Source organism: Rhineura floridana, chromosome 3 (genome assembly GCF_030035675.1).
Source record: "Rhineura floridana isolate rRhiFlo1 chromosome 3, rRhiFlo1.hap2, whole genome shotgun sequence".
Taxonomy (NCBI): domain Eukaryota; kingdom Metazoa; phylum Chordata; class Lepidosauria; order Squamata; family Rhineuridae; genus Rhineura; species Rhineura floridana.
In genome coordinates this window covers 215,054,477-215,124,129 of record NC_084482.1, presented here as the reverse complement: position 1 = coordinate 215,124,129, position 69,653 = coordinate 215,054,477, and the positions used below count along the sequence as shown (strand labels likewise).

Below are 69,653 nucleotides of genomic sequence, written 5' to 3'. Positions count from 1 at the left end.
ATTCTCAGCCACTTTCTTAATTGCCATTTTAAAAGAAAAATATAGGAAAACCACTTCTTATTTCAGCAACAATTGGGTTAATACTCCAAACTTGGTGACATCACAGTATAAACAGAGCAGACAGCCTTATCTCTCCATGCTTAAGTAAACAAAATGCAGTTCCCAGGATCGAAACAATTAATGGCGGTCGTCAGGAAACAGATTCGTCAAAATAAAATAGACCAAAAAGAGAGTAGTCTCAGACAATATAATATTCTTCAAAATAAAAATCTGGAATAGAAATCCCTCTTCTGTGTATATCTTTAGAATGCAAATCCAGGACAGCTTTTTGCAACAAAAACAGAGATAAGCTATTAATTAGTGAGTAGCAGAGAGAAGTTATGGCTCCCCAGTGAGATGTCAAAAACCGATCAATCTGGCAAATCTCTTTTAAACAGCAACAATTTAAGTCAAGTAAAAGAAAAATATAGAAAGAAGGGTGCTTGCCTGTTAGTGCGTTCTCTCTTAGAAGATAAGATGAACGTTCGCTTTATCAGATAGAGCTTGTTGTTGAAAATCCGTCCCACCTTCGTCGGCTGGACCTCGTCCCATAAATTAATGAGATCTGGTCGTCCCAACAAAAATAGGCTTTGAGGTTAATCTCTTCGTTTCTCCCTACCCGGGAGAAGTTTAATCAGTCAAAAAAAAAAAAAATCTGACTGATATATCTGAATAAGCTTCTTTTGAGGCAGGAGCCCGTCTCAAAAGCAGGCACAGGCTAAGTCACCCTTCCCGGAAGTCTGTCACCTTCACTAGCCTTTTGGATGTTGCTGGTATTATTTATTAGTAGCAGCAGTATTGATTCATGTATATAACGTTTAATGCTCAAATGGGCTAAGCGGTTTACAAAATATAAAACCCAGTTACACAAAGATTAAGATAGAAACATCTGTTATTAAAATGAAACAATCCCTTTAGAAGAACAACAGAGCAATTACTAGATACGAAACAACACAATAAACAGGTCATCTTTATGCTGTCTACGAGGGGGAAATGATTTTTTTTTCTTTTTAGGGATCAGTGTCCTTTGAGGAGGTGGCTGTGTATTTCACGAAAGACGAGTGGATTCTGCTGGATCCTGACCAGAGAGCGCTGCATGCGGAAGTCATGGAGGAGAATTGTGGGATCGTGGCCTCTCTCGGTAAGGCTCCCTGTTGGGTCATAATACCTGTCTTGAAAGTCATTTATTTATATGTGTGATGAGGTAACTCAACAGCGCCACCTACAGATTCTTGGATTCTAATCCCCCTGCGACTGGGCAACTACCTACTGTTTTGTTGCTGAATATGCTCCCTCCTGTTATGCCCTTCTAAACATATATATTTACTTTTTATTTACAAACATGTGTTTGATGGTTCCCCCCCCTTTCCTCCCATTTTTCCTTCCCACACAAACAAAATTATTTATATTGTGATGCTTGGCTTCACTTGTTTTTTATGCATCTGTGTTTTGTCACTTGATGAAACTGAGGCTATCATACTTTGGACACATCATGAGAAGACATGATTCACTAGAAAAGACAATCATGCTGGGAAAAACAGAAGGGAGTAGAAAAAGAGGAAGGCCAAATGAGAGATGGATTGATTCCATAAAGGACTCCATCCAAGATCGTTTAGCTCAGGAGTGAGGAACTAGATCTCGCCGGTGAGCCAGGTCCTTCCTTCCCCCAGTCCTGTGGCCCAACTTGGATAGGTGGCCATTCCCCAAACATCATTATGACATCAGGCAACAACTTCAAAGGGACTCACTGAAACCCTTTGTAGGCTAGCTGTCAATGCTAATCAGCTGATTGATGCCAAGAGCTTACAGGATGGCTCATAGCATCAATCAGTTGATTGGCACTGAAAGCCATCCCCTTTGATGTCCGTTTGCAGTGGCTTTGCATTTAAACCTACTGCAAATGGACTTCAGAGCACCCATCAGATGATCAACGCTGAGAGCCCCATTGAGAGCACTGCAGCAAATCCCAGTGGGGTTCCTTGTCAAGGAGATCAGTGGTGACAGAGAGCCCCTTTTGCCAAGGAACAATGGGGAGTGCACTTTAACCTCCCGATTGTTTATTTGCAGCCGTGTCTTTAGCTGTGAACCCGATGTCACAGGTTTGGAGAAAGGCAAAATTAGGACTGCTGCTGGACCCAGTTAGCTCCATGGGCCAAAGGTTCCCCTCTGCTGCCTTAGCAGCAGAAGCCAAGGATTGACCTTGGGGCCACCTGCATGCAAATGCCATTGTCTGCCTGTGAATGATGGGGCCTAACCTTTTTGTTTCACCATACTTGCATCTTTCCATTGCTTCTAACCTTATATAAGAGAATGCACGTGGTGGTTCCTGCACAACAACCTTGTGAAGTAGGCTAGGCTGAGAGTGAGAGTGGTTGACCCAAAACCAACCAATGAGCTTCATCCATGAGCTGGAAGCTGAACCCAGGTCTCCATGGTGCAAATCCAGCACTCTGTTGCACACCAGCTGTCAGTTACTACCAGTCAACAGAGGCAGTTCTGCAGTAAGACCTGCCTCCCATCTAATTCCCTTCAATTCTTCTTATATCACATGTTAATTTGTATTGTTCCATTTGAATCTCTGTTTCCTCCTAGGGTCTAATCAGTTTCTGTCTTCATTGCAGAAGGGGACAAATTGGAAACCAAGAATAAGGGAGTCAACAACAAAAAACCCACAACAGGGGAGCGGAATAAAAATGTGGAGTGTAAACAGAATTTCAGTCAGAGTTGCAACCAGAGAATTCATAAGAGGGAAAAACTATACCAGTGTTTGGAATGTGGAAAGAGCTTCAGTCGGAGTTCCAATCTCACTTCCCATCAAAGAATTCACAATGGGACGAAACCATATCAGTGCATAGAATGTGGAAAAAGCTTCCATCACAGCACCACCCTTACTATACATCAGAGAAGCCATACAGGAGAGAAACCATATACATGCTTGGAATGTGCAAAGAGCTTCAATCGGAGCTCCCATCTCACTTCCCATCAAAGAATTCACAGTGGGGAAAAACCGTATCACTGCTTGGAATGTGGAAAGAGCTTCCGTCACAGCACAACCCTTACTACACATCAGAGAAGCCATACAGGAGAGAAACCATATACATGCTTGGAATGTGGAAAGAGCTTCAATCGGAGCTCCCATCTCACTTCCCATCAAATAATTCACAATGGGATGAAACCATATCAGTGCTTGGAATGTGGAAACAGCTTCACATGCAAGGCGAGCCTCACTTCCCATCAAAGAATCCATACAGGAGAGAAACCATATCAGTGCATAGAATGTGGAAAAAGCTTCCGCTTGAAAGAAAGTCTTGCTTCCCATCAGAGAAGTCATACTGGGGAGAATCCATATAAGTGCTTGGAATGTGGAAAGATCTTTAGCCGGAGCCACCATCTCACTTCCCATCAAAGAATTCATACTGGGAAGAAACCATATCAGTGCTTGGAATGTGGAAACAGCTTCACATGGAAGGCGAACCTCACTTCCCATCAAAGAATCCATACAGGAGAGAAACCATATCAGTGCATAGAATGTGGAAAAAGCTTCATTCAGAGGTGCCATCTCACTTCCCATCAAAAAATTCATACAGGGGAGAAACCGTATCAGTGCTTGGAATGTGGGAAGAGCTTCCGTCACAGCACAACCCTTACTACACATCAGAGAAGCCATACAGGAGAGAAACCGTATCAGTGCTTGGAATGTGGAAAGAGCTTCAATCGGAGCTCCCGTCTCACCTCCCATCAAAGAATTCACAGTGGGGAAAAACCGTATCACTGCTTAGAATGTGGAGAGAGCTTCATTCAGAAAGCAAGTCTCACTTCCCATCAAAGTATTCATACGCCTATGGGATCTCTGGGGTGGCTTAGGTTTTACACTATTAATCTAAGATGGTCTTCAGATGAGATGTTATGATATTAATAATGTGATGATTATGTATATGAGCAGATTGTATTTTATATTGTATTTTATATTGTACGTCGCCCAGAGTGTCCGTTCAGTCGGACAGATGGGCGTCTGCTAAATAAAATTTTATTATTATTATTATTATTATAGAGGGGAGAAACGATATGAATGCTTGGAATGTGGAAAGACCTTTCAGAGAAGTACACATTGCCACCGTCATCAAAGAATTCACAGTGGGGAGAAATCATATTAATGCTCGGAATGTGGGAAGAGTTTCAGCTTCATGAAAAGTCTCACTTCACATCAAATAATTCACATAGGAGAAAAATCATAAAAGTAGGGGTGGCTGGTGGTCTTTAGGCCTCGCAAGGCTGCTAGCAGGTCATGGAGCAGTGGGCAATGAGGTCACGGATAGCCAAGTTGTTCTGGTTTTCTCCCCATTCTCTCTTTGAAGGTTATGGTGGAAACTTAAGCATTACAGACACTCAGCATCTAACTAAACTGAAGAGTGGTTCAGAAGGGACCCCTGCTGTCACTATTGCTTTTCTGCTAGGAGAAATGTTGTGTGGCTTCCACCTGTCCTGGTTCTCTCTCTGTCTACCTCTTTTGCAAAGAAACAGTGGACATTTAAATGGTACAGCTGCATGAATATGTCGCACCCAAGTCTCTTAGCTTGGTTCAGAATTGCTGTCACAGTTTCTAGTGTGGGTTCATGACACAAGAACTGTTCATTATTCAGAAGCAAGCCCCATTGAAGTCCAAGGGGATTCTTCTCCAAGAAGTATATACAGGAGTGCAGCCTGATTTGTTTAGTTTTAAAGGTGCTACACAGGACTGTTAAGAAGGGTCCCCATATATTTCCTGTGGGAAAAGGCTCCCATTTGAGTTCTTTAAGAACTTTTGGGTGGTGGCCACCTGGGCCCAGTGATTTCTCTGTTTTTAATTTGTGAAAAAGGCCTAGAGTTTTGTCTCTTATAACCACTATTTGCCTTGGTTCCTCGGACTCTCTGTGAAAGGTAGTTCAGCCAGAGGCGCTATATCTTCTACTGTGTGGACAGATGCAAAGAATTCATTCAGCCCCTCTGCAACCTCCTTTTAAACATCTTGCAGTCTCTTGTCATCCAAAAGTCCAACTGGCTTCCTAGCTACTCTGGGGAAAGAATAAAAACATTCACTCAGTCTCCTGATTCCACCCTCACCTCCAGTACTCTCTCTCCCTCCTTCCTTGGCCAGTAAAATGTACTGTTTATTTTTAATACATCAGTTTTGTGCAAATCTGATTAATGGAGTATATCCAGCTCAGTCCTATTCAGAGGAGATTCACTGAAATTAATGGACTGAAGTTAGTCATGTCCAGAGTCTGTGAGTTCAAATCCCCACTCGTGTCTCCGGGGTGTCAAGGGCCAGCTAAAGATCGCCTCACAGTGAGTGGCTCAGGGGTCACGTGTCCTGCCACCTGTGCAGCCGTGGGCAGGCTGCATGGTCCCAAGGAGCCCAGTTGCCCCCCAGCTGGCAGTTGCGGAAAAGGAAGGGGCTGGCTTGTGCAGCTGTGGCAAGCTGAGCAGGCCCTAGCCAGCTGGGGAGGACTAGCCTCAGAGTAAGGCAATGGGAAACCCCCTCTGAATACCGCTTACCATGAACACCCTATTCATAGGGTCGCCATAAGTCGGGATCGACTTGAAGGCAGTCCATTTCCATTTTCCAGTCTGAGTTATGACTAATGCTGGATACAACCTCCTGGCATAGTTCCATTGAAATCCATGGGATTAAAAAACAACAAAGGGTCATGTGGCACTGTAAGGAGTAACAAATTGAGTAGGGCAGAATCTTTTGTGGGCCACAGTCCATTTCACTGGATGTATTAAATGTTACCCTCAATTGTAGGTATGTATACACATGGTTTGGGGCCGAGGGATTCTCTTTTTTTATCATTAATTTTTATTCAAATTTTCAAAGACAAAAAACAAAACAAAACAAAAATAATTAAACAATAAAATAAAATGTGACTTCCGATTTGTCGCAGATCAGTCATAAGTCTACAATATATAACAATCCTGTCTCTTAAATTATATTATAAAATCACTTTCCTCCAGTAGTTATCTTAATTAATCATCAAATCTCATAAACATTACTTTATTCTTTCCACAAAAAGTCAAAGAGAGGTTTCAATTCCTTGAGAGACATATCTTTCAATTTTTCTCCACATAAACATGTCGCTTAATCCATCTCATTCAAATCTGTTAGGTCCAATAATTTCAATAGCCATTCTTCCATTATCAATATTAATTCCATCTTCCATCTTCAATAATCCTGTTAAGTCCAGTAATTTCAGTTGCCATTCTTCCATTATCAGTATCCCATAATAATCTTGTTGTCATAGCCATAGTCCAAATAAACATATCAATTAATCCATCTCATCAAATCTGTTAGGTCCAATAATTTCCATAACCATTCTTCCATTATCAATATTAATTCCATCTTCCATCTTCAATAGTCCTGTTAAATCCAGTAGTTTCAGTATCCATTCATCCATTATCAATATCCCATGATAATCTTGCTGTCATAGCCATAGTCATATAACAAGAGTCTGATGGGAATTTCTTTTATCACAAATATTTCCTTGCCATCAATTCTGAATATGTTGCTGAAATATTGCTGCAAAGTCATATCTCTGTGCTTCTTTTTTACAAAATGCACTGGCTCATCTCTTAAGAGTTTCTCCACTGTCACATATCTGTAGCCAACTCCATAGATTTTTTCTATGTCAAGCTCCATCACATCATTCCAGTCCAGAAAATTATCCAAGACATTGATAACTTTACCACCAAAATCTTCATTAATTTCTTCAGAGACAACGTTGAATTCCAAACAGTAAACTTTATTTCTAACATCCATAAACTCCAAATCTTGTTCCAATTTCACATTTGTTCCAATCTCCAGGGCTTGCAGCTTCCCTTTAATTTTTCTTTTCTCATCTCTAATCCCATCAAACTCCTCTCACACAGAATCCCCTATTTCTTTAAGCTCCTGCGTCATTTTGTTAAATTCAATTTTCATCTCCTGTCTACCCTGTCTCAGGGTTTGTTTCGTTATCTCAATCTCACCCATTATTTTCTGAAACATAATTTCTTCCATGGTCTCAGTCACTTTCCTGGTTGCCATTCTTAAAACCACAAAAACAAAAATTATTTCAGCCACAATTGGGTTAATATTCCAGGCTTGCTGACATCAGTGTAGACAGTACAGCCTGCCTTATCTCTTATGTGTTCAGGAATACAAAACAAACTTAGTTCCCAACATCAAAACAATTAGTGGCGTCGTGAACAAGCAGATTCGTCAAAATGAAATAGACCAAAAAAAAAAAAAAAATAGTCCTGGACATATAATACTCCAAAGTTCATAAATCAATTTTATTTATTTTTTTCCCCTCCTCGAAATAGAAATCCGGGGCCGAGGGATTCTCAATGGTGAGTTCAGAAGAAAATTAAATGCAGAAATGGCTATTCACAAAAGTTGTTGGCATTTTTAGTCAAGATCAACTTGTCCCATTGATTTCAGTGGGACTCAAACATTCCTCTAGATCTAACCCATAGTCTTTTAAATAAATAAAAATAAATAAAAATTATGGGTTGTGCTGCAAAGTGAACTTGTGCAAGGATATATTTTTGCAGGTGAACATCCATTTGCCGTTTATAAACAGGACCAGAATAGATGTCGGGAATGCTTTGATTTGGATTCCTCCATTGCACAAGGGGTTGGACTTGATGGCCTTATAGGCCCCTTCCAACTCTACTATTCCATGATTCTATGTATGTTCCAGTGCTGGAGAGCACTAAAGCTAGAGGGCCTGGACTCTGGGAGCTGGAGAAACATACCAGGTGGCAATGTTGGATAGTGGTTGCACTAAGACCTGGATTCGTATCCCCTCTCAGCCATGAAGCTCACTGGGTGACCTTGGGCCAGTCACTGTCTCCCAACCTAACCTACCTCACATGGTTGTTTTAAGGATAAAATGAGGAGAGGGAGAACTGTATGTGCTACCTTGAACTCCTTACACAAAAAGTGGAATATTGTAATATAATAATTTTTAAAAACCTGGGTAAACGAAAGAGGATGGGGCTTTGCCTTCCAGTGACACTGGGAGAGCAAGGAATAGGATCCTAGAGTCCTAGCTCCTGTTCAATCTCCCGCCAGAGGAACCCAGGAATCCTGGCCATATTGCCTTGAGGAGGGCGGCTTTGTAGCCAACAGGATTCGGTCCCATGTTGGAAATTGTATCAGCCCTCTACACATTGAGGGCGATGGTCTTGCGGAGGTTTGAGACAGGGAGGGGAAGATGTGTGCTCAGGCCAAGGTAACTATTTCTTCCTAAAGTGCAGGAATAAACATCGAACTCATCCCCCCTCTTGACGTGGGTCCTTCACTTGCTAACTGGGTGGGTGGGGTTGTGAGGGGAGAGAACGTTTCCCCCCATGGATCCAGATAAGGCTGTGTTATCATGGGGGCCGCTGTGGCTTTCCATTTCTGCCTTCCTTGGCTGGTTGCAGAGGGCTGGCAAATAGTCCCACAGGAGACAAGACCTTGTCATAACTGCCACCGCCCCATGCCTTGAAATGGTACAGTCCACTTTTCCCCCCTTCAGAAATCTGGCTTTTCTTTTTGCCCGGGGCTTTCCCTGAACCATAAAATTGGACCCTGTTTGATGTGTACCAATCGCCTGCATCTCTGTTTTGCTGTTATACGGTTGTTTTCTTGGGTTTAGAGTGTAATTTTGTTTTTAACAGACGTTGTTTTATAATCATACATGGTGTATGATATAAATATTTATTATTATTATTATTATTTATTACATTTATACGCCCCTTTTCTTTTCAAGGCAGCTTACCATCTGGTTCCCAGGCGGTCTCCCATCCAGGCACTGACCAGACCTGACCCTGCTTAGCTTCAGCGGGGAGCTGGCCTCATGAGCCTTCAGACCGTAGCAGTTTAGAAATGCTTTTAAATAAATAGATAAATGAAACTCCACTCCCCTTCTGTTTCACAAGTGGAAAGAAGCCCAGTGGCCAATTACATGATCAAGCGTTTTGCTGGGCTGGACCATTGCGGAATGCAGGTGGGGGGCGGGGGTCCAGGCCTGCCGAATATTGAGACATCCCATCATTACACCTGGAAAGATGTGCTTGCCTTGAGTAGTTTCCCTGTGTGTTAAGGACCCCCTCCACTCCTGCCAACCCCCCCCCCATGACTAGGGTGGCCAGGTTCTTGGCCTGAGACTGATCCTGTATCTTTAGGAGAAGAGAAAGTCAGCCAAGTGCAGGTGTTCTTGCAACCCTGTAATGGGAAAAACCACAAGGTGGAATTCTCCCTCCCCCCTCCACAACTTTTAAAGATACAGAAGACCTCTTGGAGGCTGGGCCTGGCAACCAAGAGGCCTTTTGTATCTTTAAAAGTTGTGCAGGGAGAAGGGAGAATTCCACCTTGTGGTTTTTCCCATTACAGTGTTGCAAGAACACCTGCACTTGGCTGACTTTCTCTTCTCTTAAGATACAGGATCAGTCTCAGGCCACGAGCCTGGCAACCCTACCCATGACTGGTAGGCTAAGGTCTCTCCTCAGTCCACTGCCTGCCTCAAATGCAGGCACTTGGGGGCAGGCCCCTCTCCTGCCCTCCAAAGGATCCCCTTAGGACCCCCCCCCAGACTTGCCCATCTCTAGGGAAGAGGAAGTGGGGTGGCAGACAAGATTGGAGGCTGAAGAGGGGAGAGTGTCCAGGTTCCCCTCATGCAGGTTGAGATTTCTCTGCAACTGTTTAATCTTCGAGGTTGGGCAGAATTGTTCAACTTTCTGTTATCAAAAATTCTAGAGCCTTTCCCCTTCTGATAGGAAGAAAAACCAGTGACAGCGTAGAGTGTCTTGGAACATGTGTAAGAGTGCTTGCTATGAACGCTAGCGCCATGTTTCCTTTTTAAAAAGCCCTGCATGCTATAAAACATTTAGAAATTGCTGACTGAAACACTTTTTCTGGTCTAAAGTCCAAGCCAGGGAACTTAGTTCGCAACACTGAAGCTGTCTCCCTCTTGATAGGTCTGCGTCAGACAGAGAGAAGAGTCAGACCAGCCAGGAGGAGAATAAAGGGGTCCTGTGTTTTTTTCCTGTCTGTTTTATTAGTTTAATAAAAATGAATATGAAGCTTCATTTAAAAAGTTCCAGAGAGCTGTATTTCCATAATCTTCCCTTTGTGGGCATAGCGAACTTGAGCTATGTTTAGAGGGATCTGAGGATGTTGGAGGTGTTGGGTATCCAATCGTGGGGAAGGGGGTGGGACTGGATGACCACATGGGGTCCTTACCGGCTATTAAAATGCACACCCACCCTGCCAACTACTGGAAAGGTTCTTTCATTTGACCAGAGCCTCCAGTGGGGAAAGTGACATGCCAGGCAGTTCAGGATGGCCAGGAAACCTTCATCTGCCAGGCCCATGGCTTCTACCCCAGAGATTGTCACCTCTTGGAGGAAGGATAGGGAGCATTCCACCTCCACAGGGACGTCGCTCTCTATTCCGATGGGACCTACCACGCCTGGCTCAGCATTGACATTGACCCCCAGGACAGGGACCACTACCGGTGCCATGTGGATCATGCCAGCCTGCTTAAGTCTGGTCTTGGCCTGGGAGGAGCCTGGGAGAGACGGGGGGGGCACAGGATGGAGGGCTCCTTTGCCAGGATGGAGGGTTCTAGGAGGAGACTTTCCACCCTGGGTGGAAGGAGGTACCCTGGAAAGAGCCTCCTGCAGCACCATCAAAGGCTCCAGCACTCCACAGGGTGCTTTGAGGTGCCAATTGGGAGACACACACCCCATGCTTAAGGCTCAGGGGTATGGGGAGGATGTGGTTTACGAGAGTGGGATTTGAAGAGTAGCTCTTGGAAGCAAAGGGTCCTTCTCTGGCAGAAGGGAGGCCAGAGAACTTCCTATCTTCACTGATAGGGCTCTGTGATTAAATTGTTCTTTACATCAGAAGGGTGTATCGGCTTCCCTGAAGGCCTGCCATGCTGGGCTCTGTTGGGTCTTGGAGGGGAGTTAATATCTTCATATCAGGGTCATTATAGAGGGGCACGGCGTTTTGGTAGAGCACCTCCTTTGCGGACTGCATGAGCATGTAATAAAATACATATGGGTTGTTGAATGCCTTTTTAATAAAATGGTTTTGCAAGTTTCTCTCAAGGCATCTAAAGCTGGACTCTTATGGGACAGGATTCCTTTGAATAGGGGACCACTACAGAGAGGGCCATGGCATGTTAGCAGAGCATCCCCTTTACGTGTTCAGGTTGTGCCCAACATCTCTGCTTAAAGGATCTGCCTGAGGGCTGAGGTCTTGGGGAGCTGCTCCCGCCAGTCTGACTAGAGGTGTCTTTCTCTCCATTTAGTCAACGTGGGGCTCCTTGTGGGAGCCACTGTGGGGCTGTGGCTGCTGTTCTGCAGACAGCCGTGATCATCTTCTTCATCCTCAGTAAGAACTGAATGGGTTTGCTGGGCCTTGCCTGTCCTCCTCTTGTAGACTCTTGACTTGAGAACGTGCTGATAGCAGAGCCTTCCTGTCTACTTCAGCCGGTACCCCACAAGCCCCCTCCCCGTAAATGATATTTTGAATGTGGCATAGTAAGTACCTGGTCATCTTGATCATTGCCTCCACACTAGTTCTGTGCTACGAAATTGCTTTCCTTTGTTCAGGGTAGACACGAGAAGGCCCGGGGGAGGGGCGGGTAAACGGGAAAATTTGGGGGGAAACCAGTTTTTTCCGAAGCCTTTTTTGCTTTTTTTCTGAAAAATTGAAAAAATGGATTATGGAATGTTTTATTTTAGCATGATGAATAAAATGTTTCATTGAATCTTGGTCCCCCTCCCCTTTTCTCAGTTCTTTTTATGGGAATGGATGCTTTATGTCTGCTTGACACTGTGGAAGACCAGCGGAGACATAAATAATTTTCTTTGTTATTAATGTTGATGGCTTCTTCTGTTTTTTTTTTAAACTGTTTTTTGCCTGCTCCTCATAAACTGGCAGAACGAAAGAGATTCCTTACAGTTCAGGTGTTCCTTACAATTCAGGATCTTGTAGATCCATTTGTTACCAAAAAATAGTAAAAATTTTAAAAAGTAAATTCAATTTGTAATAATTGCTTGAATAAAATGTGTTTTAATATGCCAAATGTGATAATGTTATGCCAAACCAACTTGTACATAATTACATTTGATGTTCCTGAAGTAACAAAGTGACTTTCAATCTCTAAAAAGTGCTAATCTTGCATTTTTCAATTTTTCCAAAAATTTCTGTTTTTTTCTGGAAAAAACAGGGGTTTTCCCATGGCTTCAAAATTTCTGGAAATTTTACAACTCTAGTTCAGGGAATCCACCTGATGTCATTGTCAATCCTAATGCCGCAATCCTGTACAGACTTTCCTGGGAAGAAGGCATTTCCATTACCCTTTTTGCTTTTTGAGACTTGTGTGTGTTTGAGGGAGGCCAACAGAAGTGACAGCCAATGATGAGAGCTCAGGATACAGAAAGATACAAATCTGCCCACTTTTCCTCCATTAGGCCGAGATGTTAAAACTTCAGCCACCATCTACCTTTGTAGGGTATGAGTCTGGTTCATATTGGGGCATAAAAAGAGGAAATGCAGCGTAAAATGGCTGAATTATAACTTTCACTGAAGTTCAATGCCATCACTTGTGGGTTAAATCTGGACAAGGGATTTTTTTTATCACACTACTCATGCTACGTATCTTAACAAGGGCAGGATACATGTGCTATCTTTGACTGTTTCTTGTGAATGGTTCCATGTCATTCTGGGCTCCTTCTGGGAGGGAGGGTGGGATATAATTTTATTTATTGTTATTTGTTAATTTTTATTTATTTATTTATTAGAATCATAGAATAGTAGAGTTGGAAGGGGCCTATAAGGCCATCAAGTCCAACCCCCTGCGCAATGCAGGAATCCAAATCAAAGCATTCCCGACATTATTTGATTTATATCCCGCCCTTCCTCCCAGCAGGAGCCCAGGGCAGCAAATGTCCTGCTACAAGTGTTTGGTGATATCAGCATTGCTGAGATGATGGTATAATCTGCTAGTGTAAAAGCTGTATGTATTTAACATACATTTAAGCTCTAATTGTCACTGACTGTAAGTTTTGCATCTCATGCCATTCAACTCCCACCACACAATTTTCTCTTTTATATGCCTGCCAACTAAGATTTCACCTTATGCCACTGAAGAAGTGCGTTTGAGTCCACAAAAGGCAATGCCATAATAATAAAAAGCTACTCCTAAACGTGCCATGTTTCATGTAAACCTTATAATGTTTACATTTTATTTATTATTTTAGATATTCATTGAAAACTACCCACTCAGCAATAAGGACTAGGTCTTTTTAAAATCTCATCCTGAGCCTCTGATGAACCAGGCTGGAAGCTCCACATGTGGTACTGCTAGCTAGCATTCATACTTACTGAGCTAGGGGCAGACCCTGAGGAAGAGTTCTGCGTAACATGAAAACTTGCATTTTTATATTGGTCTCTCTCAGTCAAACACACTCTATAAACATCCAATATTCTTTTTTTTAACCTGGATCTATCTGTAATTCCAAATATATGGCTTGAGAATGAGTAAACCCGACAGTGTGTGTATTTATATTCTAGCTCTACTACAAGCTGTGACTTGCTCAAACCAGTCCCTAGAATGATTTCTTAGAAATCACCGGTTGCAGCTTCAGCCTGGGAAGAGAGCAGCCAGCAGGGGGCAGTGGAGAATCACAAAAATGGGAAGAGGGTGCAAATCGGTAGCTGAGAAACCCGGCAGGTAGAGGGTCATCAGAACAGGAGTGATGGGTCAGTGCTTCAAAGAGAATGGCAACTCTGCCGGTGTTTGCTGCTTCTAAGAGGAAGGCAATGGGGAACCACCTCTGAATACCTCTTACCATGAAAACCCTATGCATATATCCAAAAAAGATTCATAGGGTTGCCATAACTCGTAATCGACTTGAAGACATACAACAACAACAAAGAACTTCAGGATCCACCAACCGGAGCTACAGGAAAAATGACAGCACGGGTGGGCTTCGGTACACTTCGAAGTTAGGAGCAGGTGCTTCTGAGGACACAGGAATTTGTTTTCAGGACCAGAACTGCTCTCATGGTCCTTTCACACTCAAATCCACTCCTGGCTCAGTTATCAGGAGCCAAAATATGAGTGCGAATTTGGAAAAGAAAAGGTAAAATTTGTGGGACATATAATAGAGTACTCAGCCTGACCCTGAAAAAGTGAATGCCCTTTTGAACCGGACTGAACCTCAAGATGTACCTTCTGTAAGATGGTTCTTAGGAATGGCAAATCATTTTGGAAATTTTTTTTACCAAGCTTTGCTCATGTCATAAGACCTTCATGGCGACACTTTGTGAACCTGGAGCCATGCGCAACAAGAGATGTTTGTGGCAATCAAGAATATGGTCCTCTTTCACCCATTTTAGCACAATATTAGGAAACCTATCTGACAACGGTCGCTGCTGATGCATCCTCTCATGGCTTAGCCGTGTCTGCCCAGACGCAACTGGGAGAGGTGTCCAGTTGCATGTATATATTGATGTCTTACTTCACAGGGAACAATGCTATGCTCAGTGGAGGAGGAACCTTTAGCAGCCACATGAGCATGTGAATGTCTCAGTTCTTCTTGAGTGGGATTGCAATGCACCCTACAGACTGACCACAAACCTCTGGTGGGCTCAAAGCCCTTGGATGGCCTTCCTCCTAGAATTCAGAGATTTGCCTGCTGCTGAGATTTCCCTTTAACATTTTAACACGTACCAGGCAATTTTCTTTCTGCAGCAGATGCACTTTCCAGGGCCCCCATTCAGATCACTGGGGAAGGAAGAAAAGTCGCTAGATATAGATGTGAAAGCGAAGGCTGCCTTTGTTCAGACTGCAGCACCCTTCACAAACTGCCCACGATTCTTTGGGGGAAGCCATGACTGTTTAAAGTGGAATAAATGTCTGGTGCGGATGTGCCTTAACTGTTGTTCAGTGCTTTTTCCTTCTTGTCCCAAGGAAAGAGAGAAGCAGCGCTCTACTAGTAACTTTAAAGTTGACAATGAGGACATTGAACTTGTCAAGGATTATCAGTACCTCGGCATGGTCATTAACCAAAATGGAGACCATAGTCAAGAAATCAGAAGAAGGCTAGGACTGGGGAGGGCAGCTATGACAGAACTAGAAAAGGTCCTCAAATGCAATGATGTATCACTGAACACTAAAGTCAGGACCATTCAGACCATGGTATTCCCGATCTCTATGTATGGATGTGAAAGTTGGACAGTGAAAAAAAGCAGATAAGAGAAAAATCACCTCATTTGAAAGGTGGTGTTGGAGGAGAGCTTTGTGCATACCATGGACTGCAAAAAAGACAAATAATTGGGTGTTAGAACAAATTAAACCAGAACTGTCACTAGAAGCCAAAATGATGAAACTGAGGTTATCATACTTTGGACACGTGATGAGAAGACATGATTCACTAGAAAAGACAATAATGCTGGGAAAAACAGAAGGGAATAGAAAAAGAGGAAGGCCAAACGAGATAGACTGCTTCCATAAAGGAAGCCACAGACCTGAACTTACAAGATCTGACCAGGGTGGTTCACGACAGATGCAGTTGGAGGTTGCTGATTCATAGGGTCGCCATAATTCATAATCGACTTGAAGGCACATAACAACAACAAAAGAGGGGCAGAAACATCAGACACAGTAGGGGCAGGAGGGGGCGGCTCTGCCTCCAAGCCCCTTTGGTCTCCAGCAGGCGTCTTTCCACGGTCTGTCCGCCATCTCCCCTCACGTCCATTTGGGAGCCTGAAGTGACTGCCACCAGGCCAGCAGAGGCCAAAACTCCCTTCTGTGTGTGCTCCACAAGATTCTGTGTAGCATGCCAAGGGTTAAAATGAACTGAACTTGATTCCTAGAGAGGAAAGGATTTTGGGGAGAAGGAAGGGGATGGGGGCCTCCATTGCTGAAGCACCGCAGCCCTTCCTGGCTTGGGGAGGGGGCGAAAGTGGCCTTTTTGTGCTCCCAGGCGCTGAATCAGTGGCCCCTGTAGGGATCTGGTGAGTCTTTCTCCCCCCCCCATTTTGTGCATTGGGGTGAAGTGGAGTCACGGGGGGGACGCATAGGAGGCCTGTTCATCTGATCCATCCAGGATCCTCTACAACACCCACATTGGGGAAAAGATCTTCTTCCCCTCCTCCTCTCTGCAAACCCAAGAGGACCCCTTCAATTTTTGGGTGCGTGTGTTAAAGTAGATCTGCAATGCTGAGTTGATCTCATGGCAGTGATTCCTCAATCGCACTTCAGTTAGAATTTATGCGCCCATTGATCAGACAGCGTTATTATCCAGCCTGCTGGAGGCGCCCTTTCAGACACGCAACCCCCAAGACGCAAAGGGGATCTTTTGAGATTGAATAAAAAGCCCAACTGACAGGTAGCTGGGATATTAGAAATACTGTTCTTGGGGAGGGCAGAAATAAAAGAGCTGAACCCCCCCCCACCCTTCTCTGCTTCCTCTTTGTTATGCTGTTATACCCGTTTCAGGGCAGGGATATTGGAAATGGGTGGGGTGAGTGCAGAGCGAGTGGCTGTGAGCAGAGTAATCAATTAGGGTTGCCAGGTTCAGGGCCTGAGACTGATCCTGTATCTTTAGGAGAAGAGAAAGTCAGCCAAGTGCAGGTGTTCTTGCAACATTGTAATGGGAAGAACCACAAGGTGGAATTCTCCCTTCCCCCTGCGCAACTTTAAAAAATACAGAAGACCTCTTGGAGGGTGGGCATGGCAACCCAGAGGTCTTCTGTATCTTTAAAAGTTGTGGAGGGGGGAGGGAGAATTCCACCTTGTGGTTTTTCCCATTACAGTGTTGCAAGAACACCTGCACCTGGCTGACTTTCTCTTCTCCTAAAGATACAGGATCAGTCTCAGGCCCTGAGCCTGGCAACCCTAGTCATCATCATCATTTACTTGTATGCCGCCATTCCATAGCTAAGCCATGGTCAAGGCAGCTTACAACACCAAAAAAATTACACAATTCTAACAGTTAACAAAAATGAAACAAAAGGTAAATAGTCAAACAAAAATCATAAGCTAATGGAAACATCTCAATAGAACTTCCATGCATAGAAGCAGTATACCAGCCCTCAGAGGCAGGGAAGAAATGTTTGTTTTGATTTTACAGTCAACCATTAAAACATAAATCTAAACGTTTTCATCAGAAACGTAGGTTTTAAGTTTACATGCATTCGGTGGATTAGTAAGTTATAAGTCAGACAGTGAAGGAAGAAAGATTTCTTCAGCTGAGGGACAGCTTCTGGTTAACCCAACTTCAGTGTAGTTTAGCGTAAGTGAGGCTGGAGGACAAGATGGCAGAAAGCAGGGAGTCATACAACAACAATACAGGTGCTGCCTCCTATAGAGTCAGACCCTTCGTCCATCTAAGCTGAGTATTGTCTACACTGACTGGCAGCACCTCTCTCCAGGATGTCTAGTAGTGGATCTTTCTCAGCCCATTGTGGGACCTCCTTGCTCTGTCACCAAGCCGCGGCGTTCAAAGCTAAGAAGGGCTGCAGCTGAGGGCTTTACATTGCTAAAAACATAAAAACCAACCAAAAAGAATTCTTTAAATACATTCAAAACAGGAGACCCTCTAGGGAGGCTGTTGGACCCTTGGACGACAAGGGAGTCAAAGGTGTGCCAAAGCAGGATAAGGTGATTGCAGAGAATCTCAATGAATTCATTGCATCTGTCTTCACAGTGGAGGATATAGGGCAGATTCCTTTGCCTGAACTAACTTTTGCAGGAAGGGAGTCTGAGGAACTGAGGCATATAGCGTGATGAGATATGAAGTTCTAGGCTTAATAGACAAAATAAAAACCTTACAGATCACCACATCTGGATGGCATCTGCCTGAGAGTTCTCAAAGAACTCAAATAATGAATAATAAAAAAATCTTCTAATAAAAATATGTACCCTGTCCCTCAAATCCGCCTCCATATCTGAGGACTGGAAAGTGGCCAATGTAACGCCAATCTTCAAAAAGGGGATTGGAGGGATCCCGGAAATTATAGGCTAGTTAGCTTAACATCTGTTTTGGAAAAACTGATAGAAAGTATTGTTAAAGATAAAATAATCAAGCATATAGAAGAGTAAGCCTTGCTGAAACAGAACGAGCATGGCTTTTGCACCAGGAAGTTCTGTCTCACTAGCCTATTAGAGTTCTTTGAGAGTGTCAACGACTTTCAAAAAGTTTTCAACAAGGTACCTCACCAACGACTCCTGAGAAAGCTTAGCAGTCATGGAATAAGAGGAGAGGTCCACTTGCGGATCAGGAATGGGTTGAGTAGCAGAAAGCAGAGAGTAGGAATAAATGGACAGTTCTCACAATGGAGGGCTGTAGAAAGTGGATTCCCCCAAGGATTGGTACTGGGACCTGTGCTTTTCACTTGTTCATAACTGATCTAGAGTTGGCCAAATTTACTGATGATACTGAAGTGTTCAGAGTTCTTGAAAGAAAAAGGGATTGTGAAGAGCTCCAAAAGGTCTTCTCCAAACTGAGTGAAGGGCAGTAAAATAGCAAATGCAGCTCAATGGAAACAAGTGTAAAATTATACATATTGGAGCAAAAAAACTTCATTTCACATAACTGTATACAATCATGGGGTCTGAACTGATGGCGACTGACCAGGAACCAAACCTTGGAGTCGAGGTGGAGATAGCTCAGTGAAGATGTCGACCCAGTGTGCAGCAGCTGTGAAAAAGGCAAATGCCATGAAGGATCATTAGGAAAGGTATTGAAAATAAAACTGTGCATTCCTCACCTGGTCACCTCACCTCAAATAGGATGTTGTAGAGCTGGAAAAGAAAAAGTACTTTTTCACACAGCACATAGCTGAATTTGCTCCCGCAAGAGGCAGTGATGGCCACCAACTTGGATGGCTTTAAAAGAGGGTTAGACAAATGCATGGAGGAAAAGGCCACCAGTGGCTACTAGCCATGATGGCTACGCTCTGCCTCCATAGGTGGAGGCAGTAAGCTTCTGAAAACCAGTTGCTGGAAACTGCAGGAGTGGAGAGTGTTCTTTGCACTCAGGTCCTTCTTGCAGGTTTCCCATTGGCATCTGGTTGGCCACTGTGAGAACACAATGCTGGAACAAATGGGCCATTGGCCTGATCTAGAAGGGCTCTTCTTGTGTTCTTGTGTTTGGGGGGAAGAAGAGAAGAGGTCTTCATGGGTGTCTGGGACTGGGACTGTGCATGGAGGGGAAGGAGTTGTGAGGGAAAGATCTGCAGGATGGATGCTGCACCTTCTGGCCCTCAACAAGATGAAGGGCTTAAATCCACCCTCCTCACATGAAGGAACTTCCCCACAAGCTCATCTTAGATTAGTGCTGCCGTTCGCCTGCCGTTCCTTATGGGAGAAGACCCGGTTGTTAGCCAGACTTGTCCACATTTCCTCAGGGAAAATTTTCCCTGTTCTGGCAGTGTAATCATTCTCTCGCCCAACAATGTTTTGGCTTTGCAGGACTTGTAACCTCCAGTTGGGACAGACTTTGGCAGAAGAGGGAGGAGTCTCTTGGGCCCGGTTGGAGACTTCCTTGGAGCACAAATCAAAGATGAAGGAAAAAGATTCAGCTGGCCCTGAAGCAGGAAGGGGCTCTCGGATCGCCCAGGCGAGGAGCAGTGGAGGATTCTGGGAAAGAACAGTGCGAAACAGTAGTGCAGGTGGCGAAGATACCCTCGGGTCAGAAGTGCAGCGCCAGCGCTTCAGGCATTTCCACTACCAGGAGGCCGAGGGACCCCGAGGGGTTTGCAGCCGACTCCACCGTCTCTGCCATCAGTGGCTGAAGCCAAAGCGACACACGAAGAATGAGATGCTGGACCTGGTGATCCTGGAGCAGTTCCTGGCTGTCCTTCCACTGGAGATGGCGAGCTGGGTGAGGGAATGTGGAGCGGAGACCAGTTCCCAGGCGGTGGCCCTGGCCGAAGGTTTCCTGCTGAGTCGGGTAGAGGACAAGAAGCGGGCAGAGCAGCAGGTGAGAGAGCGTTGCATCTGGTTAGCTCCAAGGGGCTCAGAATGTGCGGGTGCGTATCCCCAAAATGTTCAACTAATTGCCCGGCCTTTGTTTGGAAATCATCAAAGGAAAGATGTCCAAAACCCCACAGGGTTTTGCCTCTCATTTCGTTTCTAATCTTTCTCCCCATTTGATGTCTTCAGGGAAAGCGTCTGTTTGCAGGAGTGAACCCGGACCTCCATGAGGCAGACGGGACTCCATTGGGCATCAGACAGAGGCCACTGGGTAAGGATGAATGGGTTGCATCGCAATTTGGTCTCCCTCTGTCGGTTTTGAGATCAACCCATGGACTCCTTTAATTTTGAGGGCGGGGGGGGAAGATGCTTGTGTCCAGCCTTTTTCACAACTCAAAAATGTGTTTCTTTACACATTTCACTCTTGGCCCTCTGATTTGTTCCAGAAGCCCAAAGATGGAAAGAGAGACATTTTCACCCAATTGAAATGTAAAATGGGTACAAACACTCAAAAAATACAACTTCTTCCGGCACCCATGTGCAATTAGGCAGTATCATGCTACTTTAAACAGTCATGGCTTCCCCCAAAGAATCCTGGGAAATACTACGTAAAAGGTGCAGAGATTTGTTGTTGTTATGTGGCTCCAAGTCGACTACGACTTATGGCGACCCTATGAATCAGCGACCTCCAAGAGCATCTGTCATGAACCACCCTGTTCAGATCTTGTAAGTTCAGGTCTGTGGCTTCCTTTATGGAATCCATCTCTTGTTGGGAGACCCCTATTCCTCTTATGGAGCCACAGTTCCCAGAGTTCCCTGGGAAGAGGGATTGTTACCACTACAAACTACCTGGCTGTTTAAAGTCGTCGAATACTGCTTTGAATGTATAGTACAGATGGGCCCTCAGACATGCATCACAGAGCCACAAGGAATAACCTCTAATAATAATAATAATAATACTTTCTACCAGTTTTCCAGGGACAGAAGTTAAGCTAACTGGCCTGTAATTTCCGGGATCCCCTCTGGATCCCTTTTTGAATATTGGCGTTACATTTGCCACTTTCCAGTCCTCAGGCATGGAGGAGGACCCAAGGGACAAGTTACATATTTTAGTTAGCAGATCAGCAATTTCACCTTTGAGTTCTTTGAGAACTCTCGGGTGGATGCCATCCGGGCCCGGTGATTTGTCAGTTTTTATATTGTCCATTAAGCTTAGAACTTCCTCTCTCGTTACCACTATTTGTCTCAGTTCCTCAGAATCCCTTCCTGCAAATGCTTGGAATGCTTGGAATGTGGAAAGACCTTTCATAGAAGTACACACTGTCACCGTCATCAAAGAATTCACAGTAGGGAGAAATCATATTAATGCTTGGCACGTGGGAAGAGTTTCAGCTTCATGAAAAGTCTCACTTCACAGCAAGGAATTCATAGTAGAAAAACCGTAAAGGCAGTGGTGGCTGGTGGTTTCTTGACATGGCATGGCTGCTAGAAGGAGCAGTGGCCAATGAGGTCATACAGACACAGCCGGCCCCAGGTTTCTGGGGGCCCTGTGGCACAGACTGTTAGTGGGGCCTTTAACTCATACTTTCCTCCTCAAACTACACTCCTCCCTCTTGGCCTCACTCCTTTCAACTAAAACACATTTTGATCAATACGGCAACTCCCTACTGTCAAAGAAAAATGCAAATGTTAGTACTTCATTAGTTGCCTTTGTAATTTTTTTGTCAACAGTATACCTTAGAGGTAACTTAATCCTGTACATACTTACCAGGGAGTAAGTCTCATTGAACTCATTGGGGCTTACTTCTGGGTAGACACATAACAGTATGCATGATTGAACTGTCAGAGATACAACTTAAGAGACAATCTTAAGTAAACAGAAAATGCACATACCACAAGTTATCTAGTAGAATAAATGTTATTTCTTCTCCTGCACATAGAAATTTAGTCTTACTTCTTGTACGGCGTATAGTTAAGCTGCGGAATTCGCACCCACAAGAGGCAGTAATGAGCACCAACGTGGATGGCTTTAAAAGAGGATTAGACATACTGATGGTGGATAAAGCTATCAACACCTTTGTTGTTGTTGTTATGTGCCTTCAAGTCGATTCTGACTTATGGCGACCCTATGAATCAGTGACCTCCAAGAGCATCTGTCATGAACCACCCTGTTCAGATCTTGTAAGTTTAGGTCTGTGGCTTCCTTTATGCCACATTCCATGTTCCTATTGTGTGCGTCGTACAACCCCGGACTCTCCTTTCGCATCTGTGCGCATCAGCCTCTGGGCTTCCTTTCGGCTTTGACGCAGCTGCGTCATTAGTCACAGCACTACTCGTACTTGTCCTTTCTTCTTCCCCAGTAGCTCAGTGAGTGCCTTCTGACCTGCGGGTCTCATCTTCCAGCACTGTCTCGTGTTGCATTTTGGATGCTCTGTTCATAGGATTTTCGTGGTATTCAGAGGTGGTTTACCATTGCCTTCCTGTGAGTTTGGATGCATCTTAGCAGGGCCGGCTCCAGGCATGCGGGGGCCCTTGGGCATCAGCTTGCCCTGGCCCCCCAGTGTGTGTGTGTGTGCACATGTGCGCACGCCCACCGCCCCCCCACTGCCCCCCTACCTGTCTAGTCTTTACCATTACCCTTAATTAAGATGGCGGCCGCAGTTTCCCTAAGGGGAATGAAGCCTCCACCACCATCTTTGTTGATGGCACACGTGCGTGCTACGTGCACACATCTCTGCCATCAACTAAGATGGCGGCCGCGGCTTCAGTACCTTTGCGAAGCTGCGGCCGCCATCTTCATTAAAGGCAATGCTAAAAAGCCGGCTGACAGGTAAGTGGGGGGCGTGAGGGGTGCGGATCGTGGAAGGGGAGCGAAGGGCCCCTCAGGGGCCCCTCAGGGGCTTCTGTAGCTCCGGGGCCCTCGGGCCAGTGCCCAAGCTGGCCGCTCTTTAGAACTGGCCCTGACTACACTTCCCAGGATTCTTTGAGAGAAGCCATGACTGTCCAAAGGGAAATAAAGGCCTGGTGTGGATGTGGCCAGGGAAAGCTTTGGTTTACATTTGGGTGGGTGGCTACATGTGTCTGCTGTAGAATAAAAAGGTGGGGGAAAGCCTGAAAAAGAATGATTCTGTTTACAATGTTTTCCTTTTGGAAAGGAAAGGGGCTTCCCTTCTGCCCAGTGCCCACACACCCAATCTCCTCCCCTCCTACTCCCTGCCCCTTCCCTGGGTCAGTGTTGGACTACGACCTGGGAGACCAGGGTACAAATCCCCACACAGCCATGAAGCTGACTGGGTGACCTTGGGCCAGTCACTGCCTCTTAGCCTCAGAGGAAGACAATGGTGAAATCACCTCTGAATACCGTTTACCATGAAAACCCTATTCAAAGGGTCGCAATAGGTGGGGATTGACTTGAAGGCAGTCCATTTTCATTTTCAAACATGATTGCATAGAAATAAATCCCACTGAACTCAAAAAATATGCAAATGATCAAACTCACCCTCCCTTCTCTTTCCTCCTATCCCCTCCTCTTGCCCCTTCCCTCCCCCTTCCTTTGCCCCTCACTCCCCATCCCCTTCCAATCCCCTCTTTCCCCTTCCCCCTCCCCTTCCTCCTCCCCATGGTCAGTTTTACCTATCTTAAACATGATTGCATGGAAGTAAATACCATTGAACTCTATAAGCATGCAAATGATCAAACCTGCTCTCCCCTCCACCTTCCTTTGCCCCCCTCCAATACGCTTCTTCCCACTCCCCCTCCTCCTCCCCCATGGCAGTGTTTCCTATCCTAACCAAGATTGCATAGGAGTAAATCCCATTGAAAATAAGCATGCAAATGATCAGACCTGCTTTTCCCCTCTCCTCTCCTCTCCCTCCTCCCCTGCCCACTCCAGCCCTCCCTCCCTCCCCCCCATCAGTTTTACCTATCCTAAGCATGATTGCACGGGAGTAAATCGCACTGAATTTAATAAACATGCAAATGATCAAACCTGTCCTTCTCCTCCCCTCTCCATCCTGCCTCCTCCCCTCCCAGTCCTCCCCTCTGCATTTCCTCCCCTCCCTCCTCCTCCTCCTCCCCTCCCCATCTTCTGTGGTCAGTTTCACCTATCCTACGCATGATTGCAGGGGAGTAAATCCCATTGAACTCAATAAGCATGCATATTATCCATCCATTCTCAGCAAACTTGGACAGGATCCCATTTCTTACCTCCTGGATTAAAAAGCAGGGAAATTCATTAATAGGCAAAAAACCTTGCAGTTTAAGAACATACCTATAGCCCACAGCTATTCTATCAAACTTTTAAAAGCAGGGAAATTGGGCAGCTATAGTGAATGCACCAGGGGAGCAGGAGACCTGAACTCCTCTCTGAGATATTGTACTGCCCTACAAATTGGTCAAAATGCAAACACCATTTGGGTTGGTCTTTCACAGTCCAATCCACTTCCTGTGTAGCTTGGAAGAATTTGGTAACGTGCTTCTGAGCATATGGTGAGTGGTGGCAACACTTGCAATCAGCCCAAATAATAGAAACAAGACATGTGCTGTGCTGATCTTGTTTTAGCAGGGAGGAAGGAAGACTCTTCTCAGTTGCTAATGCTCTCCACTTTCATGCTCCTAGAGATGTTTGTTGTTGTGAGAGAATGCATTAACAAAGATCTCATTCTTAATCCAGGAGCAAAAAAGGGTGTATGTGGCTGTAACTATCATGAAGGGACTCTGCACTTCTGAATTTTCTACTAAACAACTGATAAATACTGATGTAACTTTGTGTCTGGAGACTTATTATTAAGAATCACTTTCCATAATTGTAAGGAGGTGTGTCCACACGCAAGCATCCCAGGCCCGTAAATGAGGGGAGAGAGCAGCATAGGGACATAAGCAGGTGTCTTATTCCAGGGGTTCCCAAACCTTTCTTCTACGTAGACCACTTGAAAATTGCTGAGGGTCTGAAAGTATCTGAAAATTTACTATGGGCATATGCAAGATAATTAACTCCCATTAGTGATGAGAGCAAGAATTTGAGCTGTGCGTACGATATTGTAATTCAGAGGTGTAATTTTAATTTTGCTAGTTGTTTATGTCACTACTATTGCCATTACATTCAGTGATATATGGGAATTACGATTTACGAGTAACATCAGTACAAAAAACATTACTAAGGATTCTGTATGGTCTGATACGGGAGGAGGTCCATGGGGGTGACACCATGAGTTACCGCATCAGGTGACACCAACCCTAGTGACGCCACTGGTTCTTCCCCAGAATTGCCCGGGGCTCCTAGCCTCGATGATATGGGAGCCTCTTCCTGCTTCAGGACCAGCTGAGTTTTGGTTGTCCGTCTTTCAGCACTGTTGCAAGGAAGCCTCCAACAGGGCCCAAGAGACTCTCCCTTCATCTGCCAAATGCTGTCCTAACTGAAAGTGCAACCAAGTCCTGCAAAGACAAAGGTTGTTTGGATAGCAACAAGTCTGGGAGTTTCCTTCACGTGAGGTCCATGGATTAAACCCTTCAGTCTGGTTGAGAATCAGAAGCCCCAGTGGGAAGCCTGCAAGCAGGACGTGAGTTCAATAGCCCTCTCCCAAGTTGCAACTGATATTCAGAGGCATTTAGCTGGTGCTAAAGGTAACAGAAATATAATCCTTATATACCCAATAGATCACTGCAATCTGCAGGTGAGGGCCTCCTGCAGATACCATCTCATCAGGAGGTGCATTCCACACAACACAGGAAGCGAACCTTTAGTGTTGTGCCACGTACCCTTTGGAATTCACTCCACTTAAATATTACAGGCGCCGTCTCCTTTATCTTTTTGATGCCTTCTGAAGACCTTCCTCTTTCAGCAAGCTTTTAAAGATACTATCCTAATCTGCATCTGTATTGTGTTTTTTAAATTTGTAAATTTGTTTTTAATGTTTTTAATTGTTGTAAACCGCCCAGAGAGCTTCGGCTATGGAGCGGTATGTAAATGCAACAAATAAATAAATAATAAACTGTTTTTAAGATGTTTTTACATAGTTTCTTTTTTAAAAGATTTTTAAAAAGTTTTAAGATGTTTTGTTTTTGAAAAAGTTTCTGGTGTTCTATCGCTTGTTCTTTGCTGACCTGGGCTCCTCCAGGACTTCTCCATCCACTTTCTCTTAATTTTACACACATTTATCATCTCTCTCGTTGCTTGGCTTCTGTCTAACCCAAACGGTCTTGAAGTCCTGTCACTCATCTACAGAGTTGGTAGGTGATTAATTTGCAGGGTGGTTGACAGTTTATTCATGTTTTGAACTCAATTATGCATAAGAGGTTTTCAGGTAAACACTCCCTCCCTCCCTTTCTTTCGACATGTATTCAGTTGCTTCATTTCAAAGCAAAATAACATTTCTTTGCATCATCTGCTGTCGGGTACACTGCCTCTACACATGGAGGTTCCACTCCTGTCACAGGTATGCAGCTGCCTTGCTGGGGCAGATCAAAGATTCACCAGCCTCCTATTCCTTTCCCCCCCATCCCTTTCCACTTTTTGCGCCCACTTTCTAAGGCTTTGGTGTTCTGCTTGAAGAGTCTCCCTGCCCCCCCCCCCCGATCAGGGCTCAGCCACGTGCAAAAATTCACCAGGGCGTACAGGTTGGTATTGGGGGTGGGACAAGGAGAGTGCCCGGCCAGTGGGACCCTCCACCTTCCCAGTCTGAACCTCTGCCTTCCTTCTCTTCCCATTTGAGTAGCTGGTCTTCCCCCTCCTCAGGATCCCAGGAACCCTCCTCTGCACCCCCGGGACTCCCCTCCACTCTAGTACAGAATGAGGAGCTTACCTGATCCCAGAAAGGAAACAGCAAAGGCAGCCCTTTGAGAAAAGAGCGCAGGCACCTTCTCCCCCCACCCCCGAACCCCCAGCGGAGAAGGCGAGGCAGGAAGCAGTTTGCAAGTTCTTCTGGAGGATGGACCCTCAACTCCCTCCCCAAATTCCCGTCCTCTCTAGGCATCCAGTCCAGCTTCCTTAACCCTTCCCTAGCCAACCTCCTCCTCTTTCCAAGAAAGTCGCATTGCGCAGGGAGCCCATTCATATAGAGGGATGGATGCAAAATGTTGGTAAAATCCTTGTTACTATTTTTAGAAATATACAAACAGGAGAAAATGAGATTTTGACATTTTGAACTGCCAGTATACGAGCCCTTATCAATGAGAATAATATTAACTAACAGGCAAAAAACCTTGTAGTTTAAGATATTTCTGTTAAAAAGCAGGGAAATTGGGCAGCTATAGTGAATTCACCAGGGGAGCAGGAGACCTGACCTCCTCTCTGAGATATTGTACTGCCCTACAGATTTGTCAAACTGCAAATACAATTTGGATTGGTCTTTCACAGTCCAATCCACTTGCTGTGTAGCTTGGAAGAATTTGGTAACATGTGCCTCTCTGAGCATATGGTGAGTGGTGGCAACACCTGCAATCAGCCCAAATAACAGAAAGAAGACACGTGCTGTGCTGATCTTGTTTTAGCAGGGAGGAAGCAAGATTATTAAGACAGTTGATATAGTTCAGATGGTCACTTTAAATATGTCTGATTTACTTTGCAATATTAGTTTTTTTTTTTTCAATAATTTTTATTCAGATTTTCATAAAACATACAAGACGAAATCATAAAACATTCAAAGACAAAAAACAAAATCAAAAATAGTTAAACAAAAAAAAAGAAAGAAAAAAAAAACAAAAATAAAAAATAAAGAGTAAAATATTGACTTCCCATTTGTCAAAGATCAAATCAGTTATAAGTCTATAATATATAACAATCCTGTCTCTTAAGTCATATTATAAAATCACTTTCCTCCAGTAGTTATCTTACTTAATCATCAAATCTCATAAACATTACTTTATTCTTTCCACAAAAAGTCAAAGAGAGGTTTCAATTCTTTAAGAAATATATCTATCAATTTTTTTTTCCAGATAAGCATATCGATTAATCCATCTCATTACTAATTATGATAATCTTATTGTCATAACCATAGTCAAAATAAACATTTCAATTAATCCATCACATCAGAATCTGTTAGGTTCAGTAATTTCAGTAGCCATTGTTCTATTATCCCTATTAGTTCCATTTTCCATCTTCCATCTTCAGTAGTCTTGTTAAGTCCAGTAATTTCAGTATCCAATCTTCCATTATCAGTATTCCATAATAATCTTGCTGTCAAAGCCATAGTCATATAGTAAGAGTCTGATGGGAATTACCTCTATCCCAAATATTTTCTTGCCATCCATTCTGAATAGGTTGCTGAAATACTGCTGTAAAATCATATCTCTGTTCTTTTTTTCAAAATACACTGGGTCATCTCTTGAAAGTTTTTCCATTGTCACATGGCTGCAGTTAATTCCATAGATTTTCTCTATATTGGGCTCCATCACATCATTCCAGTCCAGAAGATTATCCATGCCATTGATAACTTTATCTCTAGAATCTTCATTAATTTCTTCAGAGATAACATTGAGTTCCAAACAATAGATTTTATTTCTAAAGTCCATAGACTCCAAATCTTGTTCCTGTTCCACGTTTGTTCCAATCTCCGGGATCTCCTCTCTCACAGGGACCCCTGTTCCAGTCTCCAGGGTCTCCTCTCTCACAGGGACCCCTGTTCCAGTCTCCAGGGTCTCCTCTCTCACAAGGACCCCTATGTCTTTAATCTCCTGTGTCTCCAAACAATAGATTTTGTTTCTAAAGTCCATAGACTCCAAATCTTTTTCCTGTTCCACGTTTGTTCCAATCTCCGGGGTCTCCTCTCTCACAGGGACCCCTTCCAGGGTCACCTCTCTCACAGGGACCCCTATATCTTTAATCTCCTGCTTCATTTTACTCAATTCAATTTTCAGCTCCTTACAACCCTGTCGCAGGTTTTGTTTCGTTATCTCAATCTCATCCATTATTTTCTGAAACATAGTTATTTCCAGATTCTCAGCCACTTTCTTAATTGCCATTTTAAAAGAAAAATATAGGAAAACCACTTCTTATTTCAGCAACAATTGGGTTAATACTCCAAACTTGGTGACATCACAGTATAAACAGAGCAGACAGCCTTATCTCTCCATGCTTAAGTAAACAAAATGCAGTTCCCAGGATCGAAACAATTAATGGCGGTCGTCAGGAAACAGATTCGTCAAAATAAAATAGACCAAAAAGAGAGTAGTCTCAGACAATATAATATTCTTCAAAATAAGAATCTGGAATAGAAATCCCTCTTCTGTGTATATCTTTAGAATGCAAATCCAGGACAGCTTTTTGCAACAAAAACAGAGATAAGCTATTAATTAGTGAGTAGCAGAGAGAAGTTATGGCTCCCCAGTGAGATGTCAAAAACCGATCAATCTGGCAAATCTCTTTTAAACAGCAACAATTTAAGTCAAGTAAAAGAAAAATATAGAAAGAAGGGTGCTTGCCTGTTAGTGCGTTCTCTCTTAGAAGATAAGATGAACGTTCGCTTTATCAGATAGAGCTTGTTGTTGAAAATCCGTCCCACCTTCGTCGGCTGGACCTCGTCCCATAAATTAATGAGATCTGGTCGTCCCAACAAAAATAGGCTTTGAGGTTAATCTCTTCGTTTCTCCCTACCCGGGAGAAGTTTAATCAGTCAAAAAAAAAAAAATCTGACTGATATATCTGAATAAGCTTCTTTTGAGGCAGGAGCCCGTCTCAAAAGCAGGCACAGGCTAAGTCACCCTTCCCGGAAGTCTGATTTACTTTGCAATATTAGTGAAGTTTCTTATAGTAAATCATTTTCTTTTGCTTCTGTTTCTGAAACATGTGACGTACAGCAACACTTTGCAACACTAAAAAAAAGTTCCGAAAACAGTTGTGCAATAATGGCACTGACTAGTCTACAGAATAGTTTCCAATGGAATGAGGAGTGTCAGTGCAGTAATCAATTTGGTACTCTTCAAGGTGCCACAAGACTGTTTTTTGTTTGTTTGCTTTTCAGTCCCTGGATTTCAAAGCAACTAAAGCTTGTACAAAGTATTTTATTTACAGCCGTGGATTCTAAGGGTTAAAATGAACTGAACTGGATTCCTAGAGAGGAAGGGAATTGCGGGGAGAGGGAGCAGAGTCCTCCAGAAGGCAAACACCTCCCTGCAAAGTCTTTTCCTTACTGGCTTCGCGGGGGGGGGGTGGTCTTTGTCTCTCCCGGGGAAAGCATCGCTGGCACCTTTTGGGAACTGGTGAGTCTCTCACGGCCCCCCCCCCGCTTCCATTTTGTGCATTTGGGTGAAGGGGGTCCCAGAATAGCAGGGGGAGAATGCGCGGGGGGGGCTGTGCAGCTGATCCATCAGGGATGCACCACAATACCCAAATCTCGGACCGGAGGCTCGCTCTCATCTCTGCAAAGCCAGGAAGGCCCTTTTGATATGGGGTGGGTTTTTTTAGAGGATTTGAAATAGGTCTGCAACACTGAGCTGATGGAAGGGAATCCTCAGTTGCATCTCACTCGGCACGCATGCCCCTCTCCATTAATCACGCAGTGATGCTTTCCAGCCTCCTGTCTGACCCGCATGTGCCCATTCAGACATGCAAAATGTTGCCGGCATCTTTGGAGACGGAATAGAAAGTCCTGCTGAGAACTATTGACAGTATTTCATCGAAGGAATCGAATGCAAGACAGACCCCCCACTGAGGGTTTTAAAAAACAACTGTTGAATGGATGGTGGGAGGAGTAAGGAAGGTACTTGCCTCCCCCCCCCCAATAATCCATAATCCATAGTCCACAGATTCCCAGCTTTTATTTTTTGGAAAGGAAAATAGGTTTCTAACATTTGTTGAAACTGAGATATGAGGCAAAATGTTTATTTTTCTCTCTCTTTGTGTGGATGTTAGAAACTAGCCTCGTCCCACCTTTCAGTGCTTTATTCCTTTGGGAGGAGGAGGAGCATATAAACCTCCATTTCATTATTTTAGCTTCTAGTGATAGTTCTGGTTTAATTTGTTCTAACACCCAATTATTTGTCTTCTTCACGGTCCATGGTATGCGCAAAGCTCTCCTCCAGCACCACATTTCACATGAGTTGATTTTTCTCTTATCCACTTTTTTCACTGTTCAACTTTCACATCCATTCATAGAGGTTGGGAATACCATGGTCAGAATGATCCTGACTTTAGTGTTCAGTGATACATCTTTGCAGTTGAGGACCTTTTCTCGTTCTCTCACAGCTGCCCTCCCCAGTCCTAGCCTTCTTCTGATTTCTTGACTATTGTGCCGAGGTGTTGATAATCTTATGGTGACCCTATGAATCAGAGACCTCCAAGAGCATCTGTTATGAACCACCCTGCTCAGAGCTTGTAAGTTCAGGTCTGTGGCTTCCTTTATGGAATCAATCCATCTCTTGCTTGGCTTTCCTCTTTTTCTACTCCCTGCTGTTTTTCCCAGCATTATGGTCTTTTCTAGTGAATCAGGTCTTCTCATGATGTGTCCAAAGAATGATAACCTTAGTTTCAACATTTTAGCTTCAAGTGATAGTTCTGGTTTAATTTGTTCTAACACCCAATTATTTGTCTTTTTCGCAGTCCATGGTATGCGCAAAGCTCTCCTCCAGCACCACATTTCAGAGGAGTGGATTTTTCTCTTATCCACTTTTTTCGCTGTCCAACTTTCACATCTATACACAGAGATTGGGAATACCATGGTCTGAATGAGCAGGAATAAAGTGGCTACAAAAGGCATCATTTTTTGCTTCCTTTAACCAGAGCGATGCATCTTTGTACTACAAAGAACCACATTATTCTGGGTCTCTTCCCTCTTTACAAATTAATACAACTCCAAGGCTTCAGCCAATTTGTTTAGCATCACACATACACACACTTACTGTGTAGGAGTATTTACAGGAAACAACTTGTTCCTGATCTCAGATGAAGAGGAAAGAGGTGTTCGGGTTGCTAGGATGAAAAGTGCACTGAGTCAAAGGGGGAAACAGCAGCTCTTTAGGACCCCAAGGATTCCTATCTACTACCTGCTGTCCAAACAACTCACTCATCAATCACAGCTCCGACTTCACTCATTGGTTAAAAAACACAGAAAGGCGGGGAGAAGCCAGACTGCCTCTGGTCTTGCATCACAGAGATGTATAAAGCAGCAGCAGCCGGCCTGCAAGTCACAGGGTAAGGAAGGGGAGTGACAAGGCCCATTTGTGGTCCACGGCCCACGGTCAGAGAAATGCTGGCTTAGAAGGCAGCCTGCTTATTTTGCTTTATAACTTTCCTTCTAGGGGGGCTAGAGACTCCAATTGCACCATTACAGTCCGGTCATGGTTGCTAGCAAAACTCATCCATGTTTGCTTTGAGAATTTTTTCCTGTTCTGACAGTGTAGTAATTCTATAACAAAACAATGTTTTGGCTTTGTAGGATTTGGCAGCGTACCTAATTGGGGCAGACAGAAATTGGCAGAAGACGAACGTGTTCCTCTGGACCTCTTGAAGGCTTTCGTGGAACAGTGATGGATGAGCAAGACACAGCTTGGCCTGAAGCAGGAAGAAGCCGCGATGCCATCAAGACTGGGTGCAGTGAGGGATTCTGGGAAAGAACCGTGCGGAAGGTCCTGGGTGAGGAGGACACCCTCAGCTCAGATGTGCAACACCAGCAGTTGAGGCAGTTCTGCTACCAGCAAGCCGAGGGCCCCAGAGAGGTTTGCAGCCGACTCCACCACCTTTACCGTCAGTGGTTGAAGCCAGAAAGGCATACCAAAGCTCAGATGCTGGATCTGGTGATCTTAGAGCAGTTCCTCACTATCCTTCCACCAGAGATAGAAAGCTGGGTGAGGGAATGTGGAGCGGAGACCACTTCCCAGGCGGTGGCCCTGGCCGAAGGTTTCCTTCTGAGTCGGGCAGAGGACAAGAAGCGGGCAGAGCAGGAGGTGAGAGCATTTCATTGAGATAGATCCAAGGGGCTCCGGATGTGAGGGAAGGTATCCCAAAATACTCTAATTGCCCAAGCTTTTTTTGGAAAACACCAAAGGAATCCCCTTAGTTTTCTGCCTCCGTCATTCCTTTTCTAATCCTCCGCCCCATTCCCTGTTTTGAACCATCATTACTGTTTCAGGAAAAAGATCCCTTTGCAGAAATGGGCTCTGATCTCCCTGAAGCAGAGAGGACTCCATCAGACACCAGACAGAGACAGCTGGGTAAGGATTAATGTGGGATGTATCTCAATTAGGTCTGCCGATTTTGAAATCAATCCATGGGCTCTTTTAATCTTTGGGGGTAAAACACTTGTCTCCAGCCTTTTCCACAGCTCAAAAACGTGTTTATTTACATTTCACTCTTGGATCTCTGATCTGTGGCCAAGAGTCCAAAGGGGGGAAGAGAGACATTTTCATACAACCGAAATATAAATGTGGAACAAACACTCAGCCTATGCAATGTTTTCCGGCACCCACGTCTGGTTACGCCACATCTGCACTGAATATTTAAAGCAGTATCATACCTGTAGAAACTACCTGGCTGTTTAATGTTGTATCATCCATTGGCGATCACTCATGGCCGAGTAGGTCTTTAACGGTGGGTCTGTAAGTGACTGTGGAGGCTCACAGTGAGGACATCGGTTTCCAGATGGAAGATGGTCGCAGTGAGGATTTGTTTGACGTGCCTTCCGCTTAGCTCATTTGTCCCTTTCGCCCTGTATTTGTGCTTCTTCAAAGTCCACAGCACTTTGAATGTATAGTACAGATGGGCCCCCAGGCATGCATCACAGAGCCACAACCTCTGAGACAGGCACCTGCTACTGGCTTCCTTCCATCTTTGTCTCTCACAGGCGACAGAATGATGCCGGCAAGACCTCCTCAGGCATCTCTTCTTTGTGGCAGAGGGGAAGCAGTTGCTGTGGCACCGGATCAGGTAGGGGGAAGGATAATTGGGGGTAGAGAGGCTGGGGGCTGTCAGGGTGCCTCTGTCCCCTGCTCATCTCCCTGGGACTGAACACATTTCTTTCCTCCTCTTTCCTTCGGTCAAAGCTGTCCTTAACAAAGGCTGCGAATGCCATTCGTGAATGTCTACGTCCTTAGAATAATGACCAGCCGCCTCACCTTCACTAGCCTTTTGGATGTTGCTGGTATTATTTATTAGTAGCAGCAGTATTGATTCATGTATATAACGTTTAATGCTCAAATGGGCTAAGCGGTTTACAAAATATAAAACCCAGTTACACAAAGATTAAGACAGAAACATCTGTTATTAAAATGAAACAATCCCTTTAGAAGAACAGAGCAATTACTAGATACGAAACAACACAATAAACAGGTCATCTTTATGCTGTCTACGAGGGGGAAATGATTTTTTTTTCTTTTTAGGGATCAGTGTCCTTTGAGGAGGTGGCTGTGTATTTCACGAAAGACGAGTGGATTCTGCTGGATCCTGACCAGAGAGCGCTGCATGCGGAAGTCATGGAGGAGAATTGTGGGATCGTGGCCTCTCTCGGTAAGGCTCCCTGTTGGGTCATAATACCTGTCTTGAAAGTCATTTATTTATATGTGTGATGAGGTAACTCAACAGCGCCACCTACAGATTCTTGGATTCTAATCCCCCTGCGACTGGGCAACTACCTACTGTTTTGTTGCTGAATATGCTCCCTCCTGTTATGCCCTTCTAAACATATATATTTACTTTTTATTTACAAACATGTGTTTGATGGTTCCCCCCCCTTTCCTCCCATTTTTCCTTCCCACACAAACAAAATTATTTATATTGTGATGCTTGGCTTCACTTGTTTTTTAGGCATCTGTGTTTTGTCACTTGATGAAACTGAGGCTATCATACTTTGGACACATCATGAGAAGACATGATTCACTAGAAAAGACAATCATGCTGGGAAAAACAGAAGGGAGTAGAAAAAGAGGAAGGCCAAATGAGAGATGGATTGATTCCATAAAGGACTCCATCCAAGATCGTTTAGCTCAGGAGTGAGGAACTAGATCTCGCCGGTGAGCCAGGTCCTTCCTTCCCCCAGTCCTGTGGCCCAACTTGGATAGGTGGCCATTCCCCAAACATCATTATGACATCAGGCAACAACTTCAAAAGGACTCACTGAAACCCTTTGTAGGCTAGCTGTCAATGCTAATCAGCTGATTGATGCCAAGAGCTTACAGGATGGCTCATAGCATCAATCAGTTGATTGGCACTGAAAGCCATCCCCTTTGATGTCCGTTTGCAGTGGCTTTGCATTTAAACCTACTGCAAATGGACTTCAGAGCACCCATCAGATGATCAACGCTGAGAGCCCCATTGAGAGCACTGCAGCAAATCTCAGTGGGGTTCCTTGTCAAGGAGATCAGTGGTGACAGAGAGCCCCTTTTGCCAAGGAACAATGGGGAGTGCACTTTAACCTCCCGATTGTTTATTTGCAGCCGTGTCTTTAGCTGTGAACCCGATGTCACAGGTTTGGAGAAAGGCAAAATTAGGACTGCTGCTGGACCCAATTAGCTCCATGGGCCAAAGGTTCCCCACTGCTGCCTTAGCTGCAGAAGCCAAGGATTGACCTTGGGGCCACCTGCATGCAAATGCCATTGTCTGCCTGTGAATGATGGGGCCTAACCTTTTTGTTTCACCATACTTGCATCTTTCCATTGCTTTTAACCTTATATAAGAGAATGCACGTGGTGGTTCCTGCACAACAACCTTGTGAAGTAGGCTAGGCTGAGAGTGAGAGTGGTTGACCCAAAACCAACCAATGAGCTTCATCCATGAGCTGGAAGCTGAACCCAGGTCTCCATGGTGCAAATCCAGCACTCTGTTGCACACCAGCTGTCAGTTACTACCAGTCAACAGGGGCAGTTCTGCAGTAAGACCTGCCTCCCATCTAATTCCCTTCAATTCTTCCTATATCACATGTTAATTTGTATTGTTCCATTTGAATCTCTGTTTCCTCCTAGGGTCTAATCAGTTTCTGTCTTTTTTTTTTTTTTTTCAATAATTTTTATTCAGATTTTCATAAAACATACAAGACAAAATCATAAAACATTCAAAGACAAAAAACAAAATCAAAAATAGTTAAACAAAAAGAAAAAAAGAAAAAAAAAAACAAAAATAAAAAATAAAGAGTAAAATATTGACTTCCCATTTGTCAAAGATCAAATCAGTTATAAGTCTATAATATATAACAATCCTGTCTCTTAAGTCATATTATAAAATCACTTTCCTCCAGTAGTTATCTTACTTAATCATCAAATCTCATAAACATTACTTTATTCTTTCCACAAAAAGTCAAAGAGAGGTTTCAATTCTTTAAGAAATATATCTATCAATTTTTTTTTCCAGATAAGCATATCGATTAATCCATCTCATTACTAATTATGATAATCTTGTTGTCATAACCATAGTCAAAATAAACATTTCAATTAATCCATCACATCAGAATCTGTTAGGTTCAGTAATTTCAGTAGCCATTGTTCTATTATCCCTATTAGTTCCATTTTCCATCTTCCATCTTCAGTAGTCTTGTTAAGTCCAGTAATTTCAGTATCCAATCTTCCATTATCAGTATTCCATAATAATCTTGCTGTCAAAGCCATAGTCATATAGTAAGAGTCTGATGGGAATTACCTCTATCCCAAATATTTTCTTGCCATCCATTCTGAATAGGTTGCTGAAATACTGCTGTAAAATCATATCTCTGTTCTTTTTTTCAAAATACACTGGGTCATCTCTTGAAAGTTTTTCCATTGTCACATGGCTGCAGTTAATTCCATAGATTTTCTCTATATTGGGCTCCATCACATCATTCCAGTCCAGAAGATTATCCATGCCATTGATAACTTTATCTCTAGAATCTTCATTAATTTCTTCAGAGATAACATTGAGTTCCAAACAATAGATTTTATTTCTAAAGTCCATAGACTCCAAATCTTGTTCCTGTTCCACGTTTGTTCCAATCTCCGGGATCTCCTCTCTCACAGGGACCCCTGTTCCAGTCTCCAGGGTCTCCTCTCTCACAGGGACCCCTGTTCCAGTCTCCAGGGTCTCCTCTCTCACAAGGACCCCCATGTCTTCAATCTCCTGTGTCTCCAAACAATAAATTTTATTTCTAAAGTCCATAGACTCCAAATCTTTTTCCTGTTCCACGTTTGTTCCAATCTCCGGGGTCTCCTCTCTCACAGGGACCCCTTCCAGGGTCACCTCTCTCACAGGGACCCCTATATCTTTAATCTCCTGCTTCATTTTACTCAATTCAATTTTCAGCTCCTTACAACCCTGTCGCAGGTTTTGTTTCGTTATCTCAATCTCATCCATTATTTTCTGAAACATAGTTATTTCCAGCTTCTCAGCCACTTTCTTAATTGCCATTTTAAAAGAAAAATATAGGAAAACCACTTCTTATTTCAGCAACAATTGGGTTAATACTCCAAACTTGGTGACATCACAGTATAAACAGAGCAGACAGCCTTATCTCTCCATGTTTAAGTAAACAAAATGCAGTTCCCAGGATCGAAACAATTAATGGCGGTCGTCAGAAAACAGATTCGTCAAAATAAAATAGACCAAAAAGAGAGTAGTCTCAGACAATATAATATTCTTCAAAATAAAAATCTGGAATAGAAATCCCTCTTCTGTGTATATCTTTAGAATGCAAATCCAGGACAGCTTTTTGCAACAAAAACAGAGATAAGCTATTAATTAGTGAGTAGCAGAGAGAAGTTATGGCTCCCCAGTGAGATGTCAAAAACCGATCAATCTGGCAAATCTCTTTTAAACAGCAACAATTTAAGTCAAGTAAAAGAAAAATATAGAAAGAAGGGTGCTTGCCTGTTAGTGCGTTCTCTCTTAGAAGATAAGATGAACGTTCGCTTTTCCAGATAGAGCTTGTTGTTAAAAATCCGTCCCACCTTCGTCGGCTGGACCTCGTCCCATAAATTAATGAGATCTGGTCGTCCCAACAAAAATAGGCTTTGAGGTTAATCTCTTCGTTTCTCCCTACCCGGGAGAAGTTTAATCAGTCAAAAAAAGAAAAAATCTGACTGATATATCTGAATAAGCTTCTTTTGAGGCAGGAGCCCGTCTCAAAAGCAGGCACAGGCTAAGTCACCCTTCCCGGAAGTCCTAATCAGTTTCTGTCTTCATTGCAGAAGGGGACAAATTGGAAACCAAGAATAAGGGAGTCAACAACAAAAAACCCACAACAGGGGAGCGGAATAAAAATGTGGAGTGTAAACAGAATTTCAGTCAGAATTGCAACCAGAGAATTCATAAGAGGGAAAAACTATACCAGTGTTTGGAATGTGGAAAGAGCTTCAGTCGGAGTTCCAATCTCACTTCCCATCAAAGAATTCACAATGGGACGAAACCATATCAGTGCATAGAATGTGGAAAAAGCTTCCATCACAGCACCACCCTTACTATACATCAGAGAAGCCATACAGGAGAGAAACCATATACATGCTTGGAATGTGCAAAGAGCTTCAATCGGAGCTCCCATCTCACTTCCCATCAAAGAATTCACAGTGGGGAAAAACCGTATCACTGCTTGGAATGTGGAAAGAGCTTCCGTCACAGCACAACCCTTACTACACATCAGAGAAGCCATACAGGAGAGAAACCATATACATGCTTGGAATGTGGAAAGAGCTTCAATCGGAGCTCCCATCTCACTTCCCATCAAATAATTCACAATGGGATGAAACCATATCAGTGCATAGAATGTGGAAAAAGCTTCCATCACAGCACCACCCTTACTATACATCAGAGAAGCCATACAGGAGAGAAACCATATACATGCTTGGAATGTGCAAAGAGCTTCTGCTGGAAAAAAAGCCTAATATCCCATCAAATAATTCATTCAGGTGAGAAACCGTATCAGTGCTTGGAATGTGGAAACAGCTTCACATGCAAGGCGAGCCTCACTTCCCATCAAAGAATCCATACAGGAGAGAAACCATATCAGTGCATAGAATGTGGAAAAAGCTTCCGCTGGAAAGAAAGTCTTGCTTCCCATCAGAGAAGTCATACTGGGGAGAATCCATATAAGTGCTTGGAATGTGGAAAGATCTTTAGCCGGAGCCACCATCTCACTTCCCATCAAAGAATTCATACTGGGAAGAAACCATATCAGTGCTTGGAATGTGCAAAGAGCTTCTGCTGGAAAAAAAGCCTAATATCCCATCAAATAATTCATTCAGGTGAGAAACCGTATCAGTGCTTGGAATGTGGAAACAGCTTCACATGGAAGGCGAACCTCACTTCCCATCAAAGAATCCATACAGGAGAGAAACCATATCAGTGCATAGAATGTGGAAAAAGCTTCATTCAGAGGTGCCATCTCACTTCCCATCAAAAAATTCATACAGGGGAGAAACCGTATCAGTGCTTGGAATGTGGGAAGAGCTTCCGTCACAGCACAACCCTTACTACACATCAGAGAAGCCATACAGGAGAGAAACCGTATCAGTGCTTGGAATGTGGAAAGAGCTTCAATCGGAGCTCCCGTCTCACCTCCCATCAAAGAATTCACAGTGGGGAAAAACCGTATCACTGCTTAGAATGTGGAGAGAGCTTCATTCAGAAAGCAAGTCTCACTTCCCATCAAAGTATTCATACGCCTATGGGATCTCTGGGGTGGCTTAGTTTTTACACTATTAATCTAAGATGGTCTTCAGATGAGATGTTATGATATTAATAATGTGATGATTATGTATATGAGCAGATTGTATTTTATATTGTATTTTATATTGTACGTCGCCCAGAGTGTCCGTTCAGTCGGACAGATGGGCGTCTGCTAAATAAAATTTTATTATTATTATTATTATTATAGAGGGGAGAAACGATATGAATGCTTGGAATGTGGAAAGACCTTTCAGAGAAGTACACATTGCCACCGTCATCAAAGAATTCACAGTGGGGAGAAATCATATTAATGCTCGGAATGTGGGAAGAGTTTCAGCTTCATGAAAAATCTCACTTCACATCAAATAATTCACATAGGAGAAAAATCATAAAAGTAGGGGTGGCTGGTGGTCTTTAGACCTCGCAAGGCTGCTAGCAGGTCATGGAGCAGTGGGCAATGAGGTCACGGATAGCCAAGTTGTTCTGGTTTTCTCCCCATTCTCTCTTTGAAGGTTATGGTGGAAACTTAAGCATTACAGACACTCAGCATCTAACTAAACTGAAGAGTGGTTCAGAAGGGACCCCTGCTGTCACTATTGCTTTTCTGCTAGGAGAAATGTTGTGTGGCTTCCACCTGTCCTGGTTCTCTCTCTGTCTACCTCTTTTGCAAAGAAACAGTGGACATTTAAATGGTACAGCTGCATGAATATGTCGCACCCAAGTCTCTTAGCTTGGTTCAGAATTGCTGTCACAGTTTCTAGTGTGGGTTCATGACACAAGAACTGTTCATTATTCAGAAGCAAGCCCCATTGAAGTCCAAGGGGATTCTTCTCCAAGAAGTATATACAGGAGTGCAGCCTGATTTGTTTAGTTTTAAAGGTGCTACACAGGACTGTTAAGAAGGGTCCCCATATATTTCCTGTGGGAAAAGGCTCCCATTTGAGTTCTTTAAGAACTTTTGGGTGGTGGCCACCTGGGCCCAGTGATTTCTCTGTTTTTAATTTGTGAAAAAGGCCTAGAGTTTTGTCTCTTATAACCACTATTTGCCTTGGTTCCTCGGACTCTCTGTGAAAGGTAGTTCAGCCAGAGGCGCTATATCTTCTACTGTGTGGACAGATGCAAAGAATTCATTCAGCCCCTCTGCAACCTCCTTTTAAACATCTTGCAGTCTCTTGTCATCCAAAAGTCCAACTGGCTTCCTAGCTACTCTGGGGAAAGAATAAAAACATTCACTCAGTCTCCTGATTCCACCCTCACCTCCAGTACTCTCTCTCCCTCCTTCCTTGGCCAGTAAAATGTACTGTTTATTTTTAATACATCAGTTTTGTGCAAATCTGATTAATGGAGTATATCCAGCTCAGTCCTATTCAGAGGAGATTCACTGAAATTAATGGACTGAAGTTAGTCATGTCCAGAGTCTGTGAGTTCAAATCCCCACTCGTGTCTCCGGGGTGTCAAGGGCCAGCTAAAGATCGCCTCACAGTGAGTGGCGTGTATGATATAAATATTTATTATTATTATTATTATTTATTACATTTATACGCCCCTTTTCTTTTCAAGGCAGCTTACCATCTGGTTCCCAGGCGGTCTCCCATCCAGGCACTGACCAGACCTGACCCTGCTTAGCTTCAGCGGGGAGCTGGCCTCATGAGCCTTCAGACCGTAGCAGTTTAGAAATGCTTTTAAATAAATAGATAAATGAAACTCCACTCCCCTTCTGTTTCACAAGTGGAAAGAAGCCCAGTGGCCAATTACATGATCAAGCGTTTTGCTGGGCTGGACCATTGCCGAATGCAGGTGGGGGGCGGGGGTCCAGGCCTGCCGAATATTGAGACATCCCATAATTACACCTGGAAAGATGTGCTTGCCTTGAGTAGTTTCCCTGTGTGTTAAGGACCCCCTCCACTCCTGCCAACCCCCCCCCCATGACTAGGGTGGCCAGGTTCTTGGCCTGAGACTGATCCTGTATCTTTAGGAGAAGAGAAAGTCAGCCAAGTGCAGGTGTTCTTGCAACCCTGTAATGGGAAAAACCACAAGGTGGAATTCTCCCTCCCCCCTCCACAACTTTTAAAGATACAGAAGACCTCTTGGAGGCTGGGCCTGGCAACCAAGAGGCCTTTTGTATCTTTAAAAGTTGTGCAGGGAGAAGGGAGAATTCCACCTTGTGGTTTTTCCCATTACAATGTTGCAAGAACACCTGCACTTGGCTGACTTTCTCTTCTCTTAAGATACAGGATCAGTCTCAGGCCACGAGCCTGGCAACCCTACCCATGACTGGTAGGCTAAGGTCTCTCCTCAGTCCACTGCCTGCCTCAAATGCAGGCACTTGGGGGCAGGCCCCTCTCCTGCCCTCCAAAGGATCCCCTTAGGACCCCCCCCAGACTTGCCCATCTCTAGGGAAGAGGAAGTGGGGTGGCAGACAAGATTGGAGGCTGAAGAGGGGAGAGTGTCCAGGTTCCCCTCATGCAGGTTGAGATTTCTCTGCAACTGTTTAATCTTCGAGGTTGGGCAGAATTGTTCAACTTTCTGTTATCAAAAATTCTAGAGCCTTTCCCCTTCTGATAGGAAGAAAAACCAGTGACAGCGTAGAGTGTCTTGGAACATGTGTAAGAGTGCTTGCTATGAACGCTAGCGCCATGTTTCCTTTTTAAAAAGCCCTGCATGCTATAAAACATTTAGAAATTGCTGACTGAAACACTTTTTCTGGTCTAAAGTCCAAGCCAGGGAACTTAGTTCGCAACACTGAAGCTGTCTCCCTCTTGATAGGTCTGCGTCAGACAGAGAGAAGAGTCAGACCAGCCAGGAGGAGAATAAAGGGGTCCTGTGTTTTTTTCCTGTCTGTTTTATTAGTTTAATAAAAATGAATATGAAGCTTCATTTAAAAAGTTCCAGAGAGCTGTATTTCCATAATCTTCCCTTTGTGGGCATAGCGAACTTGAGCTATGTTTAGAGGGATCTGAGGATGTTGGAGGTGTTGGGTATCCAATCGTGGGGAAGGGGGTGGGACTGGATGACCACATGGGGTCCTTACCGGCTATTAAAATGCACACCCACCCTGCCAACTACTGGAAAGGTTCTTTCATTTGACCAGAGCCTCCAGTGGGGAAAGTGACATGCCAGGCAGTTCAGGATGGCCAGGAAACCTTCATCTGCCAGGCCCATGGCTTCTACCCCAGAGATTGTCACCTCTTGGAGGAAGGATAGGGAGCATTCCACCTCCACAGGGACGTCGCTCTCTATTCCGATGGGACCTACCACGCCTGGCTCAGCATTGACATTGACCCCCAGGACAGGGACCACTACCGGTGCCATGTGGATCATGCCAGCCTGCTTAAGTCTGGTCTTGGCCTGGGAGGAGCCTGGGAGAGACGGGGGGGGGCACAGGATGGAGGGCTCCTTTGCCAGGATGGAGGGTTCTAGGAGGAGACTTTCCACCCTGGGTGGAAGGAGGTACCCTGGAAAGAGCCTCCTGCAGCACCATCAAAGGCTCCAGCACTCCACAGGGTGCTTTGAGGTGCCAATTGGGAGACACACACCCCATGCTTAAGGCTCAGGGGTATGGGGAGGATGTGGTTTACGAGAGTGGGATTTGAAGAGTAGCTCTTGGAAGCAAAGGGTCCTTCTCTGGCAGAAGGGAGGCCAGAGAACTTCCTATCTTCACTGATAGGGCTCTGTGATTAAATTGTTCTTTACATCAGAAGGGTGTATCGGCTTCCCTGAAGGCCTGCCATGCTGGGCTCTGTTGGGTCTTGGAGGGGAGTTAATATCTTCATATCAGGGTCATTATAGAGGGGCACGGCGTTTTGGTAGAGCACCTCCTTTGCGGACTGCATGAGCATGTAATAAAATACATATGGGTTGTTGAATGCCTTTTTAATAAAATGGTTTTGCAAGTTTCTCTCAAGGCATCTAAAGCTGGACTCTTATGGGACAGGATTCCTTTGAATAGGGGACCACTACAGAGAGGGCCATGGCATGTTAGCAGAGCATCCCCTTTACGTGTTCAGGTTGTGCCCAACATCTCTGCTTAAAGGATCTGCCTGAGGGCTGAGGTCTTGGGGAGCTGCTCCCGCCAGTCTGACTAGAGGTGTCTTTCTCTCCATTTAGTCAACGTGGGGCTCCTTGTGGGAGCCACTGTGGGGCTGTGGCTGCTGTTCTGCAGACAGCCGTGATCATCTTCTTCATCCTCAGTAAGAACTGAATGGGTTTGCTGGGCCTTGCCTGTCCTCCTCTTGTAGACTCTTGACTTGAGAACGTGCTGATAGCAGAGTCTTCCTGTCTACTTCAGCCGGTACCCCACAAGCCCCCTCCCCGTAAATGATATTTTGAATGTGGCATAGTAAGTACCTGGTCATCTTGATCATTGCCTCCACACTAGTTCTGTGCTACGAAATTGCTTTCCTTTGTTCAGGGTAGACACGAGAAGGCCCGGGGGAGGGGCGGGTAAACGGGAAAATTCGGGGGGAAACCAGTTTTTTCTGAAGCCTTTTTTGCTTTTTTTCTGAAAAATTGAAAAAATGGATTATGGAATGTTTTATTTTAGCATGATGAATAAAATGTTTCATTGAATCTTGGTCCCCCTCCCCTTTTCTCAGTTCTTTTTATGGGAATGGATGCTTTATGTCTGCTTGACACTGTGGAAGACTAGCGGAGACATAAATAATTTTCTTTGTTATTAATGTTGATGGCTTCTTCTGTTTTTTTTTTAAACTGTTTTTTGCCTGCTCCTCATAAACTGGCAGAACGAAAGAGATTCCTTACAGTTCAGGTGTTCCTTACAATTCAGGATCTTGTAGATCCATTTGTTACCAAAAAATAGTAAAAATTTTAAAAAGTAAATTCAATTTGTAATAATTGCTTGAATAAAATGTGTTTTAATATGCCAAATGTGATAATGTTATGCCAAACCAACTTGTACATAATTACATTTGATGTTCCTGAAGTAACAAAGTGACTTTCAATCTCTAAAAAGTGCTAATCTTGCATTTTTCAATTTTTCCAAAAATTTCTGTTTTTTTCTGGAAAAAACAGGAAAAAACAGGGGTTTTCCCATGGCTTCAAAATTTCTGGAAATTTTACAACTCTAGTTCAGGGAATCCACCTGATGTCATTGTCAATCCTAATGCCGCAATCCTGTACAGACTTTCCTGGGAAGAAGGCATTTCCATTACCCTTTTTGCTTTTTGAGACTTGTGTGTGTTTGAGGGAGGCCAACAGAAGTGACAGCCAATGATGAGAGCTCAGGATACAGAAAGATACAAATCTGCCCACTTTTCCTCCATTAGGCCGAGATGTTAAAACTTCAGCCACCATCTACCTTTGTAGGGTATGAGTCTGGTTCATATTGAGGCATAAAAAGAGGAAATGCAGCGTAAAATGGCTGAATTATAACTTTCACTGAAGTTCAATGCCATCACTTGTGGGTTAAATCTGGACAAGGGATTTTTTTTATCACACTACTCATGCTACGTATCTTAACAAGGGCAGGATACATGTGCTATCTTTGACTGTTTCTTGTGAATGGTTCCATGTCATTCTGGGCTCCTTCTGGGAGGGAGGGTGGGATATAATTTTATTTATTGTTATTTGTTAATTTTTATTTATTTATTTATTAGAATCATAGAATAGTAGAGTTGGAAGGGGCCTATAAGGCCATCAAGTCCAACCCCCTGCGCAATGCAGGAATCCAAATCAAAGCATTCCCGACATTTATTATTTGATTTATATCCCGCCCTTCCTCCCAGCAGGAGCCCAGGGCAGCAAATGTCCTGCTACAAGTGTTTGGTGATATCAGCATTGCTGAGATGATGGTATAATCTGCTAGTGTAAAAGCTGTATGTATTTAACATACATTTAAGCTCTAATTGTCACTGACTGTAAGTTTTGCATCTCATGCCATTCAACTCCCACCACACAATTTTCTCTTTTATATGCCTGCCAACTAAGATTTCACCTTATGCCACTGAAGAAGTGCGTTTGAGTCCACAAAAGGCAATGCCATAATAATAAAAAGTTACTCCTAAACGTGCCATGTTTCATGTAAACCTTATAATGTTTACATTTTATTTATTATTTTAGATATTCATTGAAAACTACCCACTCAGCAATAAGGACTAGGTCTTTTTAAAATCTCATCCTGAGCCTCTGATGAACCAGGCTGGAAGCTCCACATGTGGTACTGCTAGCTAGCATTCATACTTACTGAGCTAGGGGCAGACCCTGAGGAAGAGTTCTGCGTAACATGAAAACTTGCATTTTTATATTGGTCTCTCTCAGTCAAACACACTCTATAAACATCCAATATTCTTTTTTTTAACCTGGATCTATCTGTAATTCCAAATATATGGCTTGAGAATGAGTAAACCCGACAGTGTGTGTATTTATATTCTAGCTCTACTACAAGCTGTGACTTGCTCAAACCAGTCCCTAGAGTGATTTCTTAGAAATCACCGGTTGCAGCTTCAGCCTGGGAAGAGAGCAGCCAGCAGGGGGCAGTGGAGAATCACAAAAATGGGAAGAGGGTGCAAATCGGTAGCTGAGAAACCCGGCAGGTAGAGGGTCATCAGAACAGGAGTGATGGGTCAGTGCTTCAAAGAGAATGGCAACTCTGCCGGTGTTTGCTGCTTCTAAGAGGAAGGCAATGGTGAACCACCTCTGAATACCTCTTACCATGAAAACCCTATGCATATATCCAAAAAAGATTCATAGGGTTGCCATAACTCGTAATCGACTTGAAGACATACAACAACAACAAAGAACTTCAGGATCCACCAACCGGAGCTACAGGAAAAATGACAGCACGGGTGGGCTTCGGTACACTTCGAAGTTAGGAGCAGGTGCTTCTGAGGACACAGGAATTTGTTTTCAGGACCAGAACTGCTCTCATGGTCCTTTCACACTCAAATCCACTCCTGGCTCAGTTATCAGGAGCCAAAATATGAGTGCGAATTTGGAAAAGAAAAGGTAAAATTTGTGGGACATATAATAGAGTACTCAGCCTGACCCTGAAAAAGTGAATGCCCTTTTGAACCGGACTGAACCTCAAGATGTACCTTCTGTAAGATGGTTCTTAGGAATGGCAAATCATTTTGGAAAAATTTTTTACCAAGCTTTGCTCATGTCATAAGACCTTCACGGCGACACTTTGTGAACCTGGAGCCATGCGCAACAAGAGATGTTTGTGGCAATCAAGAATATGGTCCTCTTTTCACCCGTTTTAGCACAATATTAGGAAACCTATCTGACAACGGTCGCTGCTGATGCATCCTCTCATGGCTTAGCCGTGTCTGCCCAGACGCAACTGGGAGAGGTGTCCAGTTGCATGTATATATTGATGTCTTACTTCACAGGGAACAATGCTATGCTCAGTGGAGGAGGAACCTTTAGCAGCCACATGAGCATGTGAATGTCTCAGTTCTTCTTGAGTGGGATTGCAATGCACCCTACAGACTGACCACAAACCTCTGGTGGGCTCAAAGCCCTTGGATGGCCTTCCTCCTAGAATTCAGAGATTTGCCTGCTGCTGAGATTTCCCTTTAACATTTTAACACGTACCAGGCAATTTTCTTTCTGCAGCAGATGCACTTTCCAGGGCCCCCATTCAGATCACTGGGGAAGGAAGAAAAGTCGCTAGATATAGATGTGAAAGCGAAGGCTGCCTTTGTTCAGACTGCAGCACCCTTCACAAACTGCCCACGATTCTTTGGGGGAAGCCATGACTGTTTAAAGTGGAATAAATGTCTGGTGCGGATGTGCCTTAACTGTTGTTCAGTGCTTTTTCCTTCTTGTCCCAAGGAAAGAGAGAAGCAGCGCTCTACTAGTAACTTTAAAGTTGACAATGAGGACATTGAACTTGTCAAGGATTATCAGTAACTCGGCACGGTCATTAACCAAAATGGAGACCATAGTCAAGAAATCAGAAGAAGGCTAGGACTGGGGAGGGCAGCTATGACAGAACTAGAAAAGGTCCTCAAATGCAATGATGTATCACTGAACACTAAAGTCAGGACCATTCAGACCATGGTATTCCCGATCTCTATGTATGGATGAGAAAGTTGGACAGTGAAAAAAAGCAGATAAGAGAAAAATCACCTCATTTGAAAGGTGGTGTTGGAGGAGAGCTTTGTGCATACCATGGACTGCAAAAAAGACAAATAATTGGGTGTTAGAACAAATTAAACCAGAACTGTCACTAGAAGCCAAAATGATGAAACTGAGGTTATCATACTTTGGACACATGATGAGAAGACATGATTCACTAGAAAAGACAATAATGCTGGGAAAAACAGAAGGGAATAGAAAAAGAGGAAGGCCAAACGAGATAGACTGCTTCCATAAAGGAAGCCACAGACCTGAACTTACAAGATCTGACCAGGGTGGTTCACGACAGATGCAGTTGGAGGTTGCTGATTCATAGGGTCGCCATAATTCATAATCGACTTGAAGGCACATAACAACAACAAAAGAGGGGCAGAAACATCAGACACAGTAGGGGCAGGAGGGGGCGGCTCTGCCTCCAAGCCCCTTTGGTCTCCAGCAGGCGTCTTTCCACGGTCTGTCCGCCATCTCCCCTCACGTCCATTTGGGAGCCTGAAGTGACTGCCACCAGGCCAGCAGAGGCCAAAACTCCCTTCTGTGTGTGCTCCACAAGATTCTGTGTAGCATGCCAAGGGTTAAAATGAACTGAACTTGATTCCTAGAGAGGAAAGGATTTGGGGGAGAAGGAAGGGGATGGGGGCCTCCATTGCTGAAGCACCGCAGCCCTTCCTGGCTTGGGGAGGGGGCGAAAGTGGCCTTTTTGTGCTCCCAGGCGCTGAATCAGTGGCCCCTGTAGGGATCTGGTGAGTCTTTCTCCCCCCCCCATTTTGTGCATTGGGGTGAAGTGGAGTCACGGGGGGGACGCATAGGAGGCCTGTTCATCTGATCCATCCAGGATCCTCTACAACACCCACATTGGGGAAAAGATCTTCTTCCCCTCCTCCTCTCTGCAAACCCAAGAGGACCCCTTCAATTTTTGGGTGCGTGTGTTAAAGTAGATCTGCAATGCTGAGTTGATCTCATGGCAGTGATTCCTCAATCGCACTTCAGTTAGAATTTATGCGCCCATTGATCAGACAGCGTTATTATCCAGCCTGCTGGAGGCGCCCTTTCAGACACGCAACCCCCAAGACGCAAAGGGGATCTTTTGAGATTGAATAAAAAGCCCAACTGACAGGTAGCTGGGATATTAGAAATACTGTTCTTGGGGAGGGCAGAAATAAAAGAGCTGAACCCCCCCCCACCCTTCTCTGCTTCCTCTTTGTTATGCTGTTATACCCGTTTCAGGGCAGGGATATTGGAAATGGGTGGGGTGAGTGCAGAGCGAGTGGCTGTGAGCAGAGTAATCAATTAGGGTTGCCAGGTTCAGGGCCTGAGACTGATCCTGTATCTTTAGGAGAAGAGAAAGTCAGCCAAGTGCAGGTGTTCTTGCAACATTGTAATGGGAAGAACCACAAGGTGGAATTCTCCCTTCCCCCTGCGCAACTTTAAAAAATACAGAAGACCTCTTGGAGGGTGGGCATGGCAACCCAGAGGTCTTCTGTATCTTTAAAAGTTGTGGAGGGGGGAGGGAGAATTCCACCTTGTGGTTTTTCCCATTACAGTGTTGCAAGAACACCTGCACCTGGCTGACTTTCTCTTCTCCTAAAGATACAGGATCAGTCTCAGGCCCTGAGCCTGGCAACCCTAGTCATCATCATCATTTACTTGTATGCCGCCATTCCATAGCTAAGCCATGGTCAAGGCAGCTTACAACACCAAAAAAATTACACAATTCTAACAGTTAACAAAAATGAAACAAAAGGTAAATAGTCAAACAAAAATCATAAGCTAATGGAAACATCTCAATAGAACTCCATGCATAGAAGCAGTATACCAGCCCTCAGAGGCAGAGAAGAAATGTTTGTTTTGATTTTACAGTCAACCATTAAAACATAAATCTAAACGTTTTCATCAGAAACGTAGGTTTTAAGTTTACATGCATTCGGTGGATTAGTAAGTTATAAGTCAGACAGTGAAGGAAGAAAGATTTCTTCAGCTGAGGGACAGCCTCTGGTTAACCCAACTTCAGTGTAGTTTAGCGTAAGTGAGGCTGGAGGACAAGATGGCAGAAAGCAGGGAGTCATACAACAACAATACAGGTGCTGCCTCCTATAGAGTCAGACCTTTCGTCCATCTAAGCTGAGTATTGTCTACACTGACTGGCAGCACCTCTCTCCAGGATGTCTAGTAGTGGATCTTTCTCAGCCCATTGTGGGACCTCCTTGCTCTGTCACCAAGCCGCGGCGTTCAAAGCTAAGAAGGGCTGCAGCTGAGGGCTTTACATTGCTAAAAACATAAAAACCAACCAAAAAGAATTCTTTAAATACATTCAAAACAGGAGACCCTCTAGGGAGGCTGTTGGACCCTTGGACAACAAGGGAGTCAAAGGTGTGCCAAAGCAGGATAAGGTGATTGCAGAGAATCTCAATGAATTCATTGCATCTGTCTTCACAGTGGAGGATATAGGGCAGATTCCTTTGCCTGAACTAACTTTTGCAGGAAGGGAGTCTGAGGAACTGAGGCATATAGCGTGATGAGATATGAAGTTCTAGGCTTAATAGACAAAATAAAAACCTTACAGATCACCACATCTGGATGGCATCTGCCTGAGAGTTCTCAAAGAACTCAAATAATGAATAATAAAAAAATCTTCTAATAAAAATATGTACCCTGTCCCTCAAATCCGCCTCCATATCTGAGGACTGGAAAGTGGCCAATGTAACGCCAATCTTCAAAAAGGGGATTGGAGGGATCCCGGAAATTATAGGCTAGTTAGCTTAACATCTGTTTTGGAAAAACTGATAGAAAGTATTGTTAAAGATAAAATAATCAAGCATATAGAAGAGTAAGCCTTGCTGAAACAGAACGAGCATGGCTTTTGCACCAGGAAGTCCTGTCTCACTAGCCTATTAGAGTTCTTTGAGAGTGTCAACGACTTTCAAAAAGTTTTCAACAAGGTACCTCACCAACGACTCCTGAGAAAGCTTAGCAGTCATGGAATAAGAGGAGAGGTCCACTTGCGGATCAGGAATGGGTTGAGTAGCAGAAAGCAGAGAGTAGGAATAAATGGACAGTTCTCACAATGGAGGGCTGTAGAAAGTGGATTCCCCCAAGGATGGGTACTGGGACCTGTGCTTTTCACTTGTTCATAACTGATCTAGAGTTGGCCAAATTTACTGATGATACTGAAGTGTTCAGAGTTCTTGAAAGAAAAAGGGATTGTGAAGAGCTCCAAAAGGTCTTCTCCAAACTGAGTGAAGGGCAGTAAAATAGCAAATGCAGCTCAATGGAAACAAGTGTAAAATTATGCATATTGGAGCAAAAAAACTTCATTTCACATAACTGTATACAATCATGGGGTCTGAACTGATGGCGACCGACCAGGAACCAAACCTTGGAGTCGAGGTGGAGATAGCTCAGTGAAGATGTCGACCCGGTGTGCAGCAGCTGTGAAAAAGGCAAATGCCATGAAGGATCATTAGGAAAGGTATTGAAAATAAAACTGTGCATTCCTCACCTGGTCACCTCACCTCAAATAGGATGTTGTAGAGCTGGAAAAGAAAAAGTACTTTTTCACACAGCACATAGCTGAATTTGCTCCCGCAAGAGGCAGTGATGGCCACCAACTTGGATGGCTTTAAAAGAGGGTTAGACAAATGCATGGAGGAAAAGGCCATCAGTGGCTACTAGCCATGATGGCTACGCTCTGCCTCCATAGGTGGAGGCAGTAAGCTTCTGAAAACCAGTTGCTGGAAACTGCAGGAGTGGAGAGTGTTCTTTGCACTCAGGTCCTTCTTGCAGGTTTCCCATTGGCATCTGGTTGGCCACTGTGAGAACACAATGCTGGAACAAATGGGCCATTGGCCTGATCTAGAAGGGCTCTTCTTGTGTTCGTGTGTTCTTGTGTTTGGGGGGAAGAAGAGGTCTTCATGGGTGTCTGGGACTGGGACTGTGCATGGAGGGGAAGGAGTTGGGAGGGAAAGATCTGCAGGATGGATGCTGCACCTTCTGGCCCTCAACAAGATGAAGGGCTTAAATCCACCCTCCTCACATGAAGGAACTTCCCCACAAGCTCATCTTAGATTAGTGCTGCCGTTCGCCTGCCGTTCCTTATGGGAGAAGACCCGGTTGTTAGCCAGACTTATCCACATTTCCTCAGGGAAAATTTTCCCTGTTCTGGCAGTGTAATCATTCTCTCGCCCAACAATGTTTTGGCTTTGCAGGACTTGTAACCTCCAGTTGGGACAGACTTTGGCAGAAGAGGGAGGAGTCTCTTGGGCCCGGTTGGAGACTTCCTTGGAGCACAAATCAAAGATGAAGGAAAAAGATTCAGCTGGCCCTGAAGCAGGAAGGGGCTCTCGGATCGCCCAGGCGAGGAGCAGTGGAGGATTCTGGGAAAGAACAGTGCGAAACAGTAGTGCAGGTGGCGAAGATACCCTCGGGTCAGAAGTGCAGCGCCAGCGCTTCAGGCATTTCCACTACCAGGAGGCCGAGGGACCCCGAGGGGTTTGCAGCCGACTCCACCGTCTCTGCCATCAGTGGCTGAAGCCAAAGCGACACACGAAGAATGAGATGCTGGACCTGGTGATCCTGGAGCAGTTCCTGGCTGTCCTTCCACTGGAGATGGCGAGCTGGGTGAGGGAATGTGGAGCGGAGACCAGTTCCCAGGCGGTGGCCCTGGCCGAAGGTTTCCTGCTGAGTCGAGCAGAGGACAAGAAGCGGGCAGAGCAGCAGGTGAGAGAGCGTTGCATCTGGTTAGCTCCAAGGGGCTCAGAATGTGCGGGTGCGTATCCCCAAAATGCTCAACTAATTGCCCGGCCTTTGTTTGGAAATCATCAAAGGAAAGATGTCCAAAACCCCACAGGGTTTTGCCTCTCATTTTGTTTCTAATCTTTCTCCCCATTTGATGTCTTCAGGGAAAGCGTCTGTTTGCAGGAGTGAACCCGGACCTCCATGAGGCAGACGGGACTCCATTGGGCATCAGACAGAGGCCACTGGGTAAGGATGAATGGGTTGCATCGCAATTTGGTCTCCCTCTGTCGGTTTTGAGATCAACCCATGGACTCCTTTAATTTTGAGGGCGGGGGCGAAGATGCTTGTGTCCAGCCTTTTTCACAACTCAAAAATGTGTTTCTTTACACATTTCACTCGTGGCCCTCTGATTTGTGCCAGAAGCCCAAAGATGGAAAGAGAGACATTTTCACCCAATTGAAATGTAAAATGGGTACAAACACTCAAAAAATACAACTTCTTCCGGCACCCATGTGCAATTAGGCAGTATCATGCTACTTTAAACAGTCATGGCTTCCCCCAAGGAATCCTGGGAAATACTACGTAAAAGGTGCAGAGATTTGTTGTTGTTATGTGGCTCCAAGTCGACTACGACTTATGGCGACCCTATGAATCAGCGACTTCCAAGAGCATCTGTCATGACCCACCCTGTTCAGATCTTGTAAGTTCAGGTCTGTGGCTTCTTTTATGGAATCCATCTCTTGTTGGGAGACCCCTATTCCTCTTATGGAGCCACAGTTCCCAGAGTTCCCTGGGAAGAGGGATTGTTACCACTACAAACTACCTGGCTGTTTAAAGTCGTCGAATACTGCTTTGAATGTATAGTACAGATGGGCCCTCAGACATGCATCACAGAGCCACAACCTCTGAGACAGGCACCTGCTACTGGCTTCCTTCCATCTTTGTCTCTCACAGGCGACAGAATGATGCCGGCAAGACCTCCTCAGGCATCTCTTCTTTGTGGCAGAGGGGAAGCAGTTGCTGTGGCACCGGATCAGGTAGGGGGAAGGATAATTGGGGGTAGAGAGGCTGGGGGCTGTCAGGGTGCCTCTGTCCCCTGCTCATCTCCCTGGGACTGAACACATTTCTTTCCTCCTCTTTCCTTCGGTCAAAGCTGTCCTTAACAAAGGCTGCGAATGCCATTCGTGAATGTCTACGTCCTTAGAATAATGACCAGCCGCCTCACCTTCACTAGCCTTTTGGATGTTGCTGGTATTATTTATTAGTAGCAGCAGTATTGATTCATGTATATAACGTTTAATGCTCAAATGGGCTAAGCGGTTTACAAAATATAAAACCCAGTTACACAAAGATTAAGATAGAAACATCTGTTATTAAAATGAAACAATCCCTTTAGAAGAACAGAGCAATTACTAGATACGAAACAACACAATAAACAGGTCATCTTTATGCTGTCTACGAGGGGGAAATGATTTTTTTTCCTTTTTAGGGATCAGTGTCCTTTGAGGAGGTGGCTGTGTATTTCACGAAAGACGAGTGGATTCTGCTGGATCCTGACCAGAGAGCGCTGCATGCGGAAGTCATGGAGGAGAATTGTGGGATCGTGGCCTCTCTCGGTAAGGCTCCCTGTTGGGTCATAATACCTGTCTTGAAAGTCATTTATTTATATGTGTGATGTGGTAACTCAACAGCGCCACCTACAGATTCTTGGATTCTAATCCCCCTGCAGTTAAAGTCGCCTGGGCGACTATCTCCTGTTTTGTCTTGGAATATACTATGCCACTGTAAGCAATGATCAGACTGCTATGAACTGGCTAGACCTTTTGAAATGTAAGTTTCAGAGTTGTTAGGGAGGTGGAACCAGTCATTGGCCAAACTGACCACTGACACCAGAGCTGGAGTTTCAGTGACTGGGTCGAGCAACAATCCATCTCAGAAAAGAAGCAGGTTTGCTGATCTCAGATTCCCATAAATATGTGAGGCATTTGCCTTCCTGGAAACATCATATATGCTCAAATATGCTCGAGAACCAGCCTTTTGCAAAGAACTCTACACATGCTCTGAAACCCAAGATTCTGTTCAAGCAGGTAACAGATAGCTTTTCCTGTTTGCAGACTGCCTTCAAGTCAATCCCAGCTTATGGCTACCCTATGAATAGGGATTTCATTGTAAGCGGTATTCAGAGGGGTTTTTCCATTGCCTCCCTCTGAGGCTAGTCCTTCCCTGCTCAGCTTGCCACAGCTGCACAAGCCAGCCCCTTCCTTGTCCGCAACTGCCAGCTGGGGTCAACTGGGCTCCTTGGGACTATGCAGCTTGCCCACAGCTGCACAGGTGGCAGGGCACGTGACCACCGAGCCACTCGCTGTGGGGGTGATCTTTAGCTGGCCCTTGACGCCCAGGAGACACGAGCGGGGATTTGAACTCACAGACTCTGGACTGCCAGCCAGGCTCTCCTCCCCACTGTGAGGTTATATTTACTCTGTTGATTTTATTTACAAACCTTTGTAGTGCTTGATTATTTCCCCCTTTCCTCTCATTTTTCCTCCCCTCCCAATTATTTATGTTTTGATATTTGGCTTCACTGTGTTTTATAAGCAACTGTAACTGTCATAGGCATCTGTAATTTATCACTATAACGTTTCCCCATGTGCTGAGACAGATGTGGTACAATGTGCTCAATACAGACTGGAGGCATTGCAGAAACTTGATGGAAGAGCCCTGCCGTAGCTATTGGCCCATCCTGCCTAGTATTGTCTGGTCTGACAGACAGCATCTCCCAAGAGTCTCCAGATGCACAGCACATCCAGTGACTCCATCCAAGATCATTTCGCTCAGGGGTGAGGAACTAGATCTGGCCAGTGAGCCAGATCCTTCCCCCAGTCCTGTGGCCCAACTTGGATAGGTGGCCATTCGCCAAACATCATTATGACATCAGGGAACAACTTCAGAGGGACTCACTGAAACCCTTTGTAGGCTAGCTGTCAATGCCAATCAGCTAATTGATGCCGAGAGCTTACTTTCAAACAGGATGGCTCTTAGCGCCGATCAGTTGATTGGCAATGAAAGCCATCCCCTTTGATGTCCGTTTGCAGTGGCTTTGCATTTAAACCTACTGCAAATGGACTTCAGAGCATCCGTCAGCTGCTCAGCACTGAGAGCCCCATCGAGTGCACTGCAGCAAATTCCAGTGGGGTTCTTTGTCAGGCCGATCAGTGCTGACAGGGAGCTCCACCTATGTGCACCTTAAGCTCCTGATTGTTCATTTGCAGCCATGTCTTCAGCTGCAAATCCTTGATATCACAGGTTGGAAGAAAACAACTTCACAGGCCAAATTAGGACTGCAGCTGGGCCCGATTAGGCCCTTGGGTGCAAGGTTCCCCACTGCTGCTTTAGCTGGAGAAACCATGGATTGACGTTGGAACCTTCTGCATGCAAATGACATCCTCTGTCCGTGAAAGATGGGGCCAAGTCCTTTTTATTTTATCATATTTGCATCTTTCCATTGCTCCTAACATTTCAGAAGAGAATGCACATGGCTGTTCCATTTACCTGCACAACAACCTTGTGAAGTAGATGGCTGAGAGTGAGAGTGATTTACCCAAGATCAACCAATGAGCTTCATCCATGAGCTGAAACTTTACCCAGGTTTCCACAGTCCAAATCCAGCAGTATATAACACACCAGTTGTCAGTTAATGCCCATCAACAGAGGCAGTTCTGCAGTAAGACCCACCTCCCATCTAAAACTCTCCAGTTCTTCCTTCACCACAAGTGTTAATTGGTATTGTTCCATTTGAAGCTCCATGTTCTCCTAAGACGCTAATCACTTTCCATCTTCATTGCAGAAGAGGACAAATTGGAAACCAAGAATAAGGGAGACCATGGCCATATCCACAGAGTGGGGGATCCGTATAAATATTTGGAGTGTGGAGAGAGGTTCAGTCAGAGCTCCCACCAAAGAATTCACAACAGGAAGAAACCATATCAATGCTTGGAATGTGGAAAGAGTTTCTCCTGGAAGGACGGTCTCACTTCCCATCGGAGAATTCATACAGGGGAAAAACCGTATCGGTGCACAGAATGTGGAAAGGGCTATAGCTGGAAGGACAGTCTCACTTCCCATCAGAGGATTCATACAGAGGAGAAGCGACACCAATGCTTGGAATGTGGGAAGAGCTTTAGTCGGAGCGACCATCTCACTTCCCATCAAAGAACTCACAACAGGGAGAAACCATATCAGTGCTTGGAATGTGGAAAGAGCTTCTGCTGGAAAGATAGCCTAACTTCCCACCAAATAATGCATACAGGAGAGAAACCATATCAATGCCAGGAGTGTGGAAAGAGCTTCATTCGGAGGTGCCATCTCACTTCCCATCAAAAAATTCATACAGGGGAGAAACCATATCAATGCTTAGAATGTGGAAAGAGCTTCATCTGGAAGGACAGTCTCACTTACCATCAAAGAATTCATACAGGGGAGAAACCGTATCAATGCTTAGAATGCGGAAAGAGCTTCCGTCACAGCACCACCCTTACTACACATCAGAGAAGCCACACAGGAGAGAAACCATATACATGCTTGGAATGTGGAAAGAGCTTTAGTCGGAGCGACCGTCTCACTTCCCATCAAAGAATTCACAGCGTGGAAAAACCGTACCAGTGCTTGGAATGTGGAATGACCTTCACTGAGAAGGAAAGTCTCATTTCCCATCAAATTCTTCATACAGGGAAGAAGCTATATCAATGCTTGGAATGTGGAAAGACCTTTCATAGAAGTACACACTGTCACCGTCATCAAAGAATTCACAGTAGGGAGAAATCATATTAATGCTTGGCACGTGGGAAGAGTTTCAGCTTCATGAAAAGTCTCACTTCACAGCAAGGAATTCATAGTAGAAAAACCTTAAAGGCAGTGGTGGCTGGTGGTTTCTTGACATGGCATGGCTGCTAGAAGGAGCAGTGGCCAATGAGGTCATACAGACACAGCCGGCCCCAGGTTTCTGGGGGCCCTGTGGCACAGACTGTTAGTGGGGCCTTTAACTCATACTTTCCTCTTCAAACTACACTCCTCCCTCTTGGCCTCACTCCTTTCAACTAAAACACATTTTGATCAATACGGCAACTCCCTACTGTCAAAGAAAAATGCAAATGTTAGTACTTCATTAGTTGCCTTTGTAATTTTTTTGTCAACAGTATACCTTAGAGGTAACTTAATCCTGTACATACTTACCAGGGAGTAAGTCTCATTGAACTCATTGGGGCTTACTTCTGGGTAGACACATAACAGTATGCACTATTGAACTGTCAGAGATACAACTTAAGAGACAATCTTAAGTAAACAGAAAATGCACATACCACAAGTTATCTAGTAGAATAAATGTTATTTCTTCTCCTGCACATAGAAATTTAGTCTTACTTCTTGTACGGCGTATAGTTAAGCTGCGGAATTCGCACCCACAAGAGGCAGTAATGAGCACCAACGTGGATGGCTTTAAAAGAGGATTAGACATACTGATGGTGGATAAAGCTATCAACACCTTTGTTGTTGTTGTTATGTGCCTTCAAGTCGATTCTGACTTATGGCGACCCTATGAATCAGTGACCTCCAAGAGCATCTGTCATGAACCACCCTGTTCAGATCTTGTAAGTTTAGGTCTGTGGCTTCCTTTATGCCACATTTCATGTTCCTATTGTGTGCGTCGTACAACCCCGGACTCTCCTTTCGCATCTGTGCGCATCAGCCTCTGGGCTTCCTTTCGGCTTTGACGCAGCTGCGTCATTAGTCACAGCACTACTCGTACTTGTCCTTTCTTCTTCCCCAGTAGCTCAGTGAGTGCCTTCTGACCTGCGGGTCTCATCTTCCAGCACTGTCTCGTGTTGCATTTTGGATGCTCTGTTCATAGGATTTTCGTGGTATTCAGAGGTGGTTTACCATTGCCTTCCTGTGAGTTTGGATGCATCTTAGCAGGGCCGGCTCCAGGCATGTGGGGGCCCTTGGGCATCAGCTTGCCCTGGCCCCCCAGTGTGTGTGTGTGTGCACATGTGCGCACGCCCACCGCCCCCCCACTGCCCCCCTACCTGTCTAGTCTTTACCATTACCCTTAATTAAGATGGCGGCCGCGTTTCCCTAAGGGGAATGAAGCCTCCACCGCCATCTTTGTTGGTGGCACACGTGCGTGCTACGTGCACACATCTCTGCCATCAACTAAGATGGCGGCCGCGGCTTCAGTACCTTAGGGAAGCTGCGGCCTCCATCTTCATTAAAGGCAATGCTAAAAAGCCGGCTGACAGGTAAGTGGGGGGCATGGGGGGTGCGGATCGTGGAAGGGGAGCGAAGGGCCCCTCGGGCCCCTCAGGGGCTCCTGTAGCTCCGGGGCCCTCGGGTCAGTGCCCAACCTGGCCGCTCTTTAGAACTGGCCCTGACTACACTTCCCAGGATTCTTTGAGAGAAGCCATGACTGTCCAAAGGGAAATAAAGGCCTGATGTGGATGTGGCCAGGGAAAGCTTTGGTTTACATTTGGGTGGGAGTCTACATGTGTCTGCTGTAGAATAAAAAGGTGGGGGAAAGCCTGAAAAAGAATGATTCTGTTTACAATGTTTTCCTTTTGGAAAGGAAAGGGGCTTCCCTTCTGCCCAGTGCCCACACACCCAATCTCCTCCCCTCCTACTCCCTGCCCCTTCCCTGGGTCAGTGTTGGACTACGACCTGGGAGACCAGGGTTCAAATCCCCACACAGCCATGAAGCTGACTGGGTGACCTTGGGCCAGTCACTGCCTCTTAGCCTCAGAGGAAGACAATGGTGAAATCACCTCTGAATACCGTTTACCATGAAAACCCTATTCAAAGGGTCGCAATAGGTGGGGATTGACTTGAAGGCAGTCCATTTTCATTTTCAAACATGATTGCATAGAAATAAATCCCACTGAACTCAAAAAATATGCAAATGATCAAACCCACCCTCCCTTCTCTTTCCTCCTATCCCCTCCTCTTGCCCCTTCCCTCCCCCTTCCTTTGCCCCTCACTCCCCATCCCCTTCCAATCCCCTCTTTCCCCTTCCCCCTCCTCCCCTTCCTCCTCCCCATGGTCAGTTTTACCTATCTTAAACATGATTGCATGGAAGTAAATACCATTGAACTCTATAAGCATGCAAATGATCAAACCTGCTCTCCCCTCCACCTTCCTTTGCCCCCCTCCAATACGCTTCTTCCCACTCCCCCTCCTCCTCCCCCATGGTCAGTGTTTCCTATCCTAACCAAGATTGCATAGGAGTAAATCCCATTGAAAATAAGCATGCAAATGATCAGACCTGCTTTTCCCCTTTCCTCTCCTCTCCCTCCTCCCCTGTCCACTTCAGCCCTCCCTCCCCCCCCATCAGTTTTACCTATGCTAAGCATGATTGCACGGAAGTAAATCACACTGAATTTAATAAACATGCAAATGATCAAACCTGTCCTTCTCCTCCCCTCTCCATCCTGCCTCCTCCCCTCCCAGTCCTCCCCTCTGCATTTCCTCCCCTCCCTCCTCCTCCTCCTCCCCTCCCCATCTTCTGTGGCCAGTTTCACCTATCCTACGCATGATTGCAGGGGAGTAAATCCCATTGAACTCAATAAGCATGCAAATTATCCATCCATTCTCAGCAAACTTGGACAGGATCCCATTTCTTACCTCCTGGATTAAAAAGCAGGGAAATTCATTAATAGGCAAAAAACCTTGCAGTTTAAGAACATACCTATAGCCCACAGCTATTCTATCAAACTTTTAAAAGCAGGGAAATTGGGCAGCTATAGTGAATGCACCAGGGGAGCAGGAGACCTGAACTCCTCTCTGAGATATTGTACTGCCCTACAAATTGGTCAAAATGCAAACACCATTTGGGTTGGTCTTTCACAGTCCAATCCACTTCCTGTGTAGCTTGGAAAAATTTGGTAACGTGCTTCTGAGCATATGGTGAGTGGTGGCAACACTTGCAATCAGCCCAAATAATAGAAACAAGACATGTGCTGTGCTGATCTTGTTTTAGCAGGGAGGAAGCAAGATTATTAAAACAGTTGATATAGTTCAGATGGTCACTTTGAATATGTCTGATTTCCTTTGCAATTTTAGTGACGTTTCCTATAGGAAATTATTTTCTTTTGTTTCTATTTCTGTGAATATGTGAAGTACAGAAACTCTTTGCAAAATTTATACTAAAAAAACTCCAAACGTAATTGTGGAATAATGGCACTGACTTCTGCAGAATAGTCTCCTGTGGACCTCAGGAGTGTCTCAGTTTGCACAAGATAAAACAGTGGGAGGTGAAATACATTCTAGCAAAATGCTAGGTGTGCTCTATGTTTTTAATTGACCATGCCCACCTTGCCTTAAATGAAGTGGTTTAAACATAGCAGGCTGAAAATATGCATCCTCTTTTTTCCAACAGCTAGAGTCATTGCTGAAGTAGCAACATATTGGAATCAGTCTGATTTTTCATCAAACCGCAGGTCCAAATTCCACTGTTAATGCACCCAAAATAGAAATAGAACATAACCTCCAATTTGAAACACAAAAGGCTGTCTTCACCATCATATGACATTGACCAATAAAAAGGCTTTGAAGTTAATAAAAATAAAGTTGACACAGATTTCTGGGATGAATAATGAGGAAAATAAAATTTTCTAGTGTAGATTCTCTGTAGAAACATTAATAACACAGGAAAGAAGCAAAGTAAGAAGAACACCAGCAAACATACAAAAATATAATTATCTTTGGAGATGGCAAGTGTTGCCACCACTCACCATATGCTCAGAGGCACATGTTACCAAATTCTTCCAAGCTACACAGGAAGTGAATTGGACTGGTGTTTGGAATGGTGTTTGCATTTTGCATTTTGACCAATTTGTAGGGCAGTACAATATCTCAGAGAGGTCAGGTCTCCTGCTGCCCGGTGCATTCACTATAGCTGCCCAATTTCCCTGCTTTTTAAAGTTTGATAGAATAGCTGTGGGCTATGGGTATGTTCTTAAACCGCAAGGTTTTTTGCCTGTTAGTGAATATATCTATTAAGCAGCATAGAAATAGCCTAAACAAATAAATGGCTGTAAAGGGGTCAGGAGAGAGTCCGAGCACACACATGTGGGAAGAGATGCAACTGCCGGGTGCTTTTCTCAGATCTCTTGGCCAAGAAAAGAGGCAAGCAGCCCTCTACTTCAGGCTCCTATCTAGCAAGCTGTCGAGTGCGGGGCAGAAATATCATGCACAATTGGAGGGTGGCTGCTCTGCCTCTAAGACCCTTCTGTCTCAAGTCCAGCGCCTTGGCATTGTCTGTCCGCCCTCTACCCTATTGCTCGTTTGGGAGCCCGAAGTGTCAATACGAGTCTCCTCTAGGCCACGAGAGTCCCACACTTCCTTCTCCGTATGCAATGGTACGCTTCCTCTTTGACTCCTGCTTTGAGATGCGGAGGGAGGTGACCCTACTGTTGAGCATGCTAAGGGTTAAAATGAACTGAACTAGTTGCCTAGAGAGGAAGGGAATTTGGGGGAGGAGAAGGAGGTGGGTGGAGCCCTCCAGAGCTGAAGCACCGCAGCCCTTCCTGGCTTGAGGAGGGGGCGAGAGTGGTCTTTTTGTGCTCCCAGGCGCTTCATCAGTGGCCCCTTTAGGGATCTGGTGAGTTTTCTCTCTTACTTCCCCCCATTTTTTGCATTGGGGTGAAGGGTCCCAGGGCCACGGGGGGGGGACGCAAAGGAGGCCATCCAGGACCCTCCACAACACCCACATTGGGGAAGAGATCTTCTTCCCCTCCTCCTCTCTGCAAACCCAAGAGGACCCCTTCGATTTTCGGGTGTGTGTGTTAAAGTAGATCTGCAATGCTGAGATGATCTCATGGCAGTGAATCCTCAGTTGCGCTTCAGTTAGAATTTATGCGCCCATTGATCAGACAGCGTTATTATCCAGCCTGCTGGAGCCCTTTCGGACACGCAACCCCCAAGACGCAAAGGGGAGCTTTTGAGATTGAAGCCCTACTGAAAACTGGCAGGGATATTGCAACTTCCGTTCTTGGGGAGGGTGAAAATAAAGGAGTTGATAGCTTTGAGTGGAAACCATCATCATCATCGCCACCAGTCAATCAATCATCATTGCCGCCAGTCCATCAAAATAAATAAATAAATAAAACCTATCCATACCTAAGCCATGCTCAAGGCGCCTTACAACACCAAAAATCACACAATTCATTCTAACACAAAGCTAAAAAACAAAAGACAAATGGTCAAACAAAAATCATAAATAATGAAACTATCTCAGTAGAACTTCCATACAAAAGAGCAGAATATCAGCCGTCAGAGGCAGGGAAGAAATGTTAGTTTTGGTTTTACAGTCAATGATTAAACATAAGTCTAAATATTTCCTTCAGAAATATAGATTTTTATATGAATTCGGTGGATTAATAAATTGTAAATCAGATAATGAATAAGCTAAGACTTCTTCAGCTAAAGGACAACCTCTGTTTGTGGATGTCTGGGACTGGGACTGTGCATGGAGGGGAAGGAGTTGGGAGGGAAAGATCTGCAGGATGGATGCTGCACATTCTGACCCTCAACCAGATGAAGGGCTTAAATCCACTCTCCTCACATGAAGGAACTTCCCCACAAGCTCATCTTAGATTAGTGCTGCCGTTCGCCTGCCGTTCCTTATGGGAGAAGACCCGGTTGTTAGCCAGACTTGTCCACATTTCCTCAGGGAAAATTTTCCCTGTTCTGGCAGTGTAATCATTCTCTCGCCCAACAATGTTTTGGCTTTGCAGGACTTGTAACCTCCAGTTGGGACAGACTTTGGCAGAAGAGGGAGGAGTCTCTTGGGCCTGGTTAGAGACTTCCTTGGAGCACAAATCAAAGATGAAGAAAAAAGACTCAGCTGGCCCTGAAGCAGGAAGGGGCTCTCGGATCGCCCAGGCGAGGAGCAGTGGAGGATTCTGGGAAAGAACAGTGCAAAACAGTAGTGCAGGTGGCGAAGATACCCTCGGGTCAGAAGTGCAGCGCCAGCGCTTCAGGCATTTCCACTACCAGGAGGCCGAGGGACCCCGAGGGGTTTGCAGCCGACTCCACCGTCTCTGCCATCAGTGGGTGAAGCCAAAGCGACACACGAAGAATGAGATTCTGGACCTGGTGATCCTGGAGCAGTTCTTGGCTGTCCTTCCACAGGAGATGGCGAGCTGGGTGAGGGAATGTGGAGCGGAGACCAGTTCCCAGGCGGTGGCCCTGGCCGAAGGTTTCCTGCTGAGTCGGGCAGAGGACAAGAAGCGGGCAGAGCAGCAGGTGAGAGAGCGTTACATCTGGTTAGCTCCAAGGGGCTCAGAATGTGCGGGTGCGTATCCCCAAAATTCTCAACTAATTGCCCGGCCTTTGTTTGGAAATCATCAAAGGAAAGATGTCCAAAACCCCACAGGGTTTTGCCTCTCATTTCGTTTCTAATCTTTCTCCCCATTTGATGTCTTCAGGGAAAGCGTCTGTTTGCAGGAGTGAACCCAGACCTCCATGAGGCAGACGGGACTCCATTGGGCATCAGACAGAGGCCACTGGGTAAGGATGAATGGGTTGCATCGCAATTTGGTCTCCCCCTGTCGATTTTGAAATCAATCCATCGACTCCTTTAACCTTTTTGGGGTAAGACACTTGCAGCCAAGTGCCCTAAGGAAATGGATGTACCCTCACAGAACTAAAATATAAAATGGGTATTAGCATCTGAAAAACGCTAAACAGGTAAGATTTTTTCCTAAGGCCTTTGTGTACTTAGACATGCATCTCTGAGATAGAGACATGCTGCAGGCTTCCGCATCACCTTTGTCTCTCGCAGGGGATGAAATGATGCCCGCAAGACCTCCTCAGCTATCTCTTCTTTGTGGTGGAGGGGCAGCAGTGATTGTGGAACTGGATCAGGTAGAGGAATGGATCAGTGTGTTTGGGGAGAGGCTGGGGGCAGCCTGGGTGCTTCTGTCCTTTGCACAACTCTCGGGGCCTGAATAACTTCCTCTCCTTCCCTGTGATTTTGTCAAAGCTGCCTACAAGGTAGGCCATGTATGCCAGTGATTAAGATTTCATAGAATCATAGAATAGTAGAGTTGGAAGGGGCCTATAAGGCCATCAAGTCCAACCCCTTGCTCAGTACAGGAATCCAAATAAATTTAGAGCAGCGAAACTTGTTCATTCTGAGAGCTGTTACGACAAGTGCTCTTGGGAACCTGAGTGTGTGAACTTGCCACCCACATGTCCCATGAAACACACCTCCTTGAGAGGAGGGGTATCTTTTGCTAGGGTTAAAACAATCTCTTTGCCCTGAAATGTGCCTAAATGGTGCGTAATATATAACCCAAGAAATGCAGGTCCAAACCAAAAGCTTTCTTTTATTGAGAGAAGAATAGCATTACAAAATTACTGGGTGCGTGGCAGCATTAATCATTAATATCCTAACCCATTCATAACTTTAAACTGAAGAGATCAATGGACCCTATTCCTATAAAGAGTGACAGGTAGGAGAGATTACCTATCTTAGGCCCAGTGTGGGCAGTGGGATGCAGCTGGAGTGATGTGAGAGCTCTGAACCGAAGTCAGGAAGGAATCTCTTGGTCTCCAGGTTTGCACTGAGACCCAGACTCTCTCCCTGGTTCCGTTCCTGCAGTCCTGCCTTGAGAGCGTTGTTTTAGACAGCGTAGCTATACGTGTTGGAGCTCAGATCACCATTTGCCCCCCTTCTCCTCCTCCCTAGATTCAAGCCTCGTTTTTAAAAAGACTTTTTCTGTTTACTTGGCAGGAGGGGTCTGGGCATCTGGTGATTTTGTGTGTGTGTGTGTGAGTGTGCGTGCATGTTCTTACTGACCCTGAAAAAACTCAGACTCCTTTCTAATACTTTGAACAAGGGAATTATTCTATTAGACGGGAGGAAACTCTGCCAAGGGGAAGATAACATGTATTCAATAGCTTTTAGTTAATTTTGTGTCTCAACAGCTTCCCTTGTCATTTGTACAATACCTCAGAAACACATATCCAGCCACACAAAAAGGGTGTGGGTGTGGGGTGGGAACTGTACTGTAGCAGGCTCCAGGGCCTTGCCTTATCGTAACAGAGCCACATTTCCTTCTGGGTAATCCTTTGAAAGCCACATGGCAGTGGTGGGTGCAGCCAGAGGCCAAAGTGGGCGGGGTGATGGATACAATTTTTTACCTTTGTAGAGTAAGCTAGTTTCTAGACATACAAACTTTTCTCTATACTCCATCCAGGCAACCTGGAGTTATCTCGAGTTACGCATTCCAGGATGCATTGCAGCCAGGCAAAAAAAAAAAAAACGGTTTCCCATCCGTGGTTTGAATCATGCAGGGCAATACTCAGTCATCCTTCCTTGACTAGCCTTTTGGATTTTGCTAGTAGAGAACCTTTATGTTACCTATTTAAAAAAATGTTTTCTTTTAGGGTCCGCCATCCTTTGAGGATGTGGCTGTGCATTTCACGGAGGAGGAGTGGGCTCTGCTGGATCCTGACCAGAGGGCGCTGCACAGGGAAGTCATGGAGGAGAATTTTCGGATCATCACCTCTCTCGGTAAGGCTCTGTGTTTCCTTTGTTCAGGTGTGGAGGACCTGTAGCCCTCTAGAGGTTGCTACACTACAACTCCCGCCATCTCTGACCACGCTTTCAATCCTGCCTTAGAATTTTTGTTGTTGTTGTTATGTGCCTTCAAGTCGATGAACCATCGACCTTCAATAGCATCTGTTATAAACCACCCTGTCCAGATCCTGTAAGTTCAGGTCTGTGGCTTCTTTTATGGAATCAAGCCATCTCTTGTTTGGCCTTCCTCTTTTTCTACTCCCTTCTGTTTTTCCCAGCATTATTGTCTTTTCTAGTGAATCATGTCTTCTCATGATGTGTCCAAAGTATGATAACCTCAGTTTCATCATTTTAGCTTCTAGTGATAGTTCTGGTTAATTTGTTCTAACACCCAATTATTTGTCTTTTTTACTGTCCATGGTATCCGCAAACCTCTCCTTCAACACCACATTTCAAATGAGTTGATTTTTCTCTTACCTGCTTTTTTCATTGTCCAACTTTCACATCCATACATAGAGATCGGGAATACCATGGTCTGAATGATCCTGACGTCAGTGTTCAGTGATACATATTTGCATTTGGGGACCTTTTCTAGTTCTCTCATATCTGCCCTCCCTAGTCCTAGCCTTCTTCTACTTTCTTGACTATTGTCTCCATTTTGGTTAATAACTGTGCCAAAGTATTAATAATCCTTGACAAGTTCAATGTCCTCATTGTCAACTCTAAAGTTGCATAAATCTTCTGTTGTCATTACTTTAGTCTTTTTGACCTTCAGCTGTAGTCCTGCTTTTGTGCTTTGCTCTTTAACTTTCATCAGCATTCATTTCAAAGCATTACTGGTTTCTGCTACTAGTATGGTATCATCTGCATATCTTAAATTATTGATATTTCTCCCTCCAGTTTTCACACCACCTTCATCTTGGTCCAATCCCTCTTTCCATATGATATGCTCTGCATATACATTAAACAAATAGGGTAATAAAATACACCCCTGTCTCACTCCCTTTCTGATGGGGAATCAATTGGTTTCTTTGTATTCTGTCTTTACAGTAGCCTCTTGTCCAGAATATAGGTTGCGCATCAGAAATTCCTTGGTCTGTTCCATTTTCCAACATACGTTTGCAATATGATCTCTGGTACCTCTTCCTTTTCTAAATCCAACTTGGACATCTAGCATTTCTCGCTCCATATATGTTAAGAGCCTTTGTTGTAGAAGCTTGAGCATTACTTTACTTGCATGGGATATTAAGGCAATAGTTCGATAATTACTGCATTCCCTGGGATCCCCTTTCTTTGGAATTGGGATGTATATGGAACGCTTCCAGTCTGTGGACCATTGTTTAATTTTCCATATTTCTTGACAGATTTTTGTTACAATTTGGACAGATTTAGTCTCAGTAACTTGTAGCAACTCTATTGGTATGCCATCTGTTCCTGGTGATTTGTTTCTTCCAAGTATTTTAAGAGCAGCTTTCATCTTACATTCTAAACTTTCTGGTTCTTCATCATACGGTTCCTCCATGGATGAATTTATTTATTTATTTATTAGATTTGTTAGTTGCCCATCTGGCTGGTTGTCCAGTCACTCTGAGCGACGTACAGAAAAAGCATACAAATACATTAAAACAGTAAAATCTCACCAAGAATAATAAAAACCTAACGCTCCCCAAAGGCCTGCCTAAAAAGCCAGGTCTTCAAGGCCTGGCGGAAATTCATCATAGGATGAATCTGTCACCCTGGCATCTCTTTTATAGAGTTCTTCAGTGTATTGCTTCCATCTTCCTTTTATTTCATCTCGGTCAGTCAGTGTGTTCCCCTGTTGATTGTTCAACCTCCCTATTCTGGGTTTAAATTTCCCTTTCATTTCTCTAATCTTTAGGAATAGGACTCTTGTTCTACCCTTTTTGTTGTCCTCTTCTATTTCTATACAATAACTATTCTGACCGTGTTTCTATCTCCTTTTGTTTTTGCTTTCCTTCTCTCTTTAACCATTTAAAGAGTTTCTTCTATCATCCATTGAGGTCTTTCTCTCTTTTTAGCTGGAGGCATTCTTTTTGCATTCTTCCCTGATAATGCCTCTGACTTCAATCCATAGTTCTTCTGGTTCTCTGTCAACTAAGTTTAAAGCCTCAAATCTGTTCCTTATTTGATCTCTATATTCTTCTGGGATGTTATTTAAATTGTATTTTGGCATTATGATTGCTTTGTTCTTCTTCTTTAGCTTTACTCTGATTTTCGATATTACCAGTTCATTATATGTACCACAGTCTGTTCCTGGTCTTGTTTTTGCAGAATGTCCTTTGTTCTTCCCCAGTAGCTTGGTGAGTGCCTTCTGACCTGGGGGTCTCATGTTCCAGCACTATCTTGTGTTGCACTTTGGATAGTCTGATCATAGGGTTTTCATGGTAAGAGGTATTCAGAGGTGGTTTACCATTGCCTTCCTCTGAGTGTGGATGCATCTTAGTCTGGTGTTTCAGCTTTGACCATTCCTCCGTGGGTGCCCCTGCTAGGAGTCTAGCCTCTTGTCCTAGACTCATGATGACATTGCTCTCAGCTTTTTCAACACTCTCATGCCCCCTCACCATGTTAAGGTGTGCATCCTAGAGGATTTAAACAACTTTAAACTATCTCTCTATCCATAACAGATTTAAACTATCTCCCTATCCATCCATCCATGATTTATTTATTTATTCATACATACATACATACTCCACCTTCCGGCCAAAGGCCCTCAAGGCGGCTTACAAAAAACACAAATATAAAAATACAATATAAAATACATCAATAAAATAATACAATTTACAAAATACATGTGATGATAAACTGTATGTTGACAATGGCTGCATTCAGACAAACATAACGTATGCCACTTTCCTCCCCCTTTTGTGTAAGCAAGCAAACAAGTCAATAATCTGATCTGCTTGAAACCTTTTTTGTACATTTCCTATGTTAAATATCCTCCTTTATCTTTTTTTTATATCCCGCCTTTTCATTTAACAAATACTTTACGAACTCAAACCCTCTTTCTTCTGTTCCAGTAACTGAGAGCTGCAATAAATGCAGATCCAGAGTAGAGCCATTGTTGGATCCCAGGAGTCTGATGAAACACCCCTGCCATAGCCAACTTTCTGATAGGCAACTGAGAGGGAAGAAGGGATGTGCCTTTTCCTAGAGGGAAAGGGCAGCTGTTGGCCCATTGTCTGCTCTGGCTGGCAGCATCTAAGGTCTCCTGCCTTTCAGGGGATCCTTTCACGGTCCTGTAGCTGGAGAAGTCAGGGAGTGAACTTGGGCTGATCTGCATGCAGATGACATGCTCTCCCACTGAATGACAAGGGGTGTCTCCTTTTTATTTTATCATTGTATCATGCCAAACTGTTCAGAACAGCATGTTCTTACATTTACTTGTACAACAACCCTGTGAGTTAGGCTAGACAGCAAAATGAAGTCCAGGGTTGTCAACCCTTTGGTCAATTCTGTGGCCAGTTGGTCTGGGGCACAGTCCTTTAGGGCGTTATCTAGAAATGGTACCTCTGTGTTGTGGGTAGAACACACATTTTACTTGGTCTGAGTGAGGATAATTGAAGTTGTCCATTGCTACAACATTTCCTCCTCTGGATGGCTCCCTGATTACATCTCAAGATCAAGAGCACTGTAGTCA

The 69,653-nt window shown here is 44.5% G+C and overlaps 5 protein-coding genes across 16 annotated transcripts in view; all 5 read left to right on the top strand.

The window, feature by feature from the left end:
• LOC133381543 (zinc finger protein 883-like) overlaps positions 1-4,096 on the top strand; it is a 17,440-nt gene extending 13,344 nt beyond the window's left edge. For all 4 annotated transcript variants that reach the window (XM_061620772.1, XM_061620774.1, XM_061620771.1 and 1 more), the window contains exons 5-6: positions 1,054-1,180; positions 2,661-4,096. In XM_061620772.1, coding sequence (XP_061476756.1) covers positions 1,054-1,180; positions 2,661-3,949 — 1,416 coding nt within the window. In that variant the 3' untranslated portion in view covers positions 3,950-4,096. The remainder of the gene's footprint in view (positions 1-1,053; positions 1,181-2,660) is intronic.
• An 11,866-nt stretch (positions 4,097-15,962) lies between these two features.
• LOC133381552 (zinc finger and SCAN domain-containing protein 25-like) lies at positions 15,963-25,992 on the top strand. 4 transcript variants are annotated; one of them, XR_009761694.1, is made up of 4 exons: positions 15,963-16,081; positions 19,542-20,052; positions 25,308-25,603; positions 25,701-25,992. XR_009761694.1 is itself a non-coding variant. In XM_061620804.1 (4 exons), the coding sequence occupies exons 1-4, from the start codon at positions 15,972-15,974 to the stop codon at positions 25,367-25,369; spliced, it is 765 nt and encodes a 254-aa protein (XP_061476788.1). In that variant the 5' UTR covers positions 15,963-15,971; the 3' UTR covers positions 25,370-25,992. The 4 variants fall into 4 exon arrangements, 3 of the variants coding, with proteins under 3 accessions (XP_061476788.1, XP_061476789.1, XP_061476787.1); XM_061620804.1 differs by adding an exon at positions 20,235-20,316 and having other exon boundaries at positions 25,308-25,992; XM_061620805.1 differs by lacking the exon at positions 25,308-25,603.
• Positions 25,993-27,100: 1,108 nt separating this feature from the next.
• LOC133381540 (zinc finger protein 345-like) lies at positions 27,101-39,964 on the top strand. 3 transcript variants are annotated; one of them, XM_061620766.1, is made up of 6 exons: positions 27,101-27,118; positions 32,414-32,921; positions 33,107-33,188; positions 33,818-33,900; positions 34,353-34,479; positions 38,121-39,964. In XM_061620766.1, exons 2-6 carry the CDS (start codon positions 32,505-32,507, stop codon positions 39,659-39,661), a joined length of 2,250 nt encoding a protein of 749 aa, XP_061476750.1. In that variant the 5' UTR covers positions 27,101-27,118; positions 32,414-32,504; the 3' UTR covers positions 39,662-39,964. The 3 variants fall into 3 exon arrangements, with proteins under 3 accessions (XP_061476750.1, XP_061476748.1, XP_061476749.1); XM_061620764.1 differs by lacking the exon at positions 27,101-27,118 and adding an exon at positions 30,122-30,239; XM_061620765.1 differs by lacking the exon at positions 27,101-27,118 and adding an exon at positions 32,078-32,169.
• Positions 39,965-48,319: 8,355 nt separating this feature from the next.
• Positions 48,320-57,821, top strand: LOC133381546 (zinc finger protein 436-like). 3 transcript variants are annotated; one of them, XM_061620783.1, is made up of 6 exons: positions 48,320-48,434; positions 51,897-52,407; positions 52,590-52,671; positions 53,380-53,462; positions 53,915-54,041; positions 56,270-57,821. In XM_061620783.1, the coding sequence occupies exons 1-6, from the start codon at positions 48,325-48,327 to the stop codon at positions 57,250-57,252; spliced, it is 1,896 nt and encodes a 631-aa protein (XP_061476767.1). In that variant the 5' UTR covers positions 48,320-48,324; the 3' UTR covers positions 57,253-57,821. The 3 variants fall into 3 exon arrangements, with proteins under 3 accessions (XP_061476767.1, XP_061476769.1, XP_061476768.1); XM_061620785.1 differs by lacking the exon at positions 48,320-48,434 and adding an exon at positions 48,446-48,611; XM_061620784.1 differs by lacking the exon at positions 48,320-48,434 and adding an exon at positions 49,305-51,160.
• Positions 57,822-61,952: 4,131 nt separating this feature from the next.
• Positions 61,953-69,653, top strand: part of LOC133381547 (zinc finger protein 883-like) — an 11,491-nt gene continuing 3,790 nt past the window's right edge. Inside the window, exons 1-5 of one of the 2 annotated variants that reach the window (XM_061620786.1) lie at positions 61,953-62,068; positions 63,204-63,714; positions 63,897-63,978; positions 64,253-64,335; positions 65,863-65,989. In XM_061620786.1, coding sequence (XP_061476770.1) covers positions 63,295-63,714; positions 63,897-63,978; positions 64,253-64,335; positions 65,863-65,989 — 712 coding nt within the window. In that variant the 5' untranslated portion in view covers positions 61,953-62,068; positions 63,204-63,294. The remainder of the gene's footprint in view (positions 62,069-63,203; positions 63,715-63,896; positions 63,979-64,252; positions 64,336-65,862; positions 65,990-69,653) is intronic. The other variant, XM_061620787.1, reaches the window with a different exon arrangement.

Coding starts and splice junctions, on each gene's coding strand:
- LOC133381552 (XM_061620803.1), top strand. CDS start 15,972: ATGGGGGCCTCCATTGCTGAAGCACCGCAGCCCTTCCTGGCTTGGGGA. Junction 16,082..19,541: donor GTGGCCCCTGTAGGGATCTG/GTGAGTCTTTCT, acceptor TTGGCTTTGCAG/GACTTGTAACCTCCAGTTGG. Junction 20,053..25,307: donor AGAAGCGGGCAGAGCAGCAG/GTGAGAGAGCGT, acceptor GTTCTTCCCCAG/AATTGCCCGGGGCTCCTAGC.
- LOC133381540 (XM_061620766.1), top strand. CDS start 32,505: ATGGATGAGCAAGACACAGCTTGGCCTGAAGCAGGAAGAAGCCGCGAT. Junction 32,922..33,106: donor AGAAGCGGGCAGAGCAGGAG/GTGAGAGCATTT, acceptor TTACTGTTTCAG/GAAAAAGATCCCTTTGCAGA. Junction 34,480..38,120: donor TGGGATCGTGGCCTCTCTCG/GTAAGGCTCCCT, acceptor TCTTCATTGCAG/AAGGGGACAAATTGGAAACC.
- LOC133381546 (XM_061620783.1), top strand. CDS start 48,325: ATGGGGGCCTCCATTGCTGAAGCACCGCAGCCCTTCCTGGCTTGGGGA. Junction 52,672..53,379: donor CATCAGACAGAGGCCACTGG/GTAAGGATGAAT, acceptor TGTCTCTCACAG/GCGACAGAATGATGCCGGCA. Junction 53,463..53,914: donor TTGCTGTGGCACCGGATCAG/GTAGGGGGAAGG, acceptor TTTCCTTTTTAG/GGATCAGTGTCCTTTGAGGA.